Source organism: Ictidomys tridecemlineatus, unplaced genomic scaffold (assembly GCF_052094955.1).
Source record: "Ictidomys tridecemlineatus isolate mIctTri1 unplaced genomic scaffold, mIctTri1.hap1 Scaffold_48, whole genome shotgun sequence".
Taxonomy (NCBI): domain Eukaryota; kingdom Metazoa; phylum Chordata; class Mammalia; order Rodentia; family Sciuridae; genus Ictidomys; species Ictidomys tridecemlineatus.
Window position 1 is genome coordinate 1064259 of NW_027523119.1, and position 72089 is coordinate 1136347.

The 72089-nt window shown below is 38.5% G+C and overlaps 2 pseudogenes across 1 annotated transcript; one reads left to right on the forward strand and one right to left on the reverse strand.

Annotated features, from left to right (window-relative positions):
- Positions 1-7266: 7266 nt before the first annotated feature.
- Positions 7267-43415, reverse strand: LOC144364689 (beta-chimaerin-like; annotated as a pseudogene). The gene is made up of 7 exons (XR_013433311.1): positions 42813-43415; positions 24782-24866; positions 20407-20580; positions 16104-16181; positions 13975-14109; positions 12186-12291; positions 7267-9088 (listed from the first exon to the last, which is right to left on the reverse strand). The product of XR_013433311.1 is annotated as a beta-chimaerin-like (transcript).
- LOC144373760 (zinc finger protein 639 pseudogene) lies at positions 29809-31339 on the forward strand (annotated as a pseudogene).
- Positions 43416-72089: the final 28674 nt, after the last annotated feature.

Genomic DNA, 72089 nt, shown 5'->3' on the forward strand with positions numbered 1-72089 from the left:
AGTAACACTGTAAATTGGGTCAAGGAATGGGGAGAAATAAAGGAAAATAGGATGAAGTCCTTTAATTAATCTGTATTTCTAAAATCTTCTAATGCAATGCTAGCACAGTGGATGTGAAGGTTTTATGGAGCTGAATGGTAGAGTTAAGGACACTTTGACCTTGACCTAGGAGTACGAGATCACGGGTCAGTTTAAGCAGAAGAGATTTGTTTCAGGGCATTAGGTAGCTTATGGGATCTTGTGGATAATTCAGATTTGTTGACAGAAGCCAGAGTGGATGTGATCCCCTAGGAGAAAGTAGGGCAAGAAGTGTTTTTGGAGGCACCAAGAGTCTTCTGCATTATAAAGAGAATGGACACAAGATCCTGAGGGTGGGGGAAGAGAGTCTTGCTGTGGAGTCTAAGAGTGAATCCTGATAGTACTCTGCTCTGGCTCATCTGGCTTCAGGGTTAATCCCATAAGCTTGGTGGGTTGAGCAGGCAAGAGAGCATTACTTTTCATGTTTCAAAAGAGAGAAACTGAAGCTCAGAAACGTTTAAAAGCCTTGAGTCAGGTCTTGGGGCTTTAAATCATGTGTTCTTTTAGGGATACCATGCTGTCTTTCTGCCACATTCCTCTGCATGACAAAAGGGTGACTTGGCTTCCAAAGCTCATTGGGCAGTAATCTGCTAATATCCTCTTAACTGGGATCTAAATAAGTCCTAGCACTGACTTTCTCCTGTCTACATTGCACCAAATGCTATCCAAATCAAGCTACTGTTATGCTCGAATTCGGGACCCCATGCAAGCAGCAAAGAGGTGTTTATTGCGAGCTAGCTCGGTCCTCTGTGCACACACACAGCAATTGGTGATGCTGAGAGGCCGCAAGCCCAGGGTTTGCAGCAGTTTTATACATTCTTTGGAGAGGACAGGGACTTCACATACATCATAGCATCTCTTAGCAAATCATCACACACCTCGGGAAAATCAAAAACTCTAAAACATGATTAGCACATTCACTGGTGGGGACAAGTTGGGTAGGGGAGATTGGTCAGTACAAAAGGGGTATTCATTTGAACTGATTGGTTTAAGCCAAGAGGGGTGTACGTGCTGAACTACATGGTTTCCCAACACGTTATCAACCACCATAAACCACTGGGAGGGTTATCTGGCATCCCAGGTATTTCCCTGTATCATGCTGATTGGTGGCTTCTAGGGGCTGCTATGGATCCTCACCTAACCTGACTGAGTCAGGGACACCTGGTGCATCAGATCTCTCCTGTTATTTGTAGATAAACAACTCAGTAGGTGGGAATGTTCTTAGGAGTGCTCTGTGGGTCTTTCCAAGGACTAAGGTCATGTCCCTTCCTTGGACAGGCTTTGCTCTGAGATAGAGGCTGATTTTTCACTACCATTTTCTGTGTAAGCTGTGATCAAATTACAAAATTAGGTCTTTATATTCTCTAAATGGATGTTATGGTTTGGATGTAAGCTATCCCCCAGAAGCTCACATGTGAGACAATGCAAAAAGGTTTAAAGGAAATTGGATTGTGAGAGTCTTAACCTAATCAGTGAATTAATCCCCTGATAGGGATTAACTGAGTGGTAACTGAAATGATGGGGTGTGGTTAGAGGAGGTGGAAATTGTGGGCATAGATACAGGGTATATATTTGTACCTGGCAAGTGGAGACCTCTGTCTACCTTCTGATCGCCATGTGAGCTGCTTCCCTCTGCCAGTCTTCTGCCATGAGGAATGAAGTTGGCCTTCCATAGATTAAGACCTCTGAAACTGTGAGCCCTCAAACAAACTCTTTCTCTCTTATAATTGTTCTGGTCAGAACTTTTAGTCACAGCAGTGAAAAAGCTCACCAATACAGAAGTTGGTACTGGGAGAGGGGTTATTGCTATGATTAACCTGACCATGTGGTTCATAAGCATTTGGAACTTTTTGAGACTTTTTGGAAGAATTTTGAGATGTATGGCAGTACAAATGAAAATGCTTTAGATTGTTGTAAGTGAAGCTTAATGGCTGATTCTGGTGGGAGCTCAGAAGACCAGAATGCCAATAGTACTGTTGACAGTGAAGACAGAACTAAAGGGGGTTTAGAGAAGGAGGACTCTATTGGCATAACATGGCATGGTGATGGTCTGTCTAAAGGGCTTGTTTAGCTCTTTGTGTTATGATCTGTCTGAGAAGTAGTCTGCATTATGTCCATGTCCTGAAACTTTTTGTGAGGCTGATTTTAAAAGCAATGCACTTTTTTTAATCTGGCAGAAGAAATGTTTAGGCAGCATAACATTCAGGAAGTATGGCATGGGTGTTGCTGGTGGCTTTTAGCCAAGTTTATTGTGATATTCAGGAGCACAAAGCAGAGCAGAAAGATTTGAAAGATTTGGACTTGAAAGGCAGGAGTAAAACTGGAGCTAAGGAAGTTGCAGTTGTTAAAGACATTACTGCCACTAAAGAAATCTTGAAGACTTTTGCCTAGAGACAATAAGAAAGATGGCTTGAGGCCATCTCAGGACTGGCAAGACCATATCCATCTCAGGCTCAAGGAAGTAAAATAAAAATTCTCTTGAGAGGAGACCAGTGGATAATCCTTCTTGCACAAGGGGGCCTAGGAAGTTTTTTCAACATGCTCAGCTACAGAGATACTCAGAGGTAGCTGCATCAAGGTGCCCTGAAGGCTTGACTATTGCTCCAGATAACAGCAGACCTTGGCATCAACCATGTGGTGCTGGTTCTGTAGGAATGCAGGATATTGGAGTGAGGGGCTCATGGAGACACTAAAATTTCAAAGGAAGGCCTGAGAAGGCAAGGTGCAGCAGGGATGGAGTCCCTGAGAGGGTGCTGTGTGGAGATGTGAAAAGGAAGCTGAAGCTGCAGTAGAGAGACCCAAGATTAAGAAATGCTAGTTAAGAGGAACATTGTCCTAGAAAACCTGCAGGAATTGAGTAGAGACAAGCAATCAGAATGGCCATTTGGGTTGCAACCAACAAGGCCATAGGCATGGAGGTACACAGACCTTTGGACAGACCATCACCATGCCATGTACACGCAGTGCTGGACTTGGAGCTATATGCTGGGTTTCAGTCTTGCTTTGGTCATATCCCTGCTTTCTATGCCCTGATTTTTTTTAAAAGTAAATATTTACTCTGTATCTTTATATACTGGATACTTGTAAATTGCTTTTGATTTTTACAAGAACTCTTGGTGCAAGCTTCCAAAGCTTGGTCTTGAACTTTTGACCAATTGTGGAATTGTTGAAACTATGGGGACTCTTGGAAATGGACAAAATGTATTTTGCATTGTGAGATTGTCTAAGCTTTTGGGATCCAGGGGCAGAATGTGATGGTTTAGATGTGAGGTGTCTCTCCAAAAGCTTAGGTGTGAGACAATACAAGAAAGTTTAGAGGAAATAGGATTGGGTTGTGAAAAGTCTCAACCCATCAGTGAATTAAGCATCTGATGGGTTTAATTGAGCAGTAACTGGAGGCAGGTGGGGTGTGGCTTGAGGAAATGGAGCATTGGGGGTGTGGCTTTTGGGTATATATTTGTATTTGGCAAGTGGAGATATCTCCTCCCTCTCTCTTTCCACCTCCCCACCTCCCTCTCTCTCCCTCTCTCCCTCTCCTTCTCCCTCTCTCCCTCTCCCCCTCTCCCTTCAGGTGCCATGTGATAGATCTTTTTAACTCTGTTCAATGTCTATCCTTTTGCTTTGTACATGGGTTCCTTATTCTCTCACCTAGTACTGATTATTTAATCTCATTCTACTTCCTGTACCCTCACACTTTATGCTCTGGTTATACCAACTCTATAGCTTTCCCTCTCCCCATCCCTCTCCCCTCGCCCCTTTTATAGTACTGGGTATTGAACCCAGACTGTGCTGTGCCACTGACCTACAATACCCAACCTCTCTTTCCATCTTTTTTTCTTTTGGGTGGTGCTACAGATCAAACTCAGGACCTTGCACATGCTTAAGCAAGTGCTCTACCACTGAGATACATCTCCAGTTCTCTGTCACAGCTCTTCTTAAACATTTTTAAATTTTGAGATAGGTTCTCACTAAGTTGCCTGGGCTGGTCTTTTATTTGCAATCCTCCTACCTTAGCCTCCTGAGTAGCTGGGATTATAGGCATGCACCACCACTCCTGGCCACTACATTTGGACTTCTTGTTGAGATAATAAATGTCTTTATTGCTTAAGACTTTTATATTAGAGATTTATTTTATGTGCAGCAAAACTTTTCTGATAGGCCTACAGATTCTTATAGGTTAATGATTGTCCCATTATTAAAAGTCAATAATTGAGTTTAAGAAGTAGAATCTATGAGATATTAGCGTATATTGACCTTGCTACATTGGGATTTTTTCATGAGGTGGGGAGGGGTCACCTTGACCATTCCAAAAGTTGTGAGCCTGCTGACCCATAAAAATTTCATAGGTTTTTATCAGTAAATCAGTAAATTCTGATTACCTCTAAAATCACTTTAATATCAAGTTCTTTTCTCCATCCCAATGTACGTGTGACCCCCTGCATCTGCCCTCACCACTCCCTACCTTCTTACACATCAATAAGTCATCTTTTAACAGTGTAGCTCAGGTTGTACCATCTGTCCCATATCACCCATTAATGCTAAGTGCAATGTGGTGACCTTGGTTGTGTCCTGGAACACAAAAAAGACATTAACAGAAATACCCATGGAATTTGAATGAAGTCTGGGCTTTAGCAAGTGGTAGTGTGCCAGCTGTTTTCTTAGTCTTGGTAGATATACTGAGGCTGTGTAGGATTTTATTCAGCTTTTGTGCTGCTGTGACTAAAAGATCTGACCAGACCACTTTTAAAGGAGGAAAAGTTTATTTGAGGGCTTGTAGTTTTGGAGGTCTTAGTCCATAGAAAGGTGGCTCCATTCCTTGTGGCTTGAGGTGAGGCAGAACATCATGGCAGAAGAGTGTGGCAGAGGGAAGCAGCTCACATGGTGATCAGGAAGCAGAGAAAGAGGTCTCCATTTGCCAGATACAAATATATACCCAATAGCTATGTCCCCAATTCCCACCTTCTCCAACAACATCCCACCATTTCAGTTACCACTCAATTAATCCCTATCAGGGGATTAATTCACTGATGGGTTAAGACTCTCACAACCCAATAATTTCTCCATTGAACCTTCTTGTGTTGTCTCACATGTGAGCTTCTGGGGGACACCTCACATCCAAACCATAACAAGGGAAGTTTGTTAAGGGGCTACATAAGAACTAAATATAAACCCATTCCATAACTGAAAGTTTATTTAAAAAGAAAACATTAGGAGCTCCCATTCCCCTTATGTTAGAGTTCAAAACCTTTAACATGACCAGTTTCCTCTCTATAGCCAGATCAAACGTATTATTTAATTCTTCCCATAAGATAAGCCTTTTTCTTGACTCTAAGTATTCAGTTCCTGGCCCATTAATAAATGTTTTACAAATATTTGTTGAAAATGAACAAATGCTGCATTTTAAAAATGAAAGACTATACTCTGGGGCTTGATGAAAGCTGGGCATGTATAAGCCATGGATTTGGTTGTCAGTGGGGTCAAGACAGCCCAGCAGCCCTTCACTTCCATGGTGTTTCTTTCCAATGCTCTTTACACTGTTTCTTCTTCTCCTTCATTTGCCCTTCTAGGCTGCTCTCCTTGAATCCTTTACCAGCCCCCATTTTAAAAAAAAATATTTGTTTTTTTTAGATATATGTGACAGTAGAGTGTATTTTAACATATTGTTTATTCATGGAGCATAATCTAAGATCCCATTCTTGTGGTTGTACATGATGTGAGTTACACTGGTTGTGTATTCATATATGAACATAGAAAGCTATGTCCAGTTCATTCTACTGACTTTACTTTTCCCATCCCACTTCCCTTCATTCCCCTTTGTCTAATCCAATGAACAACTTCTCCTTCTCCTCCTCCTCCTTCCTCCTTCTCTTCCTCCTCCTCCTTCCTCCTTCTCCTCCTTCTTCTTCTGTATTGGGGATTAAACTCAGGGGCACTCGACCACTGAGCCACATACCCAGCCCTATTTTATATTTTATTTAGAGACAGAGTCTCACTGAGTTGCTTAGTGCCTTGCCATTGCTGAGGTTGGCTTTGAACTCATGATCCTCCTGTCTCAGCCTGTCAAGCTGCTGGGATTACAGACTTGCACCACCATGGCTGGCTCCAATGAACTTCTATTCTTCCCTCCCACCCCTTATTTGTTGTGTGTTATCATCCACATAGAGAATATCTGGCCTTTGTTTTTTGGGGGGACTGGCTTATTAGCTTGATAGTCTCCATTTCTATCCATTTACTGGCAAATGCCATAATTTCATTCTTTGTTATAGACTATCCTCTTTTACAGCACCCCTATCATGACCAGGAAATCTGAAATATCAGTTTGTTAACAGGAGAGAATAATGGTCTCCTCCATCCCTCCCTGACCCCCAAAACTCAGTGGTGGACATACCATAGTGGAATCCTGGGAACGGTGCTGCCTCCTTTGCTGTCTAACTATCAAAGATATTATAATAGCAGGAATTTCAGACCAAGTAAAGTGAGCCATGTCAAGATGGTGGGGAGGCAGGTGTGGATAAGCAGGCTTCATACTAAAGAGAAGCAGAGGGATCGAGTGTTGGAAGCACACCAGATAGAGTGAGCCTCACTGTATTTTATAGAGCATGTTGTAATATCTCTTAATATTACTTAGACTTAGATTTAACCTTGGACAAATCCTTTTCTTCTCGTGCTTCTTTCATGCCTGCCCCCATGTTATATTCTTCCTCATTCTAAGTCATGACTCTTAAAATAATAATGAGGAATAACTATTACTGATAGAATGTGAGGATCACAATGTTATCCCCAATTTGCCAGATGAGCAAACTCATCTCCAAGGTCATCTGCAGCTGGTAACAGGCAGATCAAGAATTCCAGCGAGGGCCTTTCTGATTTCAAAATTCTTGTTCTTCTCTCCTAAATGATGTAGAGCAGTTCTCTCTAAACTCTACCTCTCTTTGCAGGGCACAAGTTCAATGGAGCCTTCTATAAAGGGAAGATGGAGCAGTGGGAAGCTGCTCTCACCTGGAAGTGGGTGAGAAAAAGGAAGCTGGGGAGGAGTGGGTCAGCCAGGTGGGGACTTTATGAGCCACTTCTGCTTTCTCTCATGGGTTGTTAATGATAGAAAAATCTATCACCAAATATGTGGAACAAGGTTCTGAAAAATTTCCCCCAGCCTCACCCAGATACCACTTCCCTGAAAATACACCAGAATGATAGACAGAAGAATTTAATACATGTAATGTTTTGTCCTTCCATTTACACTATCATAAATTACAAAGTATTGTTCACTTCACAAAATAAAACCATTTCCAGATAATTTTTTTACAGTACCAAGAAGTACATAAGCTACAACAAACAAATCTGTACAGTTGAGAGGAATGCCAATAGCAGGGACCAGGCCAAGCTATATTGACCCCTAAGTGCAAATAGAGTCCATCTGTCCATCTGCAGGACCCTGAGGACTCCCCAGGACAACACACTCTGCTCCTCCTTTCACACCACATAACACACAGTGATTCTCTTCTGGCCACTCCAAAATGAGACTTGTGAATAATTTCATGAATCACCTCAGACAATAAGAGGGAAAGACATGGCAGTTGGATTTAAAAAACAAATCTAGATTTACAGTTTTTGATGTTTTAAATATTTCACCTCTATTACAAAATATAGAAATCTTGGTGGGAAAGGCTCACGCTAAAGATCTATATAATCAATAGGATGGAACTATGGAAATAAAATCATGAAATTTTTCCAAACAGGGCTACTTTTCTCAAGGAGGAAGGTATAGCTGGCAAAAATCAATCTATTCATTCTTACTTTAAAAATAGTTTTGTTTATAAAACAAAAATACAAATAATTGATGGTTATTCTTCAGGTTCACTTTGCATCAATACTGAAATGTGACAAAAAAATCTCCACTTTTCATTAAGGTATGAGTACTAAAAGCTTGGCCAAAAGGAAAGAAGCAAAGGGCTAACTGTTTACATGGCCCAGATAACATCCTGTGTCCTCAAATTGTTTTATGTAAAACAGACACATTCTGCATGTTCGAGGCTATACACACATAATATGAAAGGACCATGACCAATTTCAAAACATACTTTGGGAATTCAAAATTTTGTTATGGAAAGAAAATATGGGGATGCTTCAGGCCATCCTATAATTGCTATAAACCTACACTACATGATAGCAGAATGCCAGTGCTTAAGAGCAAAAACTATCAAAAGCAGGGACACATGTGGAAGGTGAAATTTCACTGAAAAGCTCTGATAAGGACAGAGGTATGTCAAGGTAATACTGCATTCGTGGTCAACTTCTTCCGGATATCACAGCAAGAACGTGGGACAAGGAACACAGGGTAATAATCAATGCACTGCATTGAGTTCTGTTTGCTAAAATAAAATAACATTCTTGCAGCTAAAATAAAAATACATCTTACAATATAGGTTTCATTTAACATTTAACATATAGAATTGTCTTCTTTTTTGTAAGTGGAAAATGTATAACTGTATCAAGTACCTTTATGAATTAAGTTCTCTTTTATTACTGATAAGACTGAAGCTTAAAAGTTACATTTTTTAATAAGTTAAAGAAAGATTTATTAATCACTCTTCCAGCAAAACAGACATACATACGAGGCACAGCAAAAGACCCAAGGCCAGGGGCTTTTCTCGCCCTCACCCTTGTTCTCATGTGGAGGAGGACGTGTCTATAAGACACAGTACTAGACTCTGCAATCCACTGTGGTCCAGGAAACTCTGTCACTTGTTTGAAAAGTAAATCAAGTGTAAGAAATGTTTATTTCTTTAGCTCTATCAACTTGGATAGGGCTGGGGCCATTCAGCTCATCTCCCTGATGGATTAGAACAAAACATCTTTGTTTTCTATTAAAATTTACACAATCAGCTTTTGGTACTGCATGTCATGGAGGGTGGTGAGAGTACTGTCCTCAGGAGGCCTCATCAGGGTGGGCCCAAACACGATCCCCAGATTTTCTGCATTCATGAAATTGTCTTTTTCATTCATAGTAACCCTGCAAAACAAATACACAGAGAGACGTCATGTAGACATGCGGATGAATTTCCATACTGATTACATACTTAAATCCCAAGACTATCTCTGGCTCAGGAAATTGCAAAAGCAAGTTGTGAATCAGAATGGTAGAAAGGCATTTTTCAATAGGCAATTTTCCGATTTGTTTTTATTTTAAATTGTTGATGTTGCCTTCGGCCAGTGGAAGTGAGTGACATATGAATCTAGTATAGACACAATTTTAAAAAATGGAAAATCAGCCTTTCTCACTAAATAAATATGAAACTATCATTTAAGGAATATTGGTTTGGAGGGGTAGAGGATTACCAACTGGCCTATAGGTCATCTATGGAAGTCTTTTTCCTTGTCACTCCCTATTGGCCTGTAAGCTGCAGAATGGGAAGCTAAGTGCAATTCCTGTCTGCTGGGAGGGCTGGTGCCACAGGAGAATGCTTGCTTGCAGAATGTAACCAGGCCATTATTATGGGACAGTGGAACTCCTTGGAGGTGACCAAGCTGGAAGGCGGTTGGGCATTATTACTAGTTCCAACAAAATGAGGTCTGGAGCACTAATTATCGTTGGAATTGAAAATCATCATTTTGACATACAAATAAAAATAGCAGAGCCTTTAGGAATGAAATTCAAACCCCAAAGTTGGCTTCCTTCCTTCCTAATGCAATAGAATCACTATCTCCCAGATTCTTGCTTTCAGGAAAAGAAGGTTCTTCAAGGCAGAGCAAATGATAATTAAAATGTGTTTAGGTTTTGTACTAGAGGCTATCCCTTTCTGACTATTCCCTGAGAGATCATTAGGATTAGCCACTTAATATTATTTTAGGAAGTCAACTCAGTTTGGATCATTTTCATGCAGCAAAGCTAAGAAGAAAGTAGGAATGAGGACATGATAGAGGATCAAAATACTCACATCACCCTATGAGGTTAAGTACTATACCTGATCAATTAAAATGTTTAGCAAACCCATCACAATAAAACCCTGAAATTATTGACATTTACAGTTCAGCTGGGAGATGCCAGCATTCTTCCTGATAGAGACACTTTGCTTTACAAAGTGTTATTATCATATAATTAATTATGATATTAATTGAAATGAAAGAAACAAGTTGCAGCTAAAAGTCAGATGTGGCATTCATAATCTATTACATATCCAAAAATTATTTATACTCTTACATTCAGTAAACTCATCAAAATAGGAATCTTCTGAACTTTATGTTACTGTCTCTGATCACCTTGGATCTGAGCAAAAATCTTATAAGGCAGAAAAATTTATACAATATTCTCCACTTGCTTCTTTTCACTTACTGAGTGGATCTGTAATTTGGACACTGTATGCACTTTTTGGTCCATTGTATCTAAGAAAGGGCAGCTGACATATATTTTCCACAAACAGGGAGAGACACATAGAAGCACACTGATCCCTCCAATATTCAAATATCAACTTGTTAATCTTATAATAAATGTACAAGAAAGGAAAGAGAGATTTAAAGGGAAGAGTCTGAAACTAAAGGCTATAATATCCTGTAAACATCCAAACATCTCCACCTGCAGGCTTCCACATACATAGCTTAGTGTGTGGTAGATCCTATCTGAGATAGCCCCCAACAGTCCCTGCCTCCTGGAAGTATGGGCTTGAATTAGTCACTTGCTTCAAACAAACACAATATAGCAAAAGCAATGAGATGTCACTTCTAAAAAGACAAAAAGACCGTCTTTCATTGTGGGTGCCCTTGGTTGCTTGCTTGCTTGCTTGGAAGGAAGTCAGTTAGCATTTTGTGAGCTGCCTATGGAGAAACCCACATGGTAAGGAAATGAGGGTGACCTCCAGCAAAATCCAGTGAGGAAGTGAGCCTTCAGCCTAAAAACCTTTGAGAAACAGAGTCTTGCCAACAATGTTCTGAGTGACTTGGAAGTGACTGTTTGTCTCATCAAGCTTTCATATATGATACTGCAGCCTGACTCGCAGTTCAAATGCAAACTCATTAAGAACCTTGAACCAGATGCACCTAGCTCAACCATATCCAGATCCCTGGCCCATAGAGACTATGAGATAATTGATTTTATGGTTTCAAGCAACTAAGTTTTGGGGAATTTTTTTACTTGGAGACACACAGAAAAACAAAAACAAGAGATCATGTTGGAAATGTGCTCTGAAAGAAGACAGACTGGTTCAGGCATCAGGGGTTAGTGTGGGCACTTGATGGAAGATGAGATGAAGTATGTACAAGACTTGTGTTGGAGAAAGATGCAGCTATGGAGGCAGGGTAGACAAGTAGTTAAGACAGAGAGTAGGCTCTGGTTCATTCTTCCTGGATTTCAAAGCTGGGTTCACGTCTCTGGATTAGCCACTTCTCTAAGATTCAGAAATCTGATGTGTCTTCCACTGTGTAATCCATTGTTGAATCCAATGTGTACTGATGTTACTCAGTTTCCCCGAATGAGGGTGGAGTCGGATTAGAAATATTAAAGTTATGAGAAATTTAAGAAATAAAGCAAGACATGGAAATAAGTGAAAAATGGGGGCATGTTTGGATGATCCAGCTCTAATTGAGACTGGATCTGACAACAAACTGGAGCCCACACTTTATTTAAATGGGTAGGAACCAATGGGATCCAGTGTAAAGAACTTCCTGAGGAAAACTGGATGAGGCGACAAACACAACCTGGTTGGGGCTTAGCAGGTTATGCCCACTGCCTCTACTTCCGGGCTGCTGTCTTTGAACCCATGACTGTCTGAGCCAATGAGCAGGGTATCTGCATAAACTGAGTGGTCTTGCATAAGGGGTTTTCACTAAGAGTTCTCAGAAGAGTAACCCCTCTGCCTTGAGATGGCTCAAACAAACCCTTAATTCATCCAGGGCCTCTGACAGTGAATGCTCCCAGCAGTACCCACCTCCCAGGAATGACACATGGAAAGTACGTGAAACAGCTTTTGACCCAGAGCAAAGGCCCTAGAGCCATGTGTGGGGCTAGCCCCAGGAGGCAGCACAGTCCACTTTCAAGAAGCACCTGCTCATTCTGTGCATCAGAGAGGCACTAACTGCCCCCAGGAGCAGATCAGTAAGAGGAGGCATCTGCTTACTTTTTGAGGTGGAACATTAGGTACCGCAGGGTCTCATAGTGAGCGGGAGGCAGTAGCATCAGCACTTCATGGACTGTTTCCAGCCTTTCATCCGCATTGGAGATTTCTGTGAAGATCAAACAGAAGCCATGAGTGCAGAGTTACATTGTACCATTAAAGTTTTCAGAGAGCTAACAAGAAGTCTTTTGTTTGTTTTATCCAGAAATGGGGAGAGTCTAACAAAGTCATGTAATTTCAGATACTATTTCACTTAAATGAGTCAGTTTGTGTCCTGCCTCATTACAGGAAGTCTGGGCTGAGCACCACAGGCTTGTTGAACATTCATGATGTGGGTGGTCCAGATGGTGGATTCTGTCCTCATCCTTCAGGAGCAGATTCCAGGAGAATGCTTATAATCTGGTGGGACACATGCAGACTACGCTGCCCTTCTGAACACTAGATTTGTCGGGGATCTCACTAACACAAACTCTAAACTATATCACTTCTGGTGTTATGCCCTTGAAATTATCTAGTAAGTCTCTCCCTGGCAGGCATCAATCACTAAATACATTTTAGTTGTAGTTGGACACAATACCTTTATTTTGCTTGTTTATTTTTATGTGGTGCTGAGGATCAAACCCAGGGTCTCACATGTGCGAGGTGAGTGCTCTACCGCTGAGCCACAATCCCAGCCCACTAAATACACTTTCAATGCAAGTAGATTGTCAGGTGGGCCAGCCAACCCAGCCTGCATTAATGGCACTTATCACTAAACTGTTGGCAGGGTCTACTTTGGTGTACAGCCCAGGTTAGGACGTAGATACTGGGCACATGCCAGGAAGAGGACATGCTTCTGGAGTATGGGTCTCCAACAGTATTGACAGACAGTCAAAGAAAGCTTTCTTTCCATTCCTCCTGAGTTAGAAGGTACCCAGCCTTCCCTGCCTAAGACCACCAGAATCCAGGAAGGAACGGTCTTAACAGGGAGCAGGGCAAAAACTCATCTGGAAAGTACAGCTTGTGTGAATCTCAATCTGCCCTTGTATCTTCCTATCAGGTATTTCATTACTATATTTAAAAGCACAAAACTGTACTTTTCAACCATTAAAGATTAAAAAAAAAAAAGGTGAACCAAAAAAATGTTTCTCAAAGTGGGCTTAACTTCTGTGTCATGCCTCTCCCCTTTCTCATTATTACTTGTTCCTAGGAAAACATAGCCACTCCCCTGACATTCCCTCTGCTTTCATTCTGCTCTCTCCTAAGAGCAGTGGGCCTGGTGGGAAGCAGGGAATGAGCCACGGTGGCTGAGGAAGGATGAGTGCCAATGGGTGAGAGGTCATAGCGTGATACTTGGCATAGTTTATCCTTGGCCTTCTATTAATTTTGAAGACCATTAATGGGCAAAACTTGGATGTGACTCTAATCTGTTCTCAATGTGATTCTGCTTAGAGGATGCAAGGAGCTCATGGATACGGCTCTCCTTGGAGAACATCTGATTTTTTTTTTAACTACAAAAGTATTCAGGTTTTCAACAATAGAATGGGCCTGACTGTGCTGGCTCTCAGCATACAGGGAGTGACTAGGAGAGACAGAACTGCCTGGCACCCAGCTTCTGCCCCACAGACTTGGCTTAGTGCTGGTCCAGCTCAGCTGGTGAGCTATGCCTGGTTTTCTATTAACTGTAGTGTTTTGCCCACTTGGCAAAATGCTCAGGCGATAATTTCAACAGTTCTGAGTTTTAATTTTCTTGAGGGTGAAAGCAATGTACTGAAAGTCTCGTACAAATAAAAAAATAGTTCTCAATACTCACTTGCTGCTTCTATAAATTTGGAATAGGTGTCATACGTGATAACAGGGACGGGTACTCTGAAGTACAGTTTCAGGGCTCCAGTGATGATGTTTATGTCTGGATAGATGTTGGCAGAAATGTCTGCCTTTTCCCCATCTGAAAAAGAGCCAGCAATCCAAGTCCTGATGAGGACCGTATTTCACAAAGTGAAGGCATGCACAGAAAGGAGGGAGAGAGAGAAAGAGAGAAGGAGAGGTGGGGGGGGAGGGAGGAGAGGGAGAGAAAGAAAGAGATAAAAGGAAGGAAGGAAAGAAAGAGAGAAAATAAAAGAAAGATACACCAATGAACAGTTCTACTACATCTCCATCAATATTCTTTGAACTTGGATTTGAAGGTCATGTACATGAACTAATTGTTGAATTCCTTCAGTTACTTCTGTCTCTTTCAGGCTCACTTAGCCCCTTGGACTTCAATCTGGGAAACTTTAACCTCACCTCATGTATAGGTGAGATTGTATTTCTTAGCACGTTTTACAATCATTCTTGGTATACACACACACACACACACACACACACACATTTATATATTTACTTTTTATTATACCATTAGTAAATACCAGTCCATTTAAACTATCACTGACTATGAAATTTTTTGGATTAAAAAAGTTTTGAAATTATAGATCGGGAAGAGGGGTGGGAGGGGAAGGGAGGAGGCAGGGGATTAGCAAGGATGGTGGAATGTGATGGACATCATTATCTAAAGTACATGTATGAAGCCACAAATTGGTGTCAACCTACTTTATATAAAAACAGAGATATGAAAAATTGTGGTATATATGTGTAATATGAATTGTAATGCAAAAAAATCATGTATAAAGACATGAAAAAATGTTTTGATCACATGGGACTATGAACATCTTTTGTGTGGAAAATGAAATGAACAAATGCTTCAGCAAATTTGGTTCTGGAAACAAAACAGCTCTTGGATGTAGAGACAATAGTAAAACCTTCTTCCTGCCATATATACCATATTGATCCCATCATTTACATATTTAGCAAACATTTATTGAGAATCTCACATGGGGCGAACACAGTTAGGCTCTGGTGAATCAAAGAAGAAAAGAGATGCTTCCTTCGAATAGTTCCAGCTAGAGAGAACTCACAACTTGTCAGTTACAAGAAGAAGGAATGCTCCCTGGAGACATGAGCACACAGCGATGCAGGGGACGGAAACAGAGCTCTCAGGTCAGCATTGGGTGGCTAGAGAGGATTCGTGAACAACAGAAGACTTGACTCATGATTCACAGGTGTTTGCCAGACAAATGTGCACACATTCCAGATGGACAGAACATGTGAGCTTGGGTGCTTCTCCTTGATGGCATGTAAAGTGTCCTTAGGGAGGCTGGTATGTAAGGTCCAATATGGAGGAAGAACTGGAAATTGGCCTGAGCAGATAGGGAGGCCACATCATGGAAGACCTTGTGGACCATACTCTATCCAGTAGGCACCCCAGGCCCGGACTGGCTGTACCAGGATTATGTGGATTGTTTATTAGAAATCTAGATACTTGGGTTCATCCAGATTTCAGCATGAGTCCTCAAGGTGGGCCCTGGTGGTCTGTATTTTTAACAAGTTCTCCAGGTTGGCCTATGTCTGACCTAAGAGATGATAGGCACTGGGAACTGTATGCTGTAATCATAAATAACAGAGGAGGTACCTCCTAAATGTCCCCTGGCTTCCCTCCTTCAGCGCTGGTGACTCTCATCCCTATGCTACCTTTTGTGGAGTTTTGAGAGAAGAGAAAAAAAGATCCTGAGATGGGCCTGCAGAGGAGTGCTCCAGGGCCATGTGGACTGGCTGGCTTTCAAATGGTTAAACTCACTTCCTCCTCATGTGGTCACCTGTCCACAGCTTCTAAGGAAACACTTCCCTGAGAGAGATAGAGAGAGAGAGAGAGAGAGAGAGAGAGAGAGAGAGAGAGAGAGAGAGAGAGAGAGAGAGAACTGGGAGATTTTTAAAGCATCATTGCTCAGCTTCCTGAAGAATAACACTCAGTAGTTCTGAAGCTCGGTTCCTACTATGAATGAGTCTGGTTCCATCAGAAGAGTGCTAAGCATAAGTCAGATGGCATTCAAGAGAGCACAAACTCACCTCTGTCAAAGGCCATCTTGACATCTTCAATGTGTTCAGTGAACCCAGACACTCTGTAAAGGCCTTCTGACTTTAACCCTGTAGAGTGTAGGGAGGGAGGGACAGAGGGAGGGACAGAGGGAGGGACAGAGGGAGGGAAGGGGGGGTGAGGGAGGGAAAGGGAAGGAAGGAGACAAACACACTTTAATCTCAGTGTCTCAAAATATCTTTAAAAAAGACTAATTTTAAATGTACACTATGTACTATGAGTAAATGAACAAATATTATTAGTGATCTCTATGGCACACACAGTTGAGTCAGAACTTGGACTTGCCAGTCCCATTTCCATGTAAGTCTGTGTCCCTTTGCTTGGGGATCTCAATGGAGATCTGGCCTTCTTCCTGCCTGGCTTTACAAAGCAACCCCCAAATTTAAGGTTCTCATTAACCATAGTCTCCTACTTCCTTTGTTCATCATTTTGCTGGACACCCATTTCACCAAGGGAAGCAACCGAGTCGAAACCCTGACCTCTTCCATGGGTTATGCTGTATGTGGCACTGTGCTGGATACATATACACACTTATGTGTGTGTAATGCATATTATCCTGATTCTATTGGAGGTATTAACATTTTATGGCTTTTTTATGTGTGATCGTAAGATGATATGTTGAATAACTAAGCATGATTGATTTCATTATTATGCCTTCAGGTAACTGATCATACAAACAGATGTAAAAAAATAAAATTCCATTTACTGGTTTTGGAAACTTCATCACTGTGTATTTAGGTCAAAGAGACTTGGTTTCCACTCCTCAAGTTTATTGATTTGTTAAGTTAGGTTCTAAAATGCAGGCTGTTTGTATATACACAGTGGGTGATGTATCAGATCAAAAGTATCAGAAAGAATAGAGGACCAGAGCCAGGCACAGTTGCGCACGCCTATTATCCCAGTGATTTGGAAGGCTGAGGTAGGAGAATCACGAGTTCAAAACCAGACTCAGCACCTTAATGAGACCGTAAGCAACTGAGTGAGACCCTGTCTCTAATAAAATACAAAATAGGGTTCAGGATGTGGCTCAGTGGTCTAATGAACCTGAGTTCAATCCCCAGTATCTTAAAATAAATAAATAATAAATAAATAAATAATAAATAAATAAATAAATAAATAAATAAATAAATATCCAGGTTTCAGAATTCATATGCCAAAAGTTAACTGCTGTCAAAACTATAACTATAGGAAAAAATAACCAAACAAATAGCTTCCATTGCAGTATACTTCATGCAATATACTTTTGTCAAACACTTTTTTTTCTTTTTAGTAATAGGGATTGAAGCCAGGAGTACTTAACCACTGAGCCACATTCCCAGCCATTTTTTATATTTTATTTAGAGACAGGATATTGCTGAGTTGCTTAGGGCCTCACTAAGTTACAGAGGCTGGCTTTGAATTTGTAATCTTCCTGCCTCAGCCTCCCAAACTGCTGGGATTACAGGCATGTGCCACTGTGCCTGGCTGTCAAACTCTTGATTACTAACATATAGGCTCCTGTTTTTTGTTAATTTGGTAAACATTTTTTATATTCTATACACCATATGAAAGAATCTATATTAGCTTTGCATCAGAAACGAAAAACACTATGTAGCATAAATATGGGCCCTTCTCCTCTCCTGCGGCCTTGACATATGTTCTCAGTTAATCTCAGCTCTTTTGTTTCAGTAACAGTTGCCACTGCTCATCAACTGGAGTTAACCCACAAGATAAATGAAACCGGGGTGCCATCCTGTTCTAGATGGCACAGGAAAAGTTATCTCAATAATGCTGGAACAGGTGCTGCCTCAAAGCTGGGCAACTGATCCTGCAGATTGACAGGAGAGGAATCTGGGCAGGCCTCACTGAGGAGCTCATCTTTGAAGAAAGTCGTGAAGGATGGGTTGGAATTTGTCAGAATGGAGGAGGCTGCTGGCTGTCCTTTTCATATTTGTTCTCCCATCTCTCTGTTGTGATGGAATCTTTTTTTTTTTAATATCCACTGCAATGTCCATTAAATTCTGGCCAATGCAGAGAGAGCAGAAGCGATGTGTACAGCCTCTGCATTGTGACCTTAAAGGGAAAGAGATTGTCCTTTCCCCCATCCTGTTGCTTAGAATGAGGATGAGACACTGGCAGCCAACTAGGGGGAGAAGACAAGGGCAATGCCCAAGCAGGACAGAGCAGCAGGTGCAGGTCCTGGGTTGCAGCCCCCAGGGAGCTGTCTGACTAGCCCTAGACCACAGCCTGGATTGTTCCTGGAGAGGTAAACAGATGTCTGTCTTGTTCAAGACGATATTATTCAGGATCTCTTGACAGCACCGAAACACCTGGGCTAATCGGGTCAGACAGGCAGATTGGGAGGTGGAGTTAGAGGTTGATCATTCTGGGAGAAGGTGACAAGAAGTAACACAGGTCCTGTATGTTGGGCACTATATTAGATCTGTTATATGTATCAACTCATATAATCCTCACAACCACCTTATAAAGTGTAATTGATTCTACTTACTTTATAAATAAGGAAATAGACGTTCAAATGGGCAGTTAATCTCAGCTCAGGGTCATGTGGGTAGTGGTGGTCATGCAGGTGGGAAGGTGTCATGTGAATTTCTTCTAGATGACTGCTGGATTCAGCTTATACCTGAAGGCTTCTATCATCTGCAGCTCCAATCCCTGTGTAGTTTCTTGGAATAAATTTCCAATCTGGGCCACTCTTTCTTTTGTACTGGGTAGGCTTAGTGCTATTCTCCCCACGGTCTTTCTCCCCTGAATGTCAGTCATGATAGGAACTTTGGATCCCTAAAGTTACTCAGAAAAGTAGCAGGATTCCAGCTTCTCCAATGAAACCAAGTTCCTGTCCTTTGCCCTGACTGTAGGCTCTGACCCTAAATTTGCAGTGCCTTTCACACAGCAGGACCCAGGGCCACTTATCTCTGCCAGCGTTGGGGTGCCTCTCCTCTCTTGGGCTAGCCAGCCCTTGCAAGGGACACCTTCACCAGATCCCAAAGCATTCATTGAATTCTAACAGCCACAGTGGTGAAAAGGTAGGAGGCATTTCTCACAATCTGAGATTAAATGAGCCAGTTTTCAGACCGATTATAGCTTTCATCCTTAGGAGAAGCAGGATCATTTCCTATCTTTAAAAGTCTTGAGATAACAAGCTACAATGTCCTGCTTTGTTTTGGAAAGAATAGACTCATTGTCCAATGAATAGAAACCTAGGCAATTTGGACACAATAATGGATACCAATGTAGTGGAATATAATACAATCACCGATCAATTATGCAAATTATATTCAGCAACACGAATTCTCCCCATCAGACCTGGTCCATTTTGTCCTGAATATTTGATACTAAATAGTGACCAAAGGAAGCAAAAATAAAGGAAATATCACTCTAGCATAAATATAAAGGAATTTTTGCGGGGGGGAAATGTTACTGTTTTTCTTGTCAACTTGATTTTTCATTACATAGATCTTTATAATCTTTGAAATCTTTTCTTTGGAATAAACAGAATCAATATTAGAAGTGAATTTTATATGGTAGTACATGTATGTGTTAATCAATAATTTCTGTATTACTTAATAGAAGAACATTTTAAGATCTATCTCTCTCTCCTTTTTCTATCTTTCCCTCCCTCCCTCCTTTCCTTTCTTCCTTACATCTTTCCTTTTTATTTGGTACTAGGGATTGAACTAAGGGTGCTTTACCACTGAGCTACATCCCCAGTCCTTTTTATTTTTTTATTTTGAGACAGGGTTTCACTAAGTTGCTGAGGCTGGCTTTGAACTTGTGATCCAGGAACTTGTGATCCTCAGCCTCCTAACTGCTGGGATTACAGGCATATGCCATCATGCCCAGCTTTAAGATCTATTTCAAAACTCTCCCTGCCATAACTTTTCTTAATTATCCTCAAATATGATGAAAACATCAACCTTAGTGACCCCATGGTGCTTTAAATATGGACACCCACAATAGGTATTTGCCCTTCTGATTCTCCACACTGTAATATGAATTTCTTGAAGTCAAGAATGGAGACTTTCAGATCCTTAATCTCTAGCACATAGTAGATGCTTAGTAAACATTTGTTGAAGGCATACATGCATGGCTTGAGGAAACGGAAATTGAGAGAGTTGGTAGGAATTATTTTATCCTCTACGTGAATGTGTTTCTGTATGTGTGCAGTTAGTTCATTTTCCCAAAAATGATAGTAGAGTGAGTCTGTTTCCCTGACAACAGGAAAATAAACTGCAAAAATATAATCACTGTATTATCAACAAAAAGTATTTTCCAAACCTCTTGCTTCAATTTCCCAAATGCATATGCCAACCACCATAGGCCTCTGTGTGTTGTGAGCCTTTACGAGTGTGGTGAGGTCACAACAGTACACTTTCTTGATCTTCTTGAGATTGGGTTGGCAGTCATTGGGCACATGCTTGGAACACTGCTTGTGCACATTCAATCCGCAGTCTAAAAACAAAGAAGCCACATTAGTCTTGGTTGGTCCTTTTGTCAATGCCCAACACAAATTATACACTGCCCCAAATAGTAACATCCACACCCAAGGGTTTGATGTATTCCTCTGCAACATCCATCTCATTCAGAAGTGAGAGTTTCTACTAGAAGAAGAAGTATGAGATTCATCTTAACTCACAAAACTCTGATGAAAACTCTGCATTTTTCTTATTAAGATTTCTCTGTTGCTGGACCATAAGAAGAGACAGACACCTTGCTGAGATAGTTTAGGTAATTAGGCTGCTTACGTACATTTTTCCTCTCTGGACTTGGACTCTTTGGGATCACATTGGGCTTTTGAGTTTTGGGTTTTCAAAGCTGATAATGGCTAATAAAGGGCACTAGGACTTATGCTCGGTTGTTTTCTTAAGTCCTGGATGCTCCTTTTGTGGAAGACAGAGTTACTGTCTTTGGTTTGGGGCACCCATTACCATTGAAACTCTCTTTGCCTTTCCTGGATCTTTGCCCAGAGTTCCCTCCCAATCCCTTCCTCCCCGCTGGGCAGGTTTGGGAGGCCACTTCCCCTTCTACCTGCCTTATTTTGACACCTGTGTGTGGAAACAGTGTCTAACTGTACACCAGGGGCACTACCTGAGTGTTTATAACAATACCATGAAATGTGATGATTAGAGTAATTATTTATAAAGCTCCTATCAAGATCCCAAGCTGCTTTTAAGTTCAATAAACACATTAAAAGTCTTGTTAGCAGTTAGCATCCACTGACAGAAGTTCTCTGACAGTAAAGAGGCACATAGACTACTTTCTGGAAAATAAAAATTTAATGCTAAAGTTGTTCACAGGTGACTTGTGGTCAAATCAAAGTCTTGTTTTTCCTATTATAAAAAATAACATTTTTATTTACAAAACACACACACACACACACACACACACACATACTTTCTGGAGAAAGTAGAAATAGGCTTTGATTTTTGAAGTCCTCCACTAATCCACCATGCCTCAGAGTAATAAATATTATAGTCACATGTTTTATAAAAAACACGTAACCATATCCAGGATTTCAGAGGCTCTAACTTCTCTGAAATCATCAGTAATAACTTCTAAGTCATTTTTCAGTAATGTTTTCTTGCTGAGACCTCTGTCTATTGTCACCAGTTTGAATCCATCTTAGTTTTATTAACATGAGAAATTCAGCAAAGCTTAAACAAAATCCAATATTATTTTGATAGATGTATTTAGTGAATGTTAATTTTGGCTACCTGGACAAAATAGAACAGTCTGGTTTTCTTGTTGGGATCCACTTTCAGAAAATAGGGATCATAACCGCATCTGCCTCTTAATGTGATCAGAAGCATCAATTAAATTACTAGAATGTGCTCAGCATATTGTCTGAACACTTTAAGTATGACCATTGTATGTATTATGTAAATATTAAGTCAAATAAAATAAATAGTGTTTATAGTAATAGAAAATATACGGCCTATCCAGCTACTCATTAGTAATTTTCACTGTGTCTTACAATTCATTTAAAATTTCTTGTTAGATTATGGTAAAAAATGCATTACATGAAATTTACCATTTTAACCATTTCTAAGTGTATTTTACTGTACTACCATTACTGCCATCAGTCTCCAGGCCTTTTTCATCTTGCAAAACCAAAATTCTATGCCTCCCAAACAATATCCTGTGACCCTTCGCAGTCCTTGGCAGCCACCATTCCACTTGCTGACTCTATAAACTTGACTACCCCAGGAGCCTGATGTGAATAGAATCATACACTCTATTTATAATTTCACAATTGCCTTATTTCATCTAGCATGTTGTCCTCTAAACACATCATGCTGTATGTAGAATGCATCAAGAGTTTCTTCTTTTTTTTGAAGATATACCCTGATTCACTCACAGCAGGGAGAGATAAGAGTTCTACCAACCTGGAAGACAACAACATCTGGGTCTCTTTAGCCTTTGCTCTGAGGGTCCATGAGTGTTGGGATTGCCTTCCTTTTTAAGAATGAATGAAATTCCACTCCTTGTATGTCCATGTCACCTTTTGTTTATCCATCCACCCATCAATGGACACCTAGGTGGCTTCTATCATCCCCCACTGCAAATATGGATGTGCAAACATCTGTTGACGATCCAGCTGTCAGTAGTTTTGGGTATTAGTCAAGGTGTGGAATTGCAGGATCATATAGTAATTCTAATTTTCTTATAAACTTCATCTTAAGATTTGAAGCAATTTCATGTCTATGTAGAGTTTAATACTAATATTTTATTAAAATGAAGATATTTTATAAGAAATATTAAAATGTTTAGCTTTTATAAACTAGTAGAATTTTCATGTGCTGCAAATAAGGCCCAGGTAATTAAAAATATTTATTTATTTAATTTTGTTTTATTTATTCATTCTATTTGATTGCACAGGACAGTAGAATGCATTTCAGTTCATAGTACACAAATGGGCCACAATTTTTCATTTTTCTGGTTGTACACAAATAAAAATATTTAAAATAAGGAGAACTGAGGGCGTGATGGCTGTTTTTAACGTTTAATGCTGTTTTTAGCCTTCCTAATCTTCAGTGGACATAAAAGGTCAAAAAATAACCAATGGAGAGAGCTAACAATATAATTTGAGACTGTGTTTTTATTAAGAAAAAAAATAAAAATAAATAGTTTTATCCCCCAAAAAGCTGCTGATTGGGCTGGGGACGTGGCTAAGTGGTAGAGAGCTCATGTAGAATACACGAGGCACTCAGCACCATGTAAATATAAAATAAAGATATTGTGTTCATCTGAAACTAAAACTAAAAAAAAAAGCTGCTGATCACAGCTAATGTGAAGTTCAGAGTTTCATTTTCATAATATTGACTTTGGACCAATTTCCTGCTGCAATTGGATAATACCAGCAATGAGGGGCATTTTTTTTTCATTGCTATCAGATGGATAAGCTGAATTAATAAGTAATTCATATATTCTACCACCAGGCTCAGCGGTTCGACCATGAGCTATGTCGTGACTCCTGGCAAGGCAATTTTTGGTGTTAATCTAGGTATCTGAACAATTCTGGAGAGGCCACCTCTGGTTTGCCACCTGCCTAAGGGATCTGCTATGGGTCTGCATAATTCTCCAACATACATGTGAACCACTTGAACCTTCCCGCTGTCTACAGGGATGACTGCTGTACCTACAAACCAGGATCTGAGAAGTCCTTTTCTGGGTAAAGGGGAAAACTGCGGTTGCCTGATCCTCAGAACCAAAATAGGAAATATAGGAAAGAAGATCACTTTAGTCTAGTGTCATTAGTTGATTTGATTTTAAATATCACATATGAATTATTTAAAAAAATCATACCCTAGAGAGAAGGAAATCATCAAGAAGTTAGTGGAAACCCCATAGTCAGAAAAATCATGGTAGGATGAATTAGGAAGTCCAGTTCACACATTAATTTGGCAACCTTATGCCATTTTGTTCAATGTATCTTAATAAGGTGTGTGGTACCCTGTCAGCCTCCAATTCCAAGTGGAAAAACACCCAGGTTTCAAACTGCTTTGAAAATATGAGATATCAAATTAAGGTAAGTGGTTTCACTGTTGATCTGATGACAGAAAAATACTGAACCTGGGCTTTGGAATCTGGCTGCTTTGAATCAATGTTCCACCACTCACCATGTGGCCAGAGGCAATTAAGAATGAGCTCTAAGACTCCATTTCCTTTTTCATTTAATGGTAGATAATTGCATCTTCCCTAGGGTCTGTTGGTAAGGCTAAATGACATGATAAATAGAAAATGTTTAACCTGTGCCTGTAGCAAATACTTACTAGTATTTTTATATTTTTTATGTCTTGCCTTTTATAGTAAGATGGGATGGGAAACAAGTATTGCTTTTCTGTTTATAAAATTTCATTGATTTTTTTTTCTTTTAAGGACTACTGTCTATTGGGGAGGTCTACCTAAGTCTTAAGGAAGTATACTTGTCAGGGTTTTTTTTTTCCTTTCTTGCATAAACATGAGATATTCCTTTTCATTTCTGCAAACCCTTAAGAACATTCTCCCCATTGAGTACAGAGAGGCCTTGAACCCTCCAGGAAGCCAGACTTTTTAGTTCATCTAGGCAGAGTCTCCAGCTCTGGAGAACTGCTAACTCAATATGGCTGCACATTTCCTGATGGAAAATGGAGAAAGAAAGTTCCATGTCTACCTGAGCACCTGACTCCTTGGGCGATGAGCCCCCACATGAAATTTGCACAGTATTCACACCAGTGCGGGCCTCGGAATGTGTGGACCTGTGTTCCAAAGAGAAGAAAAGTGTCAACAAATTCAGGTATCTGGAGGCGGTAGTCTCCTGTGTTAAATGCATGGGTAAAATTAAGAAACAGCGGTCTCAGCAGGAGCCATCCCCACTGCCCTTTTCTTTCTAGTGAGGAACAGTTGCAAATAGATCTGGAGAAAGTAGAGATAGGCTTTGATTTTTGAAATCCTCCACTAATCCACCATGCCCCAATCAGAAAGGAATGTGGAGAAACAGTGAGATTACAGAGCTATGCCATCACCCAGATCAAGGCACTGTGTGTAGAGCCCAAGATAACCTGAGCCAGTGGCTACAACCTGCATTTAGCTCAGCAAGTTCTGGAAGGCAGAACTCAATTACTGTGCCCTTTTGACTGAAGTTGTTCCATCCATCAGTAGAGTATTCAGCCAGGTATAAATAAGACATGTTTATGGGATAATTAAAAGTTTCCAAGGCTTTGAGCCACTTCCAAAAAAAAGGCATTAAAAAAAAAAGTAAAGGAGTTAACTGAAAATACAGGCTACCAATAGGACCCATAGAATTACATCCCCCAGAGGTCTATACTCAGCAGGGCTTGCTGTGCCTTTCAAGTGGGTAAGCTGAAAGTCCCTCCTGGTTGGCCAAAGTGCTGTTCTCATTGTTTGGTGCTCAGCCAGTCGTTAAATATTCCACATATCACAAAGTAAGGATGGTCTTATCTCTGACTAATCAGGTACAGGTCCTCCTGTAACAGGATCATATATTAAGCCATGAGTTAAAACAAAAACCAAACAAAATAAATTAAATACTTGTTCTCTGGCACTAAAGAACTTCAGAGCAGAGCAAATGTGGCTATGGTAAGCCAAGAACCACTGCAGTATATTGGAGGTATACAAATTTATATGAAAAGGTTCTGATTTTTTTTAGGCTCTTGAAAATTTTAAACCTTAATTAACAAATAAAAGAAATGAAGACATTATTTTATAACAGACTGGGAGATCTATATACAGCTTTTAATGAAAAAAATCAGGACTACAAGTATGGTCACAATTTGGGAAGATGTTCATCAGAGCACAGCTTAAGATAAAACAGCACCCCTATGACTTCTTCATTCATTCATGCATACTAGATATACATACTAGGGTGTACATAAAGTGGCGAGGAAAACAAACCTGGTTCCCTCCTAATTGAACTCACAGAGAAGTAAAAGCAGCAAAGAAAATAGTTAATAAATTTTTAAAAAAGCAACTTATGATCATGGTTTCTATGCAATAAAATTAATTTCTAGTTATCTTTTGGTAGTTCAGCTAATCACATGTAAATTGATCCATACTGTTTTCTTTCTGAAAAATGTGAAAAAAAATCTCTCAAAGTTGTATGTCATTTAAATGGAGGCATGTTCTACAAAGATATGACAGAGTACACCTTGTAGGAATGGGGGAACTCATCCCGGGAGCATTTCACATAGGTCAAATGCCATGATTTACTCAGAGACCCACAGAGATTGAACCTGGTACTAAAAGCACCCATCAGTAAAAATGCCTTGTTGAAAGTTGGCGGCAAAGTTGGTTATTAATAAATTGCTCAGATTGCAAGATCAATTAAATATAATACAAATATAACTTAAAAATTGTACATAAATGATTGTGGGGGGAAAAAAGATGTGGCTACTGCCAGAGAGGCAAAGAAGGGCCCAGCATTACCCGGGATGGGCAGGGAGGCCTCTCTTGGAAGGTAACCTGGAAGAAGAGAAGAGCTAGTTTTGTGGGGAGAGGAACAGGGAACATTCTAGGCAGAAGGTATGTATGGAGGCCTTTCAGGAACAAAACAGCTTGGTGTGATTGTGCAGTGGACAGCCAGGATGGCTAGAACATGAGGAATGAGAGGGAGAGGAACTGAGATGAAGTTGAAGGCAGGAATAGAAAGTCACACAGGATCTTGAAGACTTTATTCATGAGCAAGGATTTGGTTTTAATCCAGGCACAATAGGAAATTATTATAGGATGCCAGTATAAAGATGATTTTTTTAAAAAAGATCATTTTGATCATTGTCTTGAAAATGGAGGATATTAATGGTGGAATAGATTTGGATACTATGTAGTAGTCTAGCTGAGAAAAACAGAGGCAGAGATCAGGAGGCTGGCAGTAGAGACGGGATATTTTGAAGTAATTTCCACAGCCTGATCGTAGAATGCATATGGTCTTTGAGAAAGAGAGGAATCAGGAATGACTCCTAGTTTCTAGCCTAGGAACTAGTTGGACGGTAACACCCTTTGCTGAGATGGGGAAGACAATCTTTGGAGAGAAGGTAAGGAATCAGCTTTAGATAGGTTAAGGTTAAAGACTCCCATGATACCCAATTGTTAGTGTTAAGAAGGATTTCACACAGCTTTGATGACTTAGAGGTGGGCTGAGGCCTAAAGATATACTTTTGGCTACCCCTGACATATAGATGGCATTTAAATTATGTTAAAGGATAAAGCATATTAGGAATAGGGAGCAGAAAACAAAGAAAAAAAAGTTTAACTCCATAGCCTCAGTGCTCCACATTTAGTGAAAACCAAGAATGTAAAGTATTTTAGAAGCCAAGAAATGAAGAGTGCTTTAGGAACAGAATGGGCCACCATGTTAAATGCTGGAAAGAGGTCCAATCAGATAAGCACTCAATGTTGATTCGGTTACATGAAGTCATCACCAACCTTGGCAATGACAGTGTCTTTGGGCTGGTGAGGACAAAAGCCAGATTCAAGGGAACTGAAGAGTAAGTGGGCAGTAAGGAATTGGAAAGAAGTCAAGGCAAATTCATCAAGAAGTTTGTCTATGACTTCCAGCAAAGAGAAAAGACTGCTCAGGAGAGTTCTGCCGTCAAGGGAAGATTTTATTTTATATTTTATTTTTAGGTGAAAGACGTTAGGGCATGTTAATTTATCAAGGGAGTTACCATAAGAGGTAGAAGATGCTGGAGATGCAGAAAAAAGATAAGCCAAGAAATGATGATCCTGAGAAGTTGAGAGAGGGTGGAATTGGGGGTAGATAGGGAAACAATATTCAAAGGGAAAAATAGTTAAGATTTTCCAGAGTTAGTAAAACACATAGAACCTGAAGAGTGAAAAAAGCTAAATGAGTCTCAAATAAGACAAAGAAAAATAATTGACATAGATTGTGGTGACACTGCAGAATACTAAAAAACAAGGAAAACCTGAGAAAAGACAGCAATTAGGGTGAATGCAGACTTTTCCTCAGCAAGAAGAGGTTAATGATTATGGAAACACTTCATCAAAGTGCCCAGAGAAGAATATTGGCTAACAAACTTTTTATTTATTTATTTTGAGACAGGATCTTGCCGTGTTGTCAATATTGGCCTCAAATTCCAGATCCTCCTGCCTCTGCCTCCCAAGGGGCTGGGATTATAAACATGCCTCACTAAAGCTCGTTTGGCAGTCCAATCTTTACATCCACATTATTATCATCCAAGATAAAGGTAAAATAAAGCTATTTTCAGACAAATGGCAAGAGTTTCCACCCACGGACCCTCATACAAAGACATACTAGGATATGCTCCATGAAGAGCAAATGCAACCCAAGAAGGAGCAGGATTCAAGAAGCAACGGTGAGCAAAAAAGAAAAAAAAGTGACTACAGGTTAGTCTAATCCTGCATAAAACAATAACAATGACTAATTTTAGGGGACTTATAAACAATGATGTGAAGATTAAAGAGGATGAGGGAAGTTAAAGCTTCCCAAGGTCCTTAGAACCGGGGATGTTAGAAGAACTACTAGTAAACCAAAGGATATTTTAAATAATTTATGCATATTTTAAAAAATTTAGGATATTTTAAATATTTTATGCATATTTTTAAAAATTTAGTATACCCAAAAAAGAGTGAAATAGAATTCATAATTTTTTTAAAAAAACACATAAGGGAAAAAAAAACTAGATTTGACCAAGCCAATTAAAAGCAGGAAATAAGAAAAAAGAAGCAATAAAAAAGCAGAGTAAAAATATTTTTAAAATCCTTATAGTTTTCTAGTCACAATAAATATAAATGACTCAAACTTATCAAAGTTAAATTTTTAGATCATTTAAAAAATCTTTGTAAGAAACACGCTCAAAATTAATATGAAAGAAATGTAGGAAGTAAAAAGACATACCTAGTAAATGCTAGCCAATAGAAACCGAAAATAGATCATATATATCACTATTAGCGATAAGGATAAATCATAGTGAGATTTTTAAATCAGAAAGATATATTAACTTAATTCATATGGATGTGGCAACACGCTCTCAAAAAACATAAAACAAAGATTGAATTACAAGGAGAAACTGACAAAATCCAAAATCGAATAGGAAAGAGACTTCATATGCAACCAAAGAATACACACTCTTTAAAAACACATGGAGCTCTCCTCTGGCCCCTAGGTGAGTGGCGCAGGCGCAGAGCGAGGCGGTGAGTGTGGCCGCGCAGCCTGGGCCTGGAGCCTAGCAGGCTGGGCTTGGGGCACGCGGGAGGAAAAGGGCTGGTCCTGACAGAGCGCCCTGGAGCGCGAGGGCCTGAGCGGCGTGGCGCGCAGCCCGCAGCCCTCTCCGCCCCCGCTAGGCCCCAGCCACCTCAGCTGTGCCTGGGCCGCCTGGGGCCCCAGGGAAACGTTTTTTCTTAGGTGATGGCCTTCCCCTCCTTACAATTGTTGGCCAAGAAAGAACTGGAAACAAGATGTAACTTGGTGGTGGCAGTGCTTAGCCATGAAGATATACCCACATAGAGTTAGAGTTATTTAATGTCCAGGAATCAGAAGATATGTATTTGCATCTCTGGTTTTGCCATTTCTTAGTTGACTTGACTTTCACTGAATATGTTTCTTCATCAGTAAAATTGAGGTATTTTTTTTACCACCTGAGGAAACTTTGCAATTCATTTTTCCTCACTGAAATATTAAGAATTATACCAAATTGAAAAGATATGAATGAGTATCCTAAAAAAAAGAAAAAGGAAGACTTTACACCCTTCTCGTTATTCAGATTCCTCTGGAATAAGCAGAATTGCAGATGGATTCAATGGGATTTTTTCCGATCATTGTTACAGTGTCTGCTCTATGAGACAGCCAGACTTAAAATATTTTGACAACAAAGATGATGATTCTGATACCGAGACATCAAATGACTTGCCAAAATTTGCAGATGGAATCAAGGCCAGAAACAGAAATCAGAACTATCTGGTTCCCTGTCCTGTGCTTAGAATTATAGACCACACTGCCTTTTCTGCAGAAAAATCTGCTGATGTAGAAATTTGTGATGATGAGTGTGACTCACCCGAAACAATCAACCAGTAAACTCAAGAGGAGAGTCCAATAGAAGTTCACACCACTGAAGATATCCCCATTGCTGTAGAAGTGCATGCCATTTCTGAGGATTATGACATAGAGACAGAAAACAATTCCTCTGAGAGCCTCCAAGACCAAACTGATGAAGAACCACCAGCTAAACTTTGTAAAATTCTTGTCAAGAGCCAAGCTTTTAATGTGACTGCTTAGCAGAAATGGCCTTTACTGAGAGCTAATAGCAGTGGCCTCTATAAATGTGAACTTTGTGAATTCAATAGTAAATATTTTTCTGATTTAAAACAGCATATGATCCTGAAGCATAAACGTACCGATTCAAATGTGTGTCGAGTATGTAAGGAAAGCTTCTCTACCAATATGCTTCTGATTGAACATGCCAAACTACACGAAGAAGATCCCTACATTTGTAAATACTGCGATTACAGGACAGTAATTTTTGAGAACCTCAGCCAGCACATTGCAGACACCCACTTTAGCGATCACCTGTATTGGTGTGAGCAGTGTGACGTGCAGTTCTCCTCAAGCAGTGAACTCTACCTGCATTTCCAGGAGCACAGCTGTGATGAACAGTACTTGTGTCAGTTCTGTGAACATGAAACAAATGATCCAGAAGACTTGCATAGCCATGTTGTAAATGAGCATGCGTGTAAATTAATAGAACTAAGTGATAAGTATAACAATGGAGAACACGGACAATACAGCCTCTTAAGCAAAATTACCTTTGACAAATGTAAGAACTTCTTTGTGTGTCAAGTATGTGGTTTTCAGAGTAGACTTCATACAAATGTTAACAAGCATGTTCCTATTGAACATACTAAAATATTTCCTCATGTTTGTGATGACTGTGGGAAAAGCTTTTCAAGTATGCTAGAATATTGCAAACATTTAAATTCACACCTATCTGAAGGGATTTATTTATGTCAATGTTTCGAATATTCAACAGGACAGATGGAAGATTTTAAAATTTATCTAGATTTCAAGCATTAGGCTGACTTGCCTCATAAATGTAGTGACTGCTTGATGAGGTTTGGAAATGAAAGGGAATTAATAAGTCACCTTCCAGTCCATGAAACAACTTGATTATTCTCTTTATTTTGATTTACATAATGTTTTTGTGAAATAATAAATTCAACCTTTTTTTGAAAAAAAAAACCACATGGAACATTTACATAAGCTGACTACAAGTCAAGCTTCAATATGTACAAAAGCATTGACACTATATTACTGTATATTAACAAATAAATAATAATAGGTTGCCCAACTCCAGCATGTTTGGTATAATACATTTAGTACCAGTGGTACATGAGACCAAGTCACTCATAAATGGAGACTTGATATATCTCAGAAAGAGCTTTTAAATTAGTGGAGGAATAATGTCAGATAGATGAATTATTTCCTATTTCAACCACTAGGCACCTTTCCATGGCCTCATTAGTTCCTCATTTAGTTGATACTCACATGCTGATGCTTTTTGACGAGGGCCCTATTACTAGGTCTCTTTCAACCAGGTGAAGTTGAAAGAAATCAGAGGAGCAAGAACTCCCTGCAATTAAGGATCTCATTATCTACAAGAATAAAGAGGCAACTTGAACAATTATGTCAGTGACAATAGAGCATGTTGGAGATCCTGTGGTAGAAGAATGGAGAGAATATGAATTATTTTGAGAAAGTTGGGGAAAGTGGTATTGAACTGGGTTTTGAAGGATGGATAGTTTACCAGACTGGGAACGATGAGCTGGCAGGGAAGCCACCGTTAACTGGGGAGCAAATGACTTGGGGACAACATTCTAAGATGAGGAAATAGCATAATCAAGACCCAATGACAGTGGGCTTTGTTTTGGGTGAAAGGCACTCTTTTTCATAGGTGGTGCAAAAGACGTATGATACAATGCTCTTCTCTGAAACATCTGCAGTGGATAAGGTACCCTCATGGGAAATATCCTCATGCCTTGGAGGAAAAAATGGAAATGAAATATTTAGAAATTTAGAAATTAGGAGGGTAGCTGCAATATTCCCTGCACACAAACAAAAATGTACATTGATAAAACAGAAGCTGACCTACTAACTGCTTTGGGAAATGCCGGATATATTAATCACAAATTTTCTATAATTGGCCTTTTTGTCAAATTTTTTTAAAATAAATAGAGAACATCAAAATCAATGCTTATTCACCCTGCTCATCTTTACCCACATGCTTTCCCAGCAGACATCCTTACTGCCTTTAATCTCATTTCTCCAGCCAAGCAGATGCAGGTAGACATTGCCGACTCACAAATAACTCCAATGTCCCTCTCAGTCCCACAGAAATAAAATGGAATGGGGACAGAGAAGGATTGTGAAGTTAGCTAAACATTATTTTAGGCTCACTGCCTAATTTCCTTTTTTGGGATGGGCTACTATTTATTTTCATGGCTGATATATTGTTCACTTTTCTTTTAGACAATCTCTACAATATAGATCACATGTGAATGTTGAGGGCCCCCTCAGAGTCTATTTTATTTGGGGTTGACTTATTTGGCTACTCTCTTAGTAAAAATGCCTCGTATCTTAAAAGTCACTAATCGGCTTTTTCCATTCCTCAGCAGTTTATTGATTTTCAAGAATATCTTTTTGGAGAAAGAACATTTTGCAAACTTTAGGGCAGTACCTTAAATACCCTAGACAGGAAGAAAATACCCCAGACAGGAAGAATGTCTATACAAGACTTACTGGGCATGGTTTGCCTGGAATTCAAAAACCACACCAAACAAAAAGATGGCATTACAGGAGATAAGGCATGTTTTATAAATGACCCAGGAATTGCCACTTAATAAAAACTGAGCCAGCAGAACTGTCAAGAAAAATTCCAGGCGTGTGTAGCAAGTAGCCCCTGGCTTGGCCCTTACTAAATGAACAGGATGTTATTTGTCTCACATGTGCTCAATCTGGAAGACAGTATTCTCTAGTGATTTTATAACAAATATGTCTTAGTGGACTGGTGTAAACATCTCTCAAATGTACAATTAGCTTGGCTCAGGATCTAGTTGTAAGAGAGTGGTAATTATCATGTGCCTGCAGTTGAGAAGATTTGCTTTTTCTCATCAGTCTATATTGGGGTTTATCAACTTTGTTACCATTTGGGGCTTGAAAATTCTTTATTGGGGCGTGGGCAGCTATCTTGTGCATTGTGGGATGTTGTGCAGCGTCCCTGACCCTTACTTGCTAGATACCAGTAGCAAACCTCAGTGGGGACAAACCACAGATATCTGCAGACATTGCCAAATATCCCCTGGGGGTGACATAGTAACCTTGATTGATATTCACTGGTATAGAATAGAACTGTACTGTCATTAGTATCATTTTTATTAAAAAATGGGAACTAAGCAGGGCAGTTTGCATTTTTATTATTTAAATTAAAAAGAGGAACATAAGTTGGGCATGAGTATACCTAGGGAGACTGAGACAAGAAGGATTCAAAGTTTGAGGATCCTTAGCAAAACCCTGTCTCAAAATATGTGTGTGTGTGTGTGTGTGTGTGTGTGTGCGCGCGCGCGCATGTATGTATGTATGTATGTATGTTTATTGAGACAATAATAAAATGGGATTGGGGGTGTAGCTCAATGGGAAAGCACCTGTGGGTTCAATCCCCAGTACCTGGAGGGAAAAAAATAAGAACTTGATTATTTTTCTTTGCTTCAAAAAAGGCTCTTTGGACCAAAGGCAAGTTTTTCCTGTTTTCTTTCTGTGTAAATGAGGGGCCTCGAGGTAGATCTGAGGGTCTAGTCCAGCTTTTGCCCAGTGTTAAGTGAGGGCAGGGAGCATTAGTAGCTTATCCTCCGTCAAATCTAGAGATTTGAAAGTCTCTAGATTTTGTCCAAGGATTTTATATATATATATAATTTACTGTAGTGCCTGTAATCATGTGACATTTAACTCATGTGAGAAATTAAATTAAACTCTGGACTGTCCCCTCTTGAAATACTGACCTTGAAGTGAACCTTTTCAGATGGAAGAACACAGCAACAGAGAGTGCCACAGAGAAATCTGCAATCCCCTCTTGAGGCCTGCTGAGCAGATGCTGCAGGGGAGCCTGGGTTTTGAGGTGAGGTTCTCAACCCCAGCACCACAGATCCCTGGATTTGTCTGTCAGCAGCTACTACAGTGCATTCAAAATAGGATTCAGGATGTGGTCCAAAGGCAAGTTTGTGATGAGCTCAATAACCTCATCTTGTTTGACAAAACTACTTTGGACCAACTCTGTAAGGAGTTTCCCAGCTACAATCTCATCAGCCCAGCTGTGGTCTCTGGGAGACTGAAGAGTCATGGTCCTGGGTCAGGACAACCCTTCTGGAGCTCCTTAACAAAGCTCTCAGCAAATTAGTCTAAAGGTGCAGTGCTCCAGTAATTGACATAGAAAATACAAAGTGGGTGGTGTCCTAGCTGCTGGTAAAGATGCATAAATGGGTCAAATCAATTATAGCCAAAAAAGCTTCATCAAATTTAAAAAATGGGATCGAATTTCTCAAACAACAATTGCTGCAAAGCTTTTTGGGACTCTCCTCATGCATAAAGTGAGATATTCTCATTATCTAATTTCCTCTCAAGTTCATGAGGATATTGGCATCCACATTCTTTTGAGACGGCCTTGTTCAGAAACCTTCTGTGGCTCCCCATTGGGTGTGGCAGGGCTTCTCAACCTCAGTGCTATTGATGTGGGACTGACTAACTCTTTGTGGTGGGGGCTGTCCTGGGCATTATGGGATGTTTAGCTGTATCCCCAGCCTCTCCTGGTTGCCACTGATACACCCTCAGTGTGAGAATAAAACAAATGTCTCCATACATTGCAAATGTTCCGGGGTGGGTGGGGTGGGTATGATCCTTGTCTGTGAGAGTCCTATTCTTTCATCATCACTGTCTTTCTTGCACATGGTACTTATCAGCCTGAAGTCTGTATTTGTTGAGTAAAGGAATGAATGCTGAAATAGTTTCCTTTCCTGAGAACCTGCCAAAAGACCTGACTGATGTGTACAGTAATCACTAGTACTTGCCCCACCCACACCCACACCCCCCCAGCAAAACATAAACCCATATTTCTCCAGGCTGAAAATTCCAGAAACATGCATTTACTCATTTAGACTAGTCCCTTTGAATTATGTGTTCTTTGGATCAAAACAAACTCTATACAAAATTAATAAAAGCTGAATACTTGATAAGAGTCAGACTCTTTAGTAGATGATTGGCATCTGTGAGTAGCTTGGCCAAGTCACATCCCTGATGTGTGTGGCCTAAGCCAGGCATGCCAGCAGGGCTTACAACAAAGCCTTTTCTCTTCCACTGGGCTCTGCTGATTTGTAAAGTAGTTTACAAGGATAGTGATGACAGTGTCCTAACATGTATGTACAGACAAACCAAGGAGGTCAAAGAGAAGCTCTGAGTCAGGCCCTGACAGGCAGAGCACACCACTGCCTATGTGAGACCCTTCTCCAAAAACCCTTTCTGCACATGCTTGAAATCCCTGCTGTCAATGCAATTCCTGGATACAGGCATTCTGCTGAACCCAACAGATTTAAAACAGATGAATTAAGCTGTCATTTTCATGAACACACTCTTTTTAAGCTAAACATGCATTGTCATGGGTTTGGATCTTAAATATCCCCCAGAAGCTCATGTATTAAAGGCTTGGGTCCCTGTGATGGTCTATTGGGAGTTGGTGGGATCTAGTTAGAGGGAGCTAGCTAGATCTAGTTAGATCTAGCAGCACACTGTGACACATTCTCAGCATCGTAAACTTCTAGTCTGGCCTCCAGGAATATTATGGAAAGGTGGGCATCAGGGGGAGTATGCTATAACAGCACACAAGATAGGGTGTGCCCAGGGGAGAAGGATGCTGCCAGCAGAGTGGGGGACAGAAAAGGGTGAGTAAGGATACTATTTCACTTATGTCCTGATGAGGACACTTCTGAAAGTCACCACACAGGACACGGGGGCAACAGGAGTAAACTAGGGCACATGGCCTTCACTATAAAATACTGGGTAGCACTGTACACTAATGTCCTTAGCCAAATGCGGAGGGGGGGCAACAGCTGGCCTAGCCCTTCCTAATGGCATCTGTCTGCCTACAGCCCAGTCTGATGACCCTGGCAAAGGCGTGCTACCTACAAGTGCAATGAACACAAGTGCATGTAACACACAAGCCACAAATGGGGGCTCATTGGGGTGGGGAGTGAGGAAGGAGAATCTAAAGCTGCACTTTTGTGTAGACAGGGTCATGAGCTGTGCCTATGTGGAGCCAGTCTGCTGAGGCTGGGCCCTGAGCTTCATAGGAGCTTCTGCAGTCAGGAACCAGACAGAAATCCCTCTCTCTGGGGGAGTTTCCATCTGACCAGGGAAGGCAGGACAACAAGTAAATGTGTACATCAGCCAGTGACCAGTGCTGTGGAGAAAAGTAAGGAAAAGTGGAGTTTGTGGTGAGGGGAGAGGGACTAATGGGGGAAGGGAACACAGGTGAGGTGAGTGTAGGGAGGTTCCTCTTGACCTTGAGAACTTTCCACTCTCCGTCCCTATTCTATGTGGGGAGGAGAGAGGAGTGTCCTGGATGTCCCTGGGTGGAAGGAGAGAGTAAAGCAGAGTGATGCAGATCCTGGGGACAGGCTGGGTGGGGAGGGACCAGCTCTGAGGTCTCTGAGGGCACCTGCGGAGTCCTCAGCTTCTGCCGGACTGATAAACAAACTGTGCAGGGGCCACTTTGCCTCTGGGTCTCCTCCCTGGCTCACTCCTGGATCATTTATGACTCCAGGTTTTCACTCATGTTGTTTGCACTGCCCAGAATGTTCTTTATTCCTTCTGTGTAACTCAAGTTTTTTTTTTTTTTTTTTTAATTCAGGGCTGTGCTGACTTCCCACTTCCTCCAGGAGCCTGCTTGGTTAAGGATGGAAAAGCAATTGCCCTGTTCCCTCCACAGGATCCTGCAACATGGAGAATCCCACTCTTTGAATTCTCCTGGAAATTGATTTCTGCGACTCCTGTTCTCCACATGTAACTGCAGGACTGGAGTCTCAGGAGTGTACTCTGAGTAGCTGGACAGGACCCTGCACTGAGAAGGGCCCAGACTTGGTCAAATGCTCTGCTGTCACTGTCTTGAAATTCCTAATAATATTTTAACATGGGACCCACAATTTCATTTTGAACTGGGCCCCACTAATTATGTAGCCAGTCCTGTCTAACCACAAATATTAACATGAAGCAATAGCTAATCATAGCTTTGATTATAAAATATACACTCTGAATATGAATCAGTTACAGTAAATTGACACTTACAATTTACCACAGTCTAGAAAAAGTCACAAGTTATTTTAAAGATTTTTATGCCCTTACCATAATCCTTTTCATGAAGAAATGCTTAGTAAACATAAGAGATCAGGAATGACTAAACTTTTATCAATTTCTGTCAGAGCATTAAAGCATGGATAAGAAAAATTAATGAAGACTTCCCCAGGTCACAGAAATTAGTAGTGGCACCTAGACCAAGGAATTGACATTTAATAGCGAATAAATCGCATCTAAAGAACTTTTCTAGTGAACATGAAAACTCTCAATGAAATTTTGAATTTTTACTTATAGCTCCAATGATGTAACCTTTAGGATGAAGCTAGAGATCCCTCCTATTGAAGGTTCCTGAAAATAATAGTTTTAAAATGAATGGCGTGCATCCCCCAGAAAGGTACGGTCAAGTCTTAACCACGGGTCACTGTGAATGTGGCCTTTGGAAACAGGGCAATTGAATATACAATTAAGATGAGGTCATGCTGGATTGGGGTAGGCACTAAATCCAATGATCTTATCAGACCTGCAGAGGTGCACAGAGAACTAGATGAGAAAAAGATGGTGTGAGAAAGAGAGAGACTGCAGGGATGTACCTAGAAGCCAAAGGACCTGCAAGGCCCGCCAACAACCGCAAGGTAGGAAAGAGGCAGGAGATTGTCTCAGAGACTCCAGAAGGGACCAGTCCTGCCCATGCCTTGGTTTCTCAGAAACTGAGAAAATAAATTTTTGAGGTTTTTAAGCCACTGAGATTCTGGTCATTTATTATAAAATGCTAGAAAATTAAGAGTCCTCAGAGATAAAAAGACTTTTTAAGAACTGGGGAAAAATATGCATGATATCTAAATCTAAAAAATCTAGATCATTTGTCTACTTTATAAATAAATGAGGAACATAAACCAGGACTGGTTATATGATAAAATACATTCAAAGAAATCATCAGACTTTATTTCATTTTCTACCTTTTTGCAAGAGAGGAAGAAAGAGATGATGAAGAAAGAGGGGTATGAGGGTAAAGAGTGAAAAATACAGAGACAGGGAAAACTAAACAAAAGGCACAATTGAGAGACACAAATAGAAGAATAATAAAATAATGATAGAGGTTAACAACAAATGAATACTTACTACAAGGACCAGGAGATCATAAGTGCTTTAGAGGTATTCCTTAAACCTCACAACATTCCCATTTTACAGATGAGGAAGTTGAGGCCAAGGGAACCAAGTTCTTTGCCAAAGATCATATTGTGGCCAGGAGTGCTAAAGCCACCTATGACAACCTCACCACATTTTAAATATGGGAGGGAAGGATGGCCATCCAGGTACTGGGGGCTCTGGGGTTTGAGTTTTAGAATTCAGCCACAAAGTGTTATTGGAGAAACTATTATGGAGTGCTGGGGGTGTCGTTTAGTGGTAGAGCACTTTTCAAGCATATGTGAGGGCCTGGGTTTGATCCCCAGCATCACAAAAAAAAAAGAAGAAAGATTATGCCAGTTACATGTGAGTGCCTCTTCCAGTCAACTACATAATATAAAATGAACTAAGTCCATACAAATATGCCATGCTTATATAATTATAACACACTAATTTAAACAAAATAATAGACCAGGTGCAGGGGCACATGCCTGTCATCCCAGCGGCTTGGGAGGCAGAGGCAGGAGGATAAGTTCAAAGCCAGCCTTAGCAAACCTAAGCAACTCTGCAAGACCCTGTCTCTAAATTTAAAAGGGGATGCAGATATGGTTCAGTGGTTAAGCACCCTGGGTTCAGTTCCTAGTACCAAATAATAATAATAATAATAATAATAATAATAATAATAATAATAATAATAATAGAAGAGGGATAGGTAGAGTACAGCAAGCACATCAGGGGCAGGAAGAAGGAGGAAAAGGGAAGGTACTAGGAAATGAGACTGAGCAAATGATGTTATGTGCTTGGATGAATAGGGCTTAATGAATCCCACTATTGTGTATAATTATAATGCATCAATAAGAAATAGAATTTTAAAAGTTACATTTAACTAAAAACATAAACTGAGTTAAATTACAGTGATTTTCTCTTGATAAATAATTTTCATTTTAGGGTGGAGTCGGTTATTTTTTCCATTCTTTAAATAAATACCTCTTCATGCCAAATAGGTGTGAATAACATTAGAAAATTCCGGCTTTAAATGAGCAAGAATTGCATCAGCCTACAAGGTTGAAAAAGTACATAATCATTGCATGATGTGAGGCATCACTGTAATTTGATTCCAAAAGTTTTAGTTCTGACTCTATTCTGGCTTTTCCTGTTTGCTTGAAAACAGGCACAGTAGATATGTGTGTGTAGTCAGGGACAGTGGCTGGGAGCTTTCTGATAGGATGGAGCATAGATTCCCAGTCTGTTGGGGCTTCTGTTCATTCCTCTTGACAAAGTTCCTGGATAGAGTAAGAAAAAGGAATTTATATGGAACAGGCCTGACAGGGGCAAAAAAAGTCTTGTTATGGGGTGAGGAATCAATTCTATTGGCAGTTGCAAATCTCAGAGGAGTCCGGGAAAGGATCAAGCAAGGCCTGATAAACATGAAAATGTGATTATTTGTTATTTTTATTGAACATTTACTCTATGCCCTGTACCCAATATCCTCAAATAAGAACGTAAATTATAAATCAAGAAAGTTTCAGAATAAAATCTATTAGAAGTCAACATAAAGAAACAGCTAGTATAAAATTAAGGTTTAAAACAGAAATTCCAAGTAGATAGTGGAGACTTTGGTAAGAAATTTCTTTCTCAGTTAGTGGCTTGTTACTAAAAGCCCACTGGTGCATTTATAGCACAGAACCGCTTTTGGAATGTTCTTCCAAAGTCCATGCAAAGTTTCCACTTACACTTCTTTGGGAGTGCCAGGAGGGCAAGGGGGAAGGAAGAACAGAAGGAATGCCTCCTCCAGCCCTGGTCACTCATTCTTAAGGTCAGTGGCACGAACAGTGCTATTGAAAGCCACAATCAACTGCTGCCACTAGTCTGGGGTCTGTTAAGTTTCAAAGATGTCTATTTAAAACACATGAGAGAAGCACAGATAGAAATTCCAGCTTGCAAAACATTCTCCACGACATGTCCATGCACCTGAATACTTAGGGGACTCTTTCTTATTGTTGGGCAGGAGTTATACTTCTGGCTCCCCGCCAGGCCTCCAGATATCCCTCCTAGAGAGGTAGCCATTGCTTCCCTGCTTGGACTCTCCTGTCACTCCTGCAGCAAGAAGGTGTCCAATTGGACAAGGAAGGAAGGCTCCTGTCTGGCTTTTGTACCCCTCTCAACATATTGTCTCTTCTCTGCCTTTCTTTGTCTCGATAGCTGAAAATTAGAAGAGGCCACACTGAATAGATTGAGTTTTTAAGTGAACATTTTTGAAACTGGTGTTTTTCACTGATATTGAACATATCAGGTAGCAACAGTACTATTTAAGAAATAAAATGCACTGTCTTTTTGTTTTAAAATGTCTGAATAGTAAATTTCCATTCAGAGTCCTAAGATTGAAAAGACTGATTGACGTTGCTTTGAAGCCTATCAATCAACTAAATACACGTGTGTATGTTTTTTTAATTTAATTTTTTTTTATTTTTAACATTAGCTCAGACACAGTATATACATGGAGAAGCTAGTCCATAAAGACATTATAGTAGGGCACATAATTTCAATAGTATCTTAAAGCCAATATAATTGGAATTTTTGAGAGGAAGGAAAAGTATTTATAAGTCCAAGAAGATCCATTCTTTCTTCCATGGTAGCAAATCCACAGGATGCCCCAAACCAGGGATTTCTGCCAAAAAGTCAGAAAAACATGTTCTTTTTTTTTTTAAGAGAGAGTGAGAGAGGATAGAGAGAGATAGAGAATTTTTAATATTTATTTTTTAGTTCTCAGCGGACACAACACCTTTGTTGGTATGTGGTGCTGAGGATCGAACCCGGGCCGCACACATGCCAGGCGAGCGCGCTACCGCTTGAGCCATATCCCCATCCCAGAAAAACATGTTCTTAAGGCAGAAAAACAATGAAGGTTAAAATAGAAAACAGGAAGGAGAAAGAAAACAAACCATAGACTTTCTATGCATCAAATTAGATCTGTCACTGTTTGGTGTTGGGGAACTATTAAGAGCCTCAGCATGGAACAAAACCTATATAATGCAATTCTTCAGCCTAATGCTAAATATGTAGGGCTGAATAATTCCATTCCTCAGTTGAATGATAGCATACAAATGCCTGAGCCATTTGCCTTCTAAAAACAGAAGCAGGGAGACACACCAAACTCACATGAATGTCTATTATCTCATAGACGAATGTTGGTTCTGGTGGAGGATCAGCAAGGAAGAGCAGTAAATCTGTTTCCCTGTCACCTCTGACCAAGGGTTATCTATTCCCAACAGTCACTAGGGTTTACTGGCCCTAAAGAAACTGAGTTTAAAAAAGAAGGCAATTCATATTTTCTTTCTCATGCCTGTTCTCTTCTACCTGAATGCTTTCTCTCAATCTCTCCAGTCTTCTCGTTTGTCAGCCTATCTGCTGGGGTAAATTTCTAATTCTCTCTTGTGTCTCAGCAGCATGTCAAGCCAAGAAATGTGGAATCAGATTCTGTACCTGCTCTTTTGGGACAACACAGTTAAAGAAATAGGCCATAATTTTCTGACGGCAGGTCATAGGTACAAGTGCTGATCTAAAATGGAGATGACAGTCATTCTTGTTTTATAAATACACGTGGGAAAGTCCACTTCAGAGGCTTCCCTATCTTTGTTTGGTCTGGGCAGCAGGACCCAGCTTGGCTAGGTGAGAAGGGTAGCCCTGCACCCAGAGCATACACAAAGCAACTGGCTGATATCTCTCCTCATCATTTGCTTTCACAGCTGGCTACACAGAAAAGAGGGAGGTAGTACTGCTGAAAACAAAGGACAAAACCCAAAATGTGAAATGACAACTGTTTTCACTTGCTCAGAGACAGCAAGTTTCTTTACCGCTACTCAGAGTGGAAAAGTACAGCTCAGCTTCCACCAGAACATCTCTAAGCACAGAGTGGGCATGCTCTGTTTTTCTTTCACTGGACATGGGAAGGGAAATGGATCTGATTATCAGGAACTAAGTCAATACACAGATAGGTGTTTCTAGGCAGAAGCACCCAGCAAGCTGCTTTCTGAGTCCTCCGGTTGGATTCAATACAAGGCAACAGTATTAACTAGGAAGCTCAAAGTGAGAAACAAAGGAATTTTCGGTCTCCTTACAGAACCACCAGATGGAAACCACAAACGGACCCTCCCTACCTGCTCAGGTGTGACAAAGGAAGGATGTAGCCTCTTACCTTGAATTTGTATGTCTTCTCATAGTTGAAGTGGTTGTCTTTGTGTGTGAGGGCAGCCCTTCGAACCAGGGAAGAGATCTGTGAACAGGCAGAGTTTGAGAGGAGGCCAAAGCCAGTCGCCTTTGACTCCCACCATCACCCCCAACGCCATGGCCAGCAGCTCTTGTCGCATCCTGCCTTGCTTAGACTTCCGAACCACAGAGCACTTTTTCTCATTTTCCAGCCACAGTTCCTGGGAGAACATAGTGCCTGGATCTCAGATCTTTCTAGTTTCCCCTGCAGAGCTTGGGAAGCTCTGTGCTGTCAGGGTCTTCCAACTGTGGCTAATGTTAGGCAGCAGATTTGAGGCAGCTGCATCCTGTCTGCAGAGGCCTCCGGCATGTGACCTAGAAGGGCCAGTTTGAGTGATGGAGGGGGCTCTGCTTCTGAATAAGGACAGGCCTGTTTTGTGCTATGTCTTAAGGCCAGCGTGTGCCTGGAACAATAGCACACATTCACGTGTACAGCAACCCCCAGAAGTGGCATCCAGTTAGCACTGAGGATCCAGGAGGCAGGGGCAGGCGGCTTTCTTCCTCCTGCCCCGGCACTTTGGAAAAGAGAGACCTCTCCTACTTAATAGCACATCCCCCCACCCCCTGCCCCCTCGCTCTCTCTCTCACACACACATACACCCCAACTAGCTCTGATGTTCAAAGTCTGAGGCTGTATCCAATTATTCTGGTTCTCTGAACCCCATCCTGGGATGAACTCCAGCAGATTAAACCTTTAACCCTGATGATTGTTTAATCTTACAGGGATAAAGCCTCATCCCTTTTTGCCAAATCTACCCCAGCACTTGAGAGCTTCATCTTTATTCTTATGCATGCATTAAATTGGAACAGTCTGAGCACTGACTGGAATATGGAAGAAGAGCAGAGCATTTCAGCTCTGAGTTCTATAATCAAAGTTAAAAAAAAATAAGAGGCAAGATGTGTTGCTTGTAGGATGCCCCCTTATTTCTCCTCTCTCCTCCTTCTCACAACATCCTCCAAACACACACAGATATGAAAATATTCCTTAACTAAAACCAAAACATAACAGTTGTTTTTCTTTTGAAAAAAACAACCTCAATGCTCAGTCTGTTGGTGTCACAGTCTCTCCAAAAGTCCTGTATGCTCTTAAAAGAATCATCTATTTGATGGCCTCCTGTGAGACCATAGTTGTTGGTTCTGGGGCTCATCGTTACTAGAAGTGAGGAAATTGTCATGTCTTGAGTGTATTCCTGATCGATTGGTGAATTTTAACCCTGCTCATGCCAGACAGCAAAATCGGGACTTTGGAAACAGAAAGTCAGAAGAATGCAGATATCTGAATCATTATGGAGATGGACAGTCGACAAAATTCATCCTGCCCTCTAATGAGATGTGGTCCCAAGTGTCAGCAGAGTTTCCCAAATAGCCTTGTGGAAGGATAAAAAAACAGTGATCCTTTCCTTGTGTAATTCTCTACTTCCATATTTCACCATCATTTCAACTGGGTTCAGAAGTTCATTCTCCCATTCTGTTACATTAAATAATAATAAGAGCCACTTTTTTATATTGAGCATGATAACTCCGGCTGTGCCAGATGATGCTTACAATGTATTACACACACTTACTCATTTAATCTTTGGCACATGGATATGAAGAGTATGATTTTTATCCCCATTTGATGGATGAAGAGATTGAGGCATTGAGAGGTAAAAATAAAAGTAATCTGTCAAAGATATGCAGGGACAGAGCCAGGACTAGAAAACCAGGCATTTGAGTCCAGCATCCAAGCTCCTAAACACTGTGCCTGGCTGCCTGAGCTTAGCGATGTGCTGCCTACCACATCCTGTCACCACACCCTGCCAGAGGCTTCATGTAAAATTGTGGTCACGTCTACCTCCCTTTTACCTTTCTTACCCCATAATAACTCAGACCCCAGTTATCATTCCAGTCCACCTAATACACAGCTGCACAGCACCGCTGAATCCACTCAGCCCTCCCCATCTGCTCATAAAATTCCAGGGCTTCTCTGTGGATTAAAGGCATCCTGCATTGCAGGGTTTTCATGATCTGGTTACAATATATCTAGCTCATCTTATTTCCTTACACAAATCCAACAAAATCTCTTTTCTGATATGCTCAACTTCTTACCCTGGAAGCTTGCTCTGTCCTTTAGAACATTCCAGGATCATTTTAACATGTCTACATATTCACCAATATTCACATTCTAATTCAAATGCCTTCCTCTCCAAAGACAATTTTCCAAATTCCTCCACTGGAGGAAAAACGGTACTCTGAAATCCCATAGTTAGAGAAAAAATTTATCCATTTTTTTTTATTGTGCTGTCCATGTCTTATGTGGCAGTGATTTATAACTGGTCTTTTCCCCTGTCACACTGAGAGACCTTTGTGTCATGCCTGTGCCTCATCTGCCTTTGTTTCCCCTGATTAGGCAACAATGTCAAATAAGAGCCCTTGCCAAGGCAGACACTGGATAAATATAAGGTGCAGACACAGCTTTTACAAAGCACTTTACCTAAAAGGCACAGATTAGGCCTCTTCATTTCCATTTGAAACTGTTTTCTTGAGGATTCCCAAAGGAGTGCCCCAAGGCAAACATCTCGCTGACATTCAGGGGAACAGAACCATAGGGAGGAAAGAAGCCTGCAGAAAAACATTTCTTTAACTGAACACTGTGGCACTGACAGCTCCTAATCATGCAACTTGGGTTGCTATCTATCCAAGCAGGGATTCTCCAGAGAGATCCTTAACAGTCATACTAATTTGTAACTTTTCTGAGATGCTTGGCATTCCCTTCATCAATCCAGTCCATGGCCATGTCACAGAGCTTGATGATTGTACACATCTTGGACACAAAACCACAAACCCCTTCAGAGAGTGGCCAAAGTTTAGGAAGAATACAGCAACTTAGGATCTTGGTAAGTGTTGCCCATCTGCAAGGCAAGCAGCAGTTCATTCATCAATTAACCATGAGGAGTCCTGCAAAGATTTCCACTAGACAGGACACATTCACGGCTGCATTCTTCTCTCTACTCTCTTTAACCCCAAACCCAGTGGGATCCACTGACATAGAAAGACTCACTAGTTAAGAGTCTATTTCAAACCACCACCAACAACAACAACCAATAAAAAAAGGTTTTTCATTCATGCTCTCAGAACATGAGACAAAATGACAAATTGAAAAACACACCCACTAAGACACACAAACCACCACTGTATTTGGTCTGCATCTATCCACTCTGTCCTCTGACTGGTGGGTGAAAATATTTTCCCCAGCAGTGGCCTGTCCTGTCTCAGCTCTGGTCTCCTTGACCATCAGTGTGTATTTGTCAGGAGCCAGCAATGAGCCAACACTTCTTTCTCAGGAAAGGCCCCTGTTCAGACCATTCAAGGTATTTGGCTATCCACACATCACCAGGTGCCAAGAAAGAATGACTCTGCCCTTGGTACAGACAAACAAGTGAGCCCACTGAGACTGGAACTGCCTCTGGGTTCCTCCCCTCCTGGATCCCGAGTTCAGAGAGTTCCATCACCAAGGAAGTGAGGTGAGATCACTTCCTTCAGGGAAGTGAATGAGGTCACTGCCTTGGCAACCACTATGTCCAAACAGTTGTTTCCAAGGGTCCCATGAGATGGAGGATGCCCCACCTTCCTGGGACATTTTGTCAAGACATAAAGGTCTATATACCCTAGGAGCCCAGGATCAGCAACCCACACAGGCCTGATTGTGTCCATCTTCCCTGCATTGAGAAGAGAGAGGCCGATTCAGCCACATCCCTTCATCCTGACTGGATTGTTGGCCATGGAAGATGACTTTAGACCTCACAGTTCTTACCTAGCTGCCTACCTTTGCTCCAGGGATCATTTCTGCATCTACCTTTGAGCGTCTCAGCAGCTTTAGGATTCCCTACATATCTGTATGGCAAGATCAACTCAGGACCTGCTGTTATGTGAAAATACATGGAGGGAAGAGAGTATAGTTAAGGGTCATATCAGGTTTGATTTGGGTTAGGAGTCATTCGGCTGGATGAATACAGGTATTGGGCAACTGGGATATTTATAAGAATGTAAGGTGAAATGTAAGTATGAAAATAGAAAACTAGGTAGGATCTGAAGCACATAAGGGTGTTGGGCCCTTGACTTGGATAAATAGTTTTGAATTATGTTCTGCAGATGTGAATCCTCTAAATCCATATACAATGGCATAAGATCTTGTACCTGGGACTACTGAATGTAAAAGAGGACTACCAGTGAAATTGACATAGTAGGCAGGATTCCAGTGTAGGGTAAGGAAGAAGAGTGAGTTTAGGATTTGGACAAAAGGCCCTTTTTGCAATGGAATGAATTTCTATTAGAGTGTAAATGGGAATGTCAATACACATGAAAGTCAGTCACAACAAGGCATTTGGGGAAATAGATATCAATACTGATGTTAGGAGATCTGGAATGTACAAAATGAGTGACAAGATCAAGGATATTTTGAACAGGGGGGTGGTTGAATTACCCTATCCTAGGAAGAAACAAGTGTATACTCACCATAGGATTGAAATTTGAAAACAATAGGCAACACAGATATAGATGATTTTAGTAATCCATGCTCTGATTAAAATTAGGCTTCTGTAGAAGAATAAGATAAGTGTGAATTTTGCATTTTGTGTCCAGAAGATGATGTGATGAAAGGAATACATGGAGCAGGTGACATGCATATTTATTCCACCATTTCTGGGAGCATGTTCTGAAACCCTATCATTTAGGGTTTGGTGATAAAAAGAGGTGGACCCTGGGTCTACGTATATAGAGATGATGCATGAATAGACCATACGATGAATAAAGTATAACAGGTTACTATTTTAAATAATGGATTGAATTGATATTTCAAAAAATACATGAAATATGGTATTCACATACAAACATTCAATCCAAGTTGTCATACATCCAGTGGTAATATTAGGGTTACTAATTATAACAAACTGTGTTTGAGTTTTGCTTTGAAAATGATGATGGAATTCAAAAGTAATGTGTTATAAAAGAAATCTCATGAAAAAACAAGTAAAGCTACATGGAGAATTCCATGGGTTCTGATACTGGGAGTGAATGAAAGTGAATCATATGCATATCAATTTGTGAATATTGGATGAAATAATACATCTCTACAATGTATCATTTCTGAAGAAATAGGAATTTAACAATTTTGAATAAAAATTTACTTCAAAATACACATTATGTCCCATATGAATATACTTTCATTGATGTTCAACTGGGTCACTTACTGTAGAAATATTAGGGTTAGTATTCAATATTCACTGAAGTTCATTTTGAGTATTCAGAAATGAACATATATGTCAAGAAAATGAATATGTCTGAGAAATATCTTGTAAAAGTTTATTATAAATCCACACAGATAGACATGAAAGAATCAAGGTAGCATAAGAATATGACACATATATTTCATGTTCCCAAATCTATACTATATATTTAATATATTAAAATGTAATAGTACTTATGCCAATCGAAATTCATAAGGGGATATGTATCCTTCACATATGTACCCAAAATATTTATTTTCTTCTACGTTGTTGCATGTATAAAGTTGTTGATGAATAAGCTCACCACAGCTTAAATTTTCAGTTACCTCAGTGTATTTGGGGGGCAGTGATCTCTTCATGAAATTTGTATTTTCCAAAGTCAGAGTACTCTCAAGAATATTCCTGAATCCCAAGTTCAGAGAGTTCCATCACCAAGGAAGTGAGGTGAGGTCACTTCCTTCATTGAAGTGAATGAGGCCTCTGCCTTGGCAACCACTTGTTCCTAACAGTTGTTTCCAAGGGTCCTATGAGATGGAGGCTTCCCCATCATCCTGTGACATTTTCACAATTTATGAATATATAGATATCATAGGATTCCGGGATCAGCTATCCACACAGGCCTGGTTGTGTCCATCTTCCCTGCATTGAGATGAGAGAGGCTTATTGAGACACATCCCAGGTTATTTGCCGTGGAAGATGACATTATGTCTCTCAGGTTTTACATAGCTGCTTACATCTTCTCCAGGGATTCTGCTCTTGTGTAAAATTAGATTGAGGGAGCAGAATTGGTTAGGGTTAATATCATGTTCGATTTGGGTTAGGAGTCATTCTGGTGGGTGAATATTGGTTTTGGGAAATTGGGGTATTTAAACAATGTATAGTTGAAGTGTACACATGAAAATTGAAAACTAGGTAAGATCTGAAATATAGAAGGGAATTGAGCCTCTGATTTGGATACATAGTGCTGAATAGGTTCTGCACAGAAGTACTATAGACTTCAATACACCATGGCAGAGGATCCTGTACCTCAGATACTTCAATGTAGAAGACAACATGCAGTGAAACAGGGACAGTAGGTATGTTTGCAGTGTCATTTAGGAAGAAGAATGAGTTTAGGATTTGGACTAATAGTTCTTATGTAATAGGGTTTGTGTTAGAGAGTGAATGAGAATGTCTACATACATGAAGAGTCACAGGTATTTATTTGGCAAAATATGTATGAATATAGATGTTAATATATAAAAATTCTGAATTAAGAAAAATTATCATGTGAGGTATATATTTAGGAATGTTTTAAATTAGGTTTGGCAGTATACATAATATTATGAAGACAGATATTATGCATCAATATCCTTGAAATTGAATTTTTTTGTAATCATGTGCATGTCTTTTCATAGAGGTACATCGTTTTATTTAAAATTAAATTTGTTTAAACATGAGTTCAGGCTTAGTTACTAATTCTGTGATTGTAATGTTGCTGTTTAAAATAAATATGTATATTAATTAATCTGAGTGTTTATTCGACCACACATATGAAAATTTTTAGACAAATTACAAATTAGTATTTTTGGAATCTCAGTGTCTTAATGAGACCCTGTCTTTAAATTAAAAATAAAATGGCTTGGGTGTGGCTTAGTGGCATATTGCTTTTGGTTTAAATCTTTAGGTACCCCAAAATATTTAGATGCATGGATTTATAAAAAAAAATGTGGGCTATCAGGAAATACTATTCTATCTTTATAAAATAATAAAATTCTTATGCATTATACAATGGAAGTAAACCTTGTAAACATTATGTAATATGAAGAAAGCCTAAAACCACTGTAGAAATACTAAATAATTCCAAGGAGGAAGTAACCATACCAGTCAAATTCATAAAAATAGAAAAAATAAAACATAAAATAGATGTTACCTGGGTCAAGAAGGTGGAAGAATTGGGATTCTAATGGGTAAATTTTCTTTCAGAGGAGATTAAAAAAATGTTTGGAAGCATAAAGTAGTGACAGTTACAGAACATAGTTAAGGTCCTTGGTTGCACTAAATTGTACAAATGAGAATATGTGAGGTAAGGTTTTTGTGTATAGTATACCAAAGATTTTTAAAAAGTTAATGTTTAAAACATCTAGTTTTTATGCTTTTTGCTTTACACACACTGAAACACACTAAAGTAAAACTTCCCTTTTCTTTTCAAAGGTCTTAATTTAATTTCCACTGAAGCTTTTTTCAATGTTTTATTTGATTCTGAATAAAATATTTGTAAAGTAACCCATTTGAAGAAAAAAATGTTTTGGATAGGCCATTACTTATTGCATTAATGATTGATTCAAGATACTAGAAGATATTTGTCAATAAATGAGAGCAGAGGGCTGGGGTTTCTGGTTCAGGGGTAGACACTCAACTCACATGTAAGGCACTACATTTTTATCTTAAATTCTACATACAAATAAATAAAGGTATTGTATCCACCTTTCTCCCCACCCCCCACAGGTAGTTGAATTTAAGTTTTTTCGTGTGAATTTCCAGGAACAGCAAATATAACAGACACACACTTTACCTTTAAAGGAGCTTCAGGACAGCTTCTCTTCTCTTGGCCTCAGGCTCCCCAAATGGAATAGCAAGAGAAAGTCAGAAGAGGCTGGCGGGAGAGAATGAGCATGTTCAGAAGTGGACTCTTATTGGGGGATCCTTATTCTTAGAAAGTTCCATCCAAAAAAGGCCAGAAGGGGCAGGGATACAAAGAGAAGGTGAGTGTAATTTGACCCAAGTGGCCATGGGACAACACAACTAGGTCTGAAGACATGCCCTCAAACTTCCTGATGGGGTCAATGTCCAGGTCACTACAAGATGTAGTATGGGTCAAAGCCTCTTCGTTCCAGGATGGAAGACATGAATCATTCAGAGTTTGTGTTCATTTTATTTCAGAACACTGCCACAAATTGGTGATAGAAATTACAAACATCAGATAATATTTAATTTCCTTCTAATTGCTTCTTCAGAGCAGCACCAGGAGACACCATTACAATATTTTTATGAGGCTGAAACATGAAACAAATCATATTTGCTTTAAACAATTGTTCTTTCTCACTGTCCAGTGCAGTACAACTTCCAAGTTATCTCTTTGACTTCAGCATTGAACTATTAAATCTGAATCAACATATCTGTTGACACCCTTAAATTTTGTGAATTAAAATGAAGAGCAAGGGGTAATAGCAATAAAAGTTTCAGATCTAGTTTTAGCCCATTAAACCATGACAATCCACTGGGGGTAGTTATTAGTTTTATAGACAATAAATAAGAGGAATACGGGCTTTTGAATAACTTTCTGTACCAGTGGGTTTCTTTTTTATTTCTCTATGATCATGAAATATTATGATGGCATGTCTAGTATAATTAGCCCTGAAAATAGAATCAATCTATTAGAACACATTGCACTATTACACCTGTGTTTTTAGAGTGTACAGATAGCCTGTATTAAATTTATATTATTACTGAAAACTTTGAGTTATTGAGAACACTTGATTTTGAGAAAAGATTCAATTTAGGCTCTTTTACTATACATTTAATTATTTAGAATTATTATTTATGAGTAAAATTAAATTTTACAGACACAAATGTGTCTATATTGAGAGAAATAAAAAGCAGTACAATCTAGTAAAAAGAGGCTTTGGAGTTATGGGTTCAAATTCTGACTCAAATACCTAGCAGGTATAAGACTCTTGCTAGATTACTGAATTTCTCTAGGACAAGTGCCCTTTTTGTAAAATGGAGACAATTGATCCAACTTTCCATGGCTCTTATGTGAGCATCTATTTATCAGGAAAATAGCATATCATAGCAGTTAAGCACTTGTACTGTGATGGAGCTGGACTGCTTAAAGTCACATCTCAGTTCATAATGTACTCATGTATGACCACAAGCAAGTTGTCTTTCTCAGTTTTCTAATTTACAAAAAAGATATAACAAAACTAATTCCAAACTGTTATTTCAAGGATTGAATTGTCATTATTTGTAAAGCACTTGTAGACTCTCTGATACACATTTCATTTTGTGTAACAAATCATGTTTGCTTTAAACAATTAGTGTTCAATCTCCCAATTTTCCTCTAATCTCCCAATTGTTCTTTCTCACTGTCCAGTGCAGAATCTATTTCCTGCCCATTTTTTCCCCTGTGATTTTGGTGTTCCTCCAGGTCTGTGTAGGAGTTGTTTTTTTTTTTTTTACTTGTAAACACATTTTATGGATAAACAAATATACTCTAATGTTTAAGTATACTTCCTATTTTAACAATTTTATATGTAAATTACCAGCCCAGGTTGTTTTGCCATTTGCTAACCAGTACCTCTATCAGTCCATTAGTCAATTACAATTGATGTATTCAGCACAACCTTCTGTAGCTAAGTGAAAAATACCTTTAGATATCAAATCCCCCAAGCCTTAAATATACGACTCAACTCTAATTCCTTCATTTCTCCCCTGTCCAATCACCTTAATATTTCCCAAATGTATTCACTTCTCACTTAATCCATGTTGATGTCATTTCTACTTTAGAGAAGAACAGACTTTTCTTTTCCCTGAACTGCTGCAAAAAGATCTTCCTGTTGCTAGCCTTGCTCTTCTCCATTCTATTCTTTATATTGCAGCCAGAGTTTTTTCTTTTAAGCAACAAACGTGAGAATGTATTAGTTCCCAAAATGAAGTGACCCCCATTGCCCTCAAAATAAAATATAAATTTCAAACTATGACTTCAAGATTTGCTCATATTTCCCTAGGCTGACTTCTAAACATTTACCCTTACACTTTCATATACCAGCTATCCTTATCTTGTTTAATTACACTAAGTTACTATATTACCTCTAACTTTCAGGCTTTGGCAATATTTCCTTCATCTGATATTACTCCTGCATTCCCAGTTGCTACTCATATCCTGGAGATGGCTTAGTATAATTTTCTCAAATAATGTGAATTCCTGATTCCCATATCAAACAATAAAGTCCAAATTATGTGCCCATTACAAAATTTACTCTATCACAGCTACCTTTATTTATTGACAAAATTCTGTGAGGTAAAATAAGGGCAAAGTCATATAATATATATATTTTCATTCTTCATTATTTATCATTCAACCACCACCACAATCATTTCAGAATATTTATATCACTCCTAAAATAAATGTCTGGCCCTTTATTTATCACTCTCAATACCTTCTACTCCCTGCCCCTAGCAACTTCTAATCAACCTTCATCTCTGTAAATTTGACTACTGTAAAGAGTTCACATAAATAAAAATATATATCATGTGACCCTTTGTGTCACTGTGCAGGAAAAAATAGGGATTCAATAGATATTTGCAGAATCTATGGAGAAACACTATGGAAAGAATTTATAGTCTAGGAAAAGCTCACAAAATTTTAGCAGTAGGAGGGATTTTTAATGTCACCTAGTCATCTAGTCCAAATATTTAATTTTCTAGGTGGAAAATCTAGATCCAGAAAAATATTTGACTAACACAGGGATAGTCAGATTATTTAGTGACAGAGTGAGACTTAAAAATAAAAAAAAATTTTGATTCACAATGTAGGAGTTTTTCTTGACTGACTCCCCAAAGTAATGGTCCTCGTTTGCTTTCACTTCATCTAATATGATGCAGTGACCAGTATCTCCCTAGGTGTTGGGCTTCCTTATTTGCTTGTGTCTAAACATGGTTGGGTTTTTTTCTATCATTTTAGAATTAGCCTGCTTCAAGGAAAATGCCCAAATAATTTTCTCAAAATAACCAGGCCCCTTTCAACCTCTTAGATTCTGTTACTACTGTTGCTTCTCCCTTTGAGAAAAGGTTTTGTGGAGGTCTCTTACTAAACTACAAGCCCTGATTAATTTTGAAATCTCACAAGGTTATAGCCCCAGGAAGTGTGACCCTAGAGTCACACATTCTCAGAGAATAATTCTATGTGCATTGTATCACCTTGTTCTAATTCATTACCTAAAAATTGAAAAAAGATTTTCCAACTCTGGACTTAAGAATTTCAGCTCTTTCAAATGTCTTTTGCTTAAGAAATTTTTTGCATTCTGGATCCACAAAACATCTGAAATTTCACAGGGTATCCATATCATTCATTCTTGTTTGATATATTGTCTCTGTGACAAGCATTAATCATCTTATTGACAGTCAATATTTCTGTGTTCCTTTGGGGAAAAAATTGACTCCAGACTTACCTCTTGACTTAAATCTCAAATATTCTATTTTAAATTATGGCACAATTAATATTTTATGCCTTCTCTGTGTGAGTCCAAAGCAAAGATTGACCAGCTGTTGTTTTGTTAACTGAGAACTAAGCCACATTTTTTTCCAAGTGAAGCAAAACTCAGTTTATTAGGTTTGTCCAAAAAAGTCATACTTGATACACTAAAGATTACTTCTTTTTTTATACTAAGAATTTCTATACATTTTCCTCATAGTTTTAATGGAAAAACACCATCAACTGAACAATATCCAACACATAAAATTTGAACTTCATATAGATTACCATCTTAACATACACATCATATGAAAGATGACTTTGCTCAAAGGGAGTGCATGTAAGAAGAAATGGGTTGGAATTATTCATAAAGCCAGAAAGAAAGAGAGATTTCCTCTAATATTAATTTGACTCCTTAATTTTAAAGGGAAAAGTGAACTTAGTGAAGAAAAGAAAGTCCTTTCATGAAAGTGTTAGAATAAGAAGACATCCCAGGCATAAATGAGGTGGGGAAAGAAATAAGGAAGGAGGGAAGAAACTGACCTCATCCTGTAACTCACAGCATGTACAAATATTAATTCAAAATTAATCTTGGCATGATGGCACACACCTGTAATCCCTGCAGCTTGAGAGATTAACAGGATGATCATGAGTTCAAAGCCAGCTTTAGCAAAAGCAAGGCACTAAGCAACTAAGTGAGACCCTCTTTCTGAATAAAAAATTCAAAAATAGGGCCCATGATGTGATTCAGTGGTTGACTGCCCCTGAATTCAATCCCCAGTACCAAAAAACTCATGGATTTGTAAGTAAAACATAAAGCTACAAAGAAAAAGGAAAGCAAAGCTCAGCAAGGGAAACTTGTTTGCCAAAGTTTACTCTGTGACTTAGACTTGTCACAGAGCTTGTTTCAATAAATTATTATTCACTAGTTTAATAAACTCCATTTGGCCCTAATAATTCTGGTACTCCATGCTCATTCAGAGTAAATGGTTTCCACTATTGTAGCTGGACATTTTTTTCCTGCTCTTTGATCTTGAAAGATCTTTTTCATGCTTCTTCAATTACTCATTCAGCATTCACTAGGCAACTGCCATGTGCTAGGCATCCTGCAGGATTAGAAGCTGAAGGATTCAGAGTCAACAGGAGAAAGAGTGGATTCTCTTTCTAATGAGATTTAAAAACCCTTTAGGTACAACAACAAAGCTTTTCCTAAGTTTTCACCAGGTGAGCACAGCCAGTGTGCTCTGCACACCTGCCAAATTTTGGTGATTGGACGATCTTGAGTTCCACCCCACTGGCTAATCTTGCCTGTTTGGAAGACTGAAGTCTACAGAGATAAAAAGTCAAATTCTCCATAAAGTGAAAGCCCTCTTACCTGGGCTCCTGAAGGAGGTCATCCTAGGATGACACTGGTGGCTCATCTCTTGGTCTGCCAAGGAAAACTCATAAAGCTCCACAGGTGCCTCCTCCCAGTGCAAAGCCCCTGGCTGCCTCACAGCTGATTATGGCTGCTGAGTCCTAACCCAGGCCCATTCCTGCAGCTTCTCAAAAATGAATCTTAAAGCTTCTAGATAGTGGGATGTGGATGTTGCACTGCATTTCTATTTCCTTCTCCATATCCTTCTTGTAATGTGTGGAACTTTTTCTCCTGGAAAGCCAGAGTGTCACCTATAGCCTCACTTTTGCCCCCTCCTCAGCCTGTCATTTCCACTTATCCTCAGAAAATTTTGGACCTCAAAGAAAACTTTAATATTAAAATCTCAATTAAGAGTAAAAAAACTGTTAAAATGAAGATCTTGGGCCTAACAATACCCAAATACCCTTTTTCTGGAGACCTGGGCTCTGGATGATGCTCACCTCAGAGGGTACATGCCTCCCTCTCACCTGGGCTCCAGAGGCCTTTGCCAGCCCAAACTGCCTCCCTCAGGCTTATGAGTAATCATCTAGGCCTTTCTGGGTGGGGCAACACTTCCTCATGCATAATCATCTAGGGTCATGCTTCCTCATGCATAACCATCTAGGCCTTCCTGGGAGGGGAATGCTTATTATGAATAATGTAATTTCTCTCAGCTGCTTTCAGGAGCAGGAGGTGGTGCTCAGTCTTGTGAATATGCAAAGCAGGGGTGAGTGGCAAGTAATTGCTCCCCTACTAGGCCTGGCCACCTCACATCCTGGTTCCAGTGCAGGCTTCCAGTCGGAACCCTCCAGCAGCCAGGTCCAGTCTCTCCTGCCCTTCCAAGGACTCACGCTCTGCTCCAGGGCTTGAGGAACATGCACCAAATTTGTGATGCCTCAGGACCTGGGAGTGACCAGGGACCCACACCAAGTTCAGGGAGACTAGAGAAGTTTGCCTCCCAGATTAACCCCTCTTGAGCAACCTGTAGGATGAGAACAGCTTTCTGAGGTGGTGCCTGCCTGCCAAGATAAGAAGCTAGGCAGGTGTGGGCTGCTGAGTTGGAGGTCCCAGAAAGACCCAAGGCCAACCTTTGCTGCCCTTGGAGAAGGGCTTTCTCAAAGTATCCATCCCTTCTCTCTCAGCGTATGGTTATCTACATGTTATTATCTTTCTTTGTAAAATTTTACTAATAGAGGCAAGAGTATTAATGTACAATATAATATCATTTTCTTAAGTATGGAACCTAGAATTCCAGGATTAAGGTGTCACCAGATTTTATTTCATCTGAGGTCTTTTTCCTGGGCTTGTAGATAGCCATTTCTGCTGTCCTTCTATGGTCTTCCTTCTATGCATGTCTGTGATCTAAAGTGCTCTTCTTATAAGGACACTGGCCATATTGAATTAGGGCTCATCATAATGATCACATTTTAACTCAGCTACCTCTTTAAAAAATTGTTTCAGAACTTTTATTTATTTCTTTTAATGGGGTGCTAAAGATTGAACCCAGTGCCTCACATGTGCTAGGCAAGTGCTCTGCCACTGAGCTATAGCCCAAACACTTAATTCAGTTACCTCTTTAAGCATATTATCTCTCAAAGCAACCATACTCTGAAGAACTCAGGTTTAAGATTTCAACTTATGATTTTTGAGAAACACATCAACTCAAGGCTATGTATTATTACATCTTAGTTTACAACTTCAATCGTATCTGATCTGCCTTATGAGGAAAAACAGAAAAAAAAAAGTTTTGTCATATTTTGTCACTGCCTTATAAGGTCACAACCTTCCAGTCCATAATGTGAATCCTTGTCATGTGCTGCTGGATAACTTCCATTAAGCTATTAACATATATTCTGTTACCTGTAGCAACATATTTAAAATTTTTAAAAAAGTAAACTCTGTATCAACTTAGATTATTTTTAAATGTAAAGGGCAATGACCACCAATGAAAAATGTTTTATGTAAAATACACACTTTTTTCTTTTTATGGGAAAATGTCAACTTTTTATTTTATTAAAAATGTAAACATTTGAAACCAAAAAGAAAAATGTAATTTTATGAACTCAGAATTTTTTTCAAGTTGACCAAATCTTTCTCAGTTGTTCTAGTCCAGGCTCTTAGAGAAATAGTCCGGATATGCAATTAAACATGAAAGAAATTTATTTAGTCTTATTAGTTTCCTTTGTCTGCCATAATGTAAAAAAAATGTAATTTATTGCTTAACCATGGTTCCCTTGCTGAGCCGCCAAATGCCGGCAGCTCCCGGTCCAAGGAGCCCTGGCCTGTGTGCCTTGTGTGCCAGGGGCAGTGCCAGCGGCCACTTGGGCATGGTCACCAGGGGCACACTATGGCCCAGCACTGGCGTCAGCTTTCCCCGTGTTCCCACACTGGTGGCAGCCCTCGCTGACTCCATTCTCTCCTGTTCAGGCGGGGCAATTGCTTGGCTGGCCGGCTCGCCAAGGCAATCAGAAACTCCCTCTCCACCACAGTCACAAGCATGTCCTCCTGAGAGCAAGCAGGGGACACTAGGGCACAAGCAGACATCAGCCACCCTTCCGGGCCTCCCCTGCTAGGGGGCACCTGGAGCAAAATGGCTGTTATTCAGTACATACTTGTTGAATGAATGGCTAGCAAATAATAAAAATTACTTTTGCAACAATCATGTCTCCCTACTTGGAATGGTTCCTTGACATTCCATACTTATCACTCAGATCTCATCTTGAATGTCACTGTATCTGGAAAACCTTCTGGCATTACAATTCTGTATATAATTGGCACAGAGACTAAGTAAGTGCTGTGTTCCTAGATCTACCGTAGAAGGTTGTCTTCTGTTCTTAGCTTTATTATACAGCCACAACCCTTTGTAATTAGCTCTACAAAAATCATTTCAACTAAGTAAGGTCTCATGCAATTCTGTCTCTTTAGTAGATACTTTTAAACTCAGATTAACATTTGATTTATATTGTTAAGGTCAACATACTAACGCTATTTATTAATTTTCCACAGGCTTAGGAAATACTTTTCAAATTGTGGATTTAAAAGTTCTGTGTCAACATGATTTATTTATGGTCAGCTTTATGTGTTTTTGAAGGCAGTTTCTCAAAATCTGTGCTGGTTTTCTATTTTTTTTCCTGGAACATCAGTAGCTGAATCTCTAATAGGATTGAAATTTGAGTTCTCCTGAAATCCCTGTTTGGCCACTTCAACATACACTTACACTTCATTTGTAAGGCAGAAGCAAAGAGAGTTTAAATAAAATACAAGAACATATTCCATCCACCAACGAAAATACCCACAAGGGCAAGTTGAGAATTCTTAAAAAAATACTTAATTTTATAGTTTTTATTATAAAATTTTTATTAATATTCTATATAAAAATGTCTACAGGTTGGTAAATAAAATTTAATTCTCCTAACACATCATATATTTTACCTTAAGTGACAGTATTATGTCTACAATAGCTCTGTTTGAAATACTGCTTATCCAACTTCATGAACTTCTCTGACAATGAGTTTGTCAGTCTTACTTATCTCAGTAGTTCATATATTCTCTAAACTGTGGCATGACATAATCTGCTTAGATTCATGCCTGTGATAAAACATTTAAAATGCATTTGGGAGCAGGAGTACATGTTCCAAACATTCCACTTGGTAGATCAGTTTTTTGAATTCAGAAAGATGCAATTTTTTTTTCCTTTTAAAAATTAAATTATCTAAGGAAATCCTAACATTTCTCTCCACTCTCCTTCACCTTATTCTCTCTCACTCACCTGAGACAGAAGGCCAAAATGATTATCACTTTACAGAGATAACTAAATACTGCTGAATTAGTAAATAACAACCAAAAGACTTGGGCCACAAAGTCAGTGCCAGTCATTAGGGGCACCCAATAATATGGTTTTAGTCAAGGCCACTACAGCAATCCCAAAGATAGTTAAGTCTTAGTAAATGAGTTTTAGCAAAACAAAATCAAGGGGTTTCAGAGAAAGAAGCATTAAAAACAAAGGGAAAATACAGTTATAGACAATGTGTTTAAAAAAAGTATTAATAACAAGAATTATTTTTAGGTAAGTATCTTTTTTAAAATTTTTATTTTTTTTTTAGTCATACATGACAGTAGAATGTATTTTGATATATAATACATACATTGAATGTACATACATTAATCATATTATCTATTCTATTCTGTTGCCCTTTCTATCCTCCCTGCTTCTCCCCTCCTCTCCCATTCTTTCTCTCTATCCAATCTAATGTGACATACTTTTTTCCCTTTTTCTCACTACAACATCATATACGTATTCTGTATAACAATGAGGTTCTCCTTCCATCTTCTGTGCAACTCCTCTTCTCCTTCTTTTTCCCTCCCTCCTCTCTTCCCTATTTAGTGGTAGTCTTCTTCTCATGCTCTTCCTCCCTATCCCATTTTGAGTCACCGCCCCCTTATATCAGAGAAGAAATTCGGCATTTGTTTTTTAGGGATTGGCTAACTTCACTTAGCATAATCTGCTCTAATGCCATCCATTTGCCTGCAAATGCCATAATTTTATTATTTTTTTAGTGCTGAATAATATTCCACTGTGTATAAATGCCACATTTTTTAATCCATTCATCTATTGAAGGGCATCTAGGTTGGTTCCACATTCTAGCTATTGTAAATTGTGCTGCTGTAAACATTGATGTGGTTGTCCCTGTAGTATGCTCTTCTTAAGTCTTTTGGGTATAGTCCAAAAAGGTGAATAGCTGGGTCAAATTGTGGTTCCATTCCCAGCTTTCCAAGGACTCTCCATACTACTTTCCAAATTGGCTGCACCAATTTGCAGTCCCACCAGCAATGTATGAGTGTACCTTTTTCCCTGCATCCTCCCCAGCACTTATTGTTGTTTGACTTCATAATGGCTGCCATTCGTTTTGGAATTTCTCTGATTGCTAGAGATGGTGAGCATTTTTTCATGTATTTGTTGATTGATTGTATATCTTCTTCTGAGAAGTTTCTGTTCAAGTCACAAAAGTCAACTCAAAATGGATCAAGGAGCTAGGAATCAGACCAGAGACTCTATGTCTAACAGAAGATAAAGTTGGTCCTAATCTTCATCACATGGAGGCAGGCCCCAAATTTCTTAATAAGACACCTGTAGCACAAGAGTTAAAACCAAGAATCAACAAATGGGATGAATTCAAACTAAAAAGTTTTTTTCTCAGCAAGAGAAATAATATGTGAGGTGAATAGGGAGCCTATATTCTGGGAACAAATTCTTATCCCTCAAACATCAGATAGAGGTCTAATCTCTATCTGAGTATACAAAGAACTCAAAAAGTTAAACAACAAAAAAATAAATAACCCAATCAAAAAAAAAAAAAAAAAAAAAAAAAAAAGACCAAGGACTTGAATAGAAACTTCTCAGAAGAGGATAGGTAAGTCACTTTTTAAAGGCAATTTGCTCCAAATAACCTAGTACTATGTAAAAAAGTTCACAGAGTTAACTGCTTGGTGAGAAAACAGACTCTGAAAGGATAACTTAAGACAATTTACAGAAAAACACCTAAATTCTAATTTCCAAAAAACATTCAAATTAGTTTTTATTTGACTTAATCATATTACTTTATGACTAGATCTAGATGGCAGGAAACAAAAATGATTTAAATATTATTCTTATGAGCATGTACTTCATATTGCTTTGACTATTTTTTAAGGTATCAAAATAAAATTATCCTGAATGGAATTAATTAGTCAGGGACACACTTTTCAAGACTATTGAAATAGATGGAACATAACTGTTCTAAAATAAAGTGGATTACAGCTTTGAAGCACTAAGATGATACAAGAGGAAAAAAGGACTGGAGAATGTTCAGGGCACATTAGCTAATGTGATTAGGTAATTTCATCTATTTGCCACTTGGTGTTTATGGGTGTGACTCTCATATGCCAAATTCACAGTCAAACATTTCCTTACAAAATACTCTTGTCTGGTCCTTTTCTGACCAGTGACTGCAGTGTGATCATGGACACGGGATGGTGATGGTGGCTGGCCAGCCCCTGGCCACCCAGAGACAGACACAATGGTCGTGGCCACTGCTGCAGCCGTCATCCTTGTAATCTCCACCACCATGATCTCCACCTCAATGTCTTACAGCTCCGAGATCTAGGCCAGCATCTCTGTGGCGACACAGAAGGGGTGTCACACAAGGCCATGACTCCAGGGCTGCTGGTGGGCCAAGCAGAAGGCAGGCAGTGGGAGGAAAATGATATCCCATGGAAGGTAGAGAGAGCAGGCACTGCAGTGGGGTGCCAGACCTCCCAGGGCAGGAGCCCCCCCCTCCCTAGGCCACTGCTCCTCCTGTTCCTGTTTGCCTCCCACTGGACCTCCTCCTATTTCTCATTATTGATTGTCTTTGTATTCAGATTATTTCCCATTATTTATTGTTTTTGTATTCAGATGTTGATGGTTATGTCAGTTTTATATTTCTTTATTTCTTTCTGAGAAAGAATTGGTCCAAATTATAATAGAAAACTCTGTTTATGCATACTCTTCTATTGTCTATCATCTCTCTCTTGGTTTGGGCAATGTAATAAAATTTGAATGGTAAATAGTTGGTGTGAAAATTAGTATTATTTTTTCTTGCTTACATTTTGGACTATTATCCTCAAATCTACCTGGTTTTCTATAATTCAAAGGATCTGAAGGATCATCTCCAAAGAATGAAGCTTCAGTCTTCAGTCTAGACCCGGAAGAGAGCATGGAGTTAAGAAGAAAATCAAGAAATCTAATGGAGATAAACACACACACACACACACACACACACACACACTTTTCATATTTTTTAAATATGAAGCTTGGGTTTGTAGTTCAGTTGGTAGAGCTCTTGCATACCATATTTTAAAAAATAAAAAAAAGATATTGTATCCCTCTACTATAAAAAGTTTTAAATAAAATAAGTAAATGTGTAGCACATCTTTTGCTGACAACATTTTTTTAAATTTTGTACTTTCCAACTGTGCATATTGTACACTTTTTGGAAATATGCTTAGTAATGCTATGTGTGATTTTTCTGGAGGTTGATATCTTTGCTTGCAGTAGATTCTCTGTAAAAGAATGGACAATTATGTGCCTATTTCAAAAGTCTTCTCCTGTATCCCCCCCAAAAAAAGTTATATAGCTTTTATCTGCTAACTTAATTTTATTTGTATTCTTTGATGTTAACACATTTTGTATGATTGTATTGCTGTATTAAATCATATAGTATTAAATATTAGATATGATTTAATAATGTTAATAAGTTTAAACTCATCTTAGTTACTTTTTTCTCAAAAAATTACAGATTATGATGTTCAGTTTAATTTCATCCCCTATTCAGATGCAGAAAGTGGGGCTCACTTGTAGAATGTGTTGTACCTTTTAACACCTCATATATACATCTCATGTAACAGAAAAGGCAAAAGTAAAATAGCAATCCTAAAAAAATAATATGGCAGAAAAAAATAGTGGAAAATAGAGAAACTGTACAGAAATAAAACATTTAAAAAACAGACATAAATAAAATGTGCCAAAAGAATGTGAATTTTCATGGTGGAAAAGATCACTAAATGACCCACTCAAAGGTTGAAAATAGAATAAAGCCAAAGATAAATTTTCATTAACATTCTCTATTTGGGACTTAAATCTACTTTCTAAATATTGTAATATTGATACTTGGGTATATCCAAAGTAAAATTTTCACAGATCAAAAGTATGACTTGTAATCGACTACAGCTTGGTGTTTAGAGATACACATCATATTTTCAATATTCTCAGGAAAGAGTATCAAAAATACACTTTTATTCCAATTAAAATTTAATGAGCATACATAAGAATGACACTTCCCCCAAAGACAAAGGAAGAATAGATTGGAGTTGTGACCAAACTCATAATTTTTTATTCTTTTGAACTAAGATCAATTGCCTTATTTCTATTCAAATGAACATTATCATAATTTGTCTTCTTCATTATCACAGAGAAAAAAAGAGAAACTCAGTATCATATCCTCCAACATTTCTTATATAATGCCTTCTTGAATCTCATGAATGTATTTATTGTGCTCAAAGCCAGTTACCTAATATTTTCTAAGTTGTTCAATGTAGTAAGCCTGGAGTTTTCCATAAGCATATTCATTTTGACAGCTAAGTAACTTTGAGATTATTAATCACTCTGTTTGCATAAAAACAAATGAGCTTTAACTCATTTGTATATACTTATTACAAACATTTTCAAAATTACAGAGCAATTACATGAATTACTAAAACAGTAAGACATTACTAATTTAGTTTAATATGACACAACTATGTCATTATTCATATATCACAAAATAGACATTAGTGTTTGTAATTATAATTAACTCCTAGTTGTAAAATGCATGTAGTTCTAAATATATTTGATTATCTGAATTAGTTCTATAATAATAATGATTTATCCTGCTATACTCAAGTTACTTACTATTATCATTCCTGGAAATAATAATGTTCAAAATTCTTTGGCAAGTAAATATTTAGAATACTCAACTTGGTAAAATCAAATAAGTCATGAGAAGAGATATGTTGGGTTAATTCCATTCATTTCAAGTATTTCTCTCAAAGGGATATATAATAAAAAGCATTTGAGATTAAAAACTTTAGAAAAGATTAATTACTTTGCTCTGTTGGGGCTTTTAGAAGAAATAATATAATATATACTTTTAAAAGTCTCCACCTGTGGAGTTGCTGTTGTTTTTAACATATCTTTTTAAAATATTTTTAATTGTAGATGGACACAATCATATTTATTTTATTTGGTGCTGAGTATTAAACCCAGTACGTCACATGTGTGAGGCACTCTACCAAATAACTATAGTCCTAGCCCTTATTAATACATTTGTTAACATTGTTTCAAAAGTAATAGTTTTGACACTTTCTAAGTGTAATAACTCAAAATTGTCTGTATGCCTCAGCACCTCTGTAAATTTTTTCGTACTTTTTAAGGAGGTCTTTTTTATGTCTCTACCACATTTCAATATTGCATTACTATCAATTAAAATTGTCATACCTGAAATGTGAGTGGGGCTTCATAGTTTACCAAACATATCAAATGTTTAGAATGATCATTCCATGAATCCTCAGAAAAGTATATTATTCCTCATTCATTGCTAAGAAAATAAACCAGAATGAGAAGACTTAAGAGGACACAGCAGAAGAATCAAGACTTCAATAACAGACCTGCTAATATTAATTTTAGTAAAACTTCTTTTACTATCCAAGGTAAATGATTTACCTAGCCTTTTACAAGACGTGTTCATTTCTTGTCTCATACATAATACAAGGCAAACTGAACACTTGGGACTTGGAAGTTTTAGATCTCCTTTTTATTCTTCCAATACACTGGAGTAAACAAAACTTAATTTTACCCAAAACACTTCATCCTTAAACATGATCTCTCTCCTATTTTGCCATACATTAGAAAAGTTATTTTCTCCTAAAAGGTAACAAAACAGTTTTGTTTTGCCATACATTAGAAAAGTTATTTTCTCTTAAAAGGTATCAAAACAGTTTTTTTTTTTCCTTTCCCAGGTCTGGTTTAAGTTTCTTCCTGTAATTATAAACCTACCATGACTGATTTTTCCTGGTATCTGGACCACTATGTGTGATTCTAAAACCTTTGATGTTATTTATTTAACAATAATAACTAGTTTTGTTTTGCTTTAGATTTAATATAATACTAAGTATTAGTCAAACTATAAAACAAGAGATAAATTTGTTGGAAAAAAATCAATTGCTCTAATCTCATTTAATCAAAGAGCTTCACAAAAGTCATAGTTACCCATCAAGTAGTAAATGTAGTTATATATGAATCACTACATTTTATAGTTCCGATAAGTAAGTATTGCTAAAGTAAATTTCTAGCTTGAAGAAGTAACTAATACTTGGTTATTCTGCAACAAATTGTGTGTAAGTCTCCAAACACATAATTAAACTTTCAAAATGATGTTATTGAGTTTATTTTAAATTTAGGAAAGATTAGTGACTTACATGAGGAGATACATCTCAGTGGCATTAAATAGAAAAATATTCAAAAGAAAGTTCTTCTGAGTCAAAGCATCTGTAAAATAATCTTTCTTCTGTTTTTAGAAGTTATATGTGATTATTTTCAATTGTTTCAAATCTAATTCATAATTATTTATTTACACTAATCAGAACCAAATTTTTTATTTCATTTAACCCTACAAACTATTTAATGTAGCATTTCAAAATGTGCATCATTAGTCGAACCAAAAAAAAAAAAACACTTCATAAATATTTGCAGTGAAATAGTTTTGGGGAAGGCTGTGATAATAATATATGTGAATTTACATTTATCAAGAGAAATATGAATTTTAAGATTGAGGAAAAATTCCTTCAGCTTATTTCTTTTCAATACATTGACACAGTTCTTCTTGAATTTCAATACCTTCTAGAATATAAAATGATGCTGTATTAACATAGCAAATTTAATTCCACATATTAAAAGAGCTTTGCCTTTAGATGATAATGGTCAATATAAATAACTAAAAATATTAAAATATAAGTTTAAAGCATGCATTTGTGCTATAACTAGTGGGATCAAACAAGTATTATCAGTCATAAAATATGGTTATCAGTTCTCAATAATGTTCTCCTTTAAAACTATTTTTCTCAACAAGTGTTTAAAATAATGTTAGCTTTATCAATCATCTTTCACAATTTTTAAGCAAATTTTAGTAGATTGGTAATGATAAATAGTATGAATTTTCAGATATAATGAATTACCTCTGGAATTATCATGCACACTAAATTAATGCAGCATTGGTGGGCACTTATTGTTAGGAGTTAGAGTTATCATTCACCTCTTTTCCTTTATGACTTATGGAAATGTAATGCCAATTCCATCTGTCAAATGAGAAATGGAATGCTTTTTCACCGCTAGCGAAAACTGAAATCATTGTACTGGAAATTTGCAATTAAGGTAAAGTGTGGAAAGAAATAGTCTATTGAAACCCAGTTGTGGGGCTGGGGATGTGGCTCAAGCGGTAGTGCGCTCGCCTGGCATGCATGCGGCCCAGGTTCGATTCTCAGCACCACATACCAACAAAGATGTTGTGTCAGCCGAGAACTAAAAAAAAATAAATAAATATTAAAAATTCTCTCTCTCTCTCTCTCCTCTGTCACTCTCTCTTTTAAAAAAAAAACCTAGTTGCAAAAGAAGAAAAGTAGAGAGTTCATAGAACTTTTCTGTGCATTTGTGAAACATTTAGTTCAGCTAGTTCTCTAAGAATAAAGCTCATGACAACCTGTCCATGTTGTTCCAGCACTCTCTCTTGAGCTGATTGTAAATGAGGCAGCCCTTGGTGCTCTTTGTGCTGGAAGCCATCCAATTCCATCCAGAAAGCTCATTTTAGTGTAAAGCTGCCCCCCCCCTCATGTCAGTGTACAGAGAAACTGTGTCACTAGTGACCTTATTAAGCAACTGAATCTACCAAACTTTTATAGACTTTGCCTATCACTGGTTATTCTATTTTATTGAGCCAATAAATACTCTTAAATATGTATGTAATTTTTTCTTTAAGAGAAGCCAATCTGTTATACACATAAAATTGAGGACAAACAACTGTAGGATTGAAGGAATTTTAAAAATCTGAGTCATAGATGTTATCGAATCGCTGCCTGATTTCATACAGAAACCCACATATCAACCTTGGGAGCACACTCCATACCTACTGTATGGTAGTAAGGAAACAAGGAAGGCAAATTTGGGAAATTTTCTTTCACAGCTTATTGCCTTTCCTAAGATCCCTGGTAGTGAATTATAAGCTAATACACTATCTATTCAATTAAGGCAAAACAAGTTTGAATCTCTGTTTGCATTTCTTTGGGGGCAGGAGAGCCACCATTCAACCCACCACAGAAAGCCATTGAAATAGCATTAACAAGGGAGAGAAATGATCAAATGAGTATCTTAAGAAGATTAAGATAGGCACAGAGAGGTGTTTAAGATATCAAGAAGAGAAAGTTATAGAGGGAGAGAGAAAATCAGGGGTCAGAAATAGGGGAGGCAATGAGGAAGTATTGGAGGAAAGTGGGAGAGAGAAATTGACCAAAGGTATGGATACTAATTAGAGGATCATTTCAGTAATCCAGAGTGGAGGTGGTGGAATCTGACCTGGAATGGACAGCATTGGGGAGAAGAGAGGAATGGCTACCATATTAAATGGCACATGGCCAGGCTGATATAAAAGAAGAGGAAGCAGTTAATAATGCTCCTAGAGAAATATTCCTGGAGAAATAGATAAAGAAAGGAATAAAATCAATTAAAAAATCATTAGAAGTCACTCTCTAAGAAACAGTAATCTTAGTTCTAGAAAGATGAAGCCATTATTCTCTGATTATCTTTTCTTGGGCACTTTAAACTAGTTTACAAATTTTTATATTATAATGTTAGGATGAATAACTGTCTAGTTTTATTATTAAGGTTTTAATCTCCATCTTAACCATTTCAATGAGGTTGCTCTTTTCCTAAATGTTTCTAATATATACAGTAACATAACAGGTATATTTTAAACAAATGTGTGCTGGGATTAATATTTTACTTTTAACTTATGAGAAAAAATGGCTTCTAGAGCTGGACCTGTAGCTCAGGGGAGGAGCACTTGCTCAACATGCATGAGGCACTGGGTTCAATCTTCAGTACTGCAAAAGTGGAAGAAGGAGAGATTGAGAGAAATGGCTTCTCAATGCAGTCAATCATGTTTATATCATTCTTACCCCAGTTTTTTTTTATTGTTGGTCGTTCAAAACATTACATCTAATTTGATATATTTCATAGTTTGATTCAAAAGGGTTATGAACTCCCATTTTTACCCCGTATACAGATTGCTTAATCACATCAGTTACATCAATTACATTTCCATTGATTTACATATTGCCATTCTAGTGTCTGATGAATTCTGCTCTCTATCCTATTCTCTACTATCCCCCCTCCCCTCCCCTCCCCTCCCTTCTTCTCTCTCAACCCCCTCTACTGTAAAACCTGGAAGATGTGATAATGTCTCTTTAATTCCTATATTCTTACTTTTTTAACAGGTCTCTCATTAAAACCCACATCCCCTTTTATTTTCACTTTACTCTTCATTTTCTTTCTCTCCCACTCATTAAATATATAACAGAACAGGCCGTGTTCCTTCTACAAGATTCAGGGTCTGACTTTTCTATCCATCAGTGCACAGTATTCTTTTAATTAGCTCATGTTTCAGTCGATATATGGAAATGTTGTTATGTTCTCTGCCAAAGGAAAAATGTGAGGATCTTAGATCTCTTCAGTGATTGTGATACAAAATGTGTAGATTACCTAAAGTCAAATATAACATTTTTACCTGGCATGGAGGCTGTGTCCTGTCCTTCTCGAGGAGGAGGTTTGATTGATTTCACTTTGTAAAGATGTAACAGCTGTTTGGAAGTTAATAACCTCTACTGTAAATTATGGAGATGTGTCTGTCTTAGATTTGCAGAGAAATCACTACCTATCTTTCCATCTCTTCCCTTATACCCTCACATACATGTTTAGGTTCTGCTAACCATGCCAACACAGGCTTGTAGTGTTATGCCTTAAATAGAAGAACAAAAATTGGTCAAGACAAAAGACTCATCATGCTTCTTACTGCCTTCCAGTATTTCTCAAGCTTTGTTTTCCTTTCATTTGAATGATCGAGCTATATTGACTTCTACAGCATCACTGGACAGGGATGGTTTTATCCCATGTTCACATAAATCAGACATTTTATTATCAAATCAGTGTCTATCAAGGAATACACTTTTTAAAAAACATTACAGTAAGAGTACATTTTTCCTTCTTTCCCCATTTTTCCATTAGCCCAATGCTAGATCTTTGTTATTTTCTTTTCTGTCTTATTCATCAATGGTCTTAAGATCTATGGTCATTCATTAGATTTAAGTGCTTAAGAACAGAGACATACAGATAAATTCTTGCTGTACTAGTTGTCATAGTTGGTAAAGCCTATTTATAAATGACAATGAAATTTCTTTGTCTTTGGATAAGGTTTGGATAAGGTTGCTAATATTGCTGAATATTTTCTCTCATTCGTGTGTGTGTGTGTGCACACACTCACACACACACTGCTACTAAAATTTAGTGCATATGGGATCAGTGGGATGTTATTAAAATGCAGATGTTGATTCACTGGGTCTGGGGTGGGTCCTGATATTTTGTATTTTCAAAAAGATCCTAGAGGATAAAGATTTTCCTGGTCTGAGACCATACTGCTAATGGCAAAGTTTTAGAGAACAGATGTATGTTGTCCAATTTTGATTATACATTGAACCTCAGAATTAAGTACTTCTCCAAGTTATTAACCTATCACAGAATAATATGACCCAGTGATTTCCGATGACCAGTTCTAAATCTCAGAGATTTTCCAGAGAAGAAATACCTGTTCATGTTTCCACTTTGCTTTGAAAATCAGACACAGTCCACTGCCAGATAATTTCCCTGAGCTCAGCCATACGAACTTCCTTCTTGTAAAGCAAGATAGTCACACAACCTTTCTTGTTGTTTCCTGCAATGTATTACATAGTACACAACTATGAGGCGTGGTTGTAGTCTAATAAAGCAGGACACATAGTCCCCTTCACCTTTTTCCTAACTGCTGCAGAAGCTCAAATCAACCTTCTTACCTTTATGGAGATACCATAATTTGAAACCTGGATTAGGAAAATGTGTTCAAAAGTCATTGTTTCCTACCTTCTCTCTCTGAATCCTGAAAATGATGAATAAAGAGAATAGAGAGTTTAAAATAGAATGTGTGTGTGTATGCCTGCACATATGCATGTGTTACATTATAAAGAAATTGTCACTTGTCAATTTTAATAAAACTGTATCAAGTTCCTGATTATTTAAGGGTGTAGTAATATAAGTTTTTTTAAAAATTTCTTTTATTTTTGTCATATTATATTGAAATTGTATTTAGGTAATGTTTGCCCAAGGAATACATTATGTAACATTATGAACATACAAAAAGAAATGTTGCAAAACATGTATTCATTTCAACACTCCTGTGTATTTTTTAAGGAACCACGGCATTTGCAGTTTTTCAGCGAATTTGGCACTAGTGATATTTATGTATCACTGGTGGGCAAAAAAACAAAACAAACAAAAAAAAAACAAAAAACAAAAAACAGAGCACCAACTAACTATCAATTCTGCTTTAAGGTACAGGCTTAATATTTTGATAGATCAATAAAGCAAGCCTCAGCCTTTTAGGTAAGCTTGAGTTTCTTTCAATTTTTTGTAGAAAAGAGACAGCTTTCTCTTATATTTAGGAGAATTTTAGTGGCTTGTATTTCAACCGGTGTTACCTTCAAAATATGCATTAAAGATAAACAATATGCTGTGGCCCTTCTAGCCTAACAAAGCAGGAGGGCCCCGAGACCTGAAAATGCTCTGTGTAGAAGAAGAGCAGAGTAGGACGTGCTGGGTGATAGGAATTAGATTGCTTAAGGTAATCTCACTGGAAGCATGAATTTCTATTTGATGCTGTGAATACCATAAAAGTTTGAAAATATCTATAGTTGAAAATGCAAAGAAGAGTAAATCCTAATATGAATCTTTGTGGCTACATGAGAAAAAAGAAAAATAGCCACCACCAAATGCATGTATTTTTTAATTTAAAAAATAAACATTTATGGAGTAAAGTGGAATGGGCTAATACTTTATCTTTTGTTTATGAAGTAATATTCCATTTCTAGAAATTCTCTCATTTTTATTTTTGCAAGAGTATTATATCCATAGCCAGTATAACTGAATGGATGTCTCTCATATACAATGTAGTCTACGTTTATACAACATTGCTTACAATTCAGTGTGAAGTGTGTTTAAAACGTGTCTACCTGGATATGTTTCATGCAATTATTTTATGTTCCATTTAAGTGTTTTATAAATTACATTATAGCTTAAGAATTACAACTTACTTCTAGTAGAACATCAAAAAAATGTATAATTTTCCTATGAGCATATTTTTAAATCATCCACTTGGGTGTTAAATGAAAATTACAACTTCCATAAGCATAATTTGTTGATGAGCATTTGGAAATAAGTAAGAACCTTCTAAAGGCAGATACATGTAGAAAAGAGATATAGAACTGATTTCTTTCAGAATGTATTGAAAGCACATGTTTATTTAATTTATTTTGAAATTTACATGCCAGTAAATTTACACAACTTTACAGTTATAAAAGTAATCACTCATTTCCTTATAAAGACACTACTTTGATAATCACAAT